The sequence below is a fragment of the Mesoplodon mirus genome (genome assembly GCF_964341445.2).
Source record: "Mesoplodon mirus genome assembly, chromosome: 20".
Classification (NCBI taxonomy): domain Eukaryota; kingdom Metazoa; phylum Chordata; class Mammalia; order Artiodactyla; family Ziphiidae; genus Mesoplodon; species Mesoplodon mirus.
The window spans coordinates 37,862,939-37,935,027 of NC_138996.1; positions in this window are offsets into that span (position 1 = coordinate 37,862,939).

Below are 72,089 nucleotides of genomic sequence, written 5' to 3' on the forward strand. Positions count from 1 at the left end.
TCTTCTAATGTCAAAGTAGCAGGTAACTTGCTGTTTTATATGCATAAACATATACATACATGCCTACTCTCTACTGTAATTTAAATGCTCTATCAGAACTATTATTTACATAATTTTAGGTTTGATGTTAAATTGTAAATGGAGAATGGTATTAATATATGCCATAATTTAAGACTAAGCTGTCTTTAAGAGAAGCATTAATAGCTACCTCCCTTTTTAAATGACAGAAGAGGCTTTCAGCTATGATGTAAGCCTGACAAACTATTTCAGGTTTGCAACACTGCTATCAGGAAATTAGCACCTTTTAAATAAATAATAAACAATTAGTCACTTGAAACATTCATTATTAAATGGGACTTTTTGATTAATATTAAGAATAGTTAACAGTTAACTGTCGAAGTATACCATACATATCTAATAGTAAACTAATCACAAGTTTACAGCTTAATGCATTTTCAGTTTATGCACCCAGGTGACACTACACAGGTATATGGGTTAGGAAATGTTTTACATTGCATTTTAAAGCATTGAAAGAGTTTGGTTTTCTAAAAGGGGAAGAAGATGAAATTTACAAAATGTTAAATAAAATGCCTTTGCAATCTTGCATAGATTAGAAAGAAAGGATATTTCTTTTGAATATCATGAAAATAAAGCAAAGAGCCAGAGAAACCAGTAAAGGTTTGCTCCGAGCAAGATCAGACCCACAAATCTTATTTATTTTTTTGACAGTTGTTACACTAGACATCAGGGAGTTGTTGACAGGGAACATAGTGGATCTACCATATTGAATTTGAAGAAGGAGTCAACGTGTGTTTACAAAATGTGATATTTCTACAAAATTAGTCAAGGAAAGAGGATTAAAGAAAGGGTTCCACATGGCTAGAATTATTTGTGTGGGAGCACAAAAGGACCTGGATTGGGGCTACCTTTTACAGGGATCCCTGTGATTCTGTTGAGAATAGACTGTAACAGTCAAGTGCAGACACAGAGACACCTGTATCCCAGCCTTCTAGCCTCCCTCTCAAATTCTTTGCTGGTTCCTTCTCTTCTTCCTGATTTCTTAATATTGAAGTGCCCTGGGCTCAAACTTTGCTTTTCCCTTCTCCTCCTACTCTCACCCACTTAGTGCCTTCATCCTATCCCACGGCATAAAATACCATCCATATCTTGTCAATTTCCAAATTCATATTTCCACCTGGGACTTCTCTCTCACATTCCAATCACATGTACACAACAGCTTCCTATAAATCTCCACTCTGATCCTTAATAACAGGTCCAAAAGTGACCTTCCCATCTTTCTCCTAAAACCTATTAGTTTTACTGCCTTTTTAAAATTTTAATTGGTCACTGTTCTCTTTCTGTGGTTGCCAGGTCATGAGGGGTGACCTGAGAGTGCAGGGTACCTGTTGTGCTTGAGATAAACTGGAAAAAATTACACTTAGAGGATTCTAGAAGGATAGTGGGAGGGCATACATGTTGCAGGTACAGGGGTGGGAGGGTTCTTCACTCCTAATTATGCAGCAGAAGGCCTGGCAGGGGCGCCATGACTGTGCAGGCTCCCTCCTAAGCCTCTTCCACTGCTCCCTCTAGGCTTGTGTAAACATTGAGCAGGAAAGTTTCCAGCTCTTATTCTTCATGATCCCCGGATCCCGGAAAGCAGCAACTCTTTCGTTCTTGAGCAAGCATCCAGAAAACGTGAGGAAGCCTTTTGAAAGGAGAGCTCATCCAAGGAAAACCAAATCTTGAGACACAGCCAATAGCAGGACAACTCTACTATTCACCTAGTTGACCTTACTGTCCTAAAACTAACAACCAATCAGGGGAGTGTTGGTGTAGTAAAACACCAGATTGGCTCGCTGCAGTGTTGTGTCTTAGTTTACTCATATATGCAATGGTCATTCGTCATGGAAGACTTACAGACCTCTAACCGAACCTGTTGTTCTGAACTGCAAATTTATGAAAACAAGCTAAATGGCTTCTTTAAGCTTAAATGAAGCTATTTACTCCATCTTCAAGTCAGATAAAACCCGTATAGGGACTATATTAAATAGTTGCAGCACTAAAAAATGTAGTTTTTTTTTTTTCTTTCTGCTTACCTTCTAATATGATATCAATGAAAACAAAGAATGACAGAGTCTTGTAAGATTAAACATTTGAGGTTTTGAGGTTGTAAGTCCATCAGATTTTAAGGTTTCTGGAATTTTGATATATATTTCCAAAAGAGAATGAAAACTATTATGTCCAAGCTGTGCTATCAACATAGATGGTAATCTTGAATATAAATTAAAGAGGTAATGCTATTGGCATAAGTGATAAACTCTGAGAAGATCCTGATCATATCATGTATCCCCAGTGGCTCTCATATATCCTGACCTTTAGTAGATGTTAAACGTGTTTTGACTTTTTCCCCCCTGGGCTAGTCATTTATACCACCATTTTACAAACACAAAAACCAGGGTGTTGTTAATGCAGCAAACAAGCAGCAAAGAGCACAGTCTATTTTACTACAATCCCCAAATGCCAGTAAAGTTTACTTCTCCTTTGACAGCTTGAAAATTGCAATTTGGAACTAAAAGCTTATCCCTGCAATAAAGATTGGCTAGTGAAGTTTTACAAAGAAATGAGAATTTTGGCTGCTGGTTGTATTTGAATCTTGTTGGAAAGGAGGCTCTCACCAGAAAAGGTTGTGCCCTTGATCTGTTAAGCAGGCTGTCCACTTAACCCAAAGGTCTATTCAAACAGTTCAATCAAATTGTTAGCTGTCACAAAGCCATCCAAATACATTAGACTGGTTCTGTTAACAGCTGAAAGACGTTGTGTAAGCACCAACTATGTTTATTGAGTCCCTGTCGAGAAGCTGAAAATGGACCCCAGGTTAAAAAGGATAAGTTCTTAAATTGGTTTTTGAATGTACTGACTCCAAATATATGAACAGTGGTCCTTTAAGACAGTAATCTTCAATGTGGATCCGCAACATTAGCATTAACTTGAAAACTTGTTAGAAATGCAAATTCTTGAGCCCTAACCAGGCAAGACTGAATCAAAAAAACTGTAGAGGGCACACCTAGCATTCCTTCCAGGTGATGCTGCTTCCGACTATAGCATAAAAACCACTTTTCTAGGAGTCATTTTTAGTGAGGCATTATGAATACTACATTTATTTTAACACTGAAAACAATTTTTTTTTGGCCGTGCAGCATGCGGGATCTTAGTTCCCTGACCAGGGGTAGAAACCGTGCCCCCTGCAGTGGAAGCACGGAGTCTTAACCACTGGACCACCAGGGAAGTCCCTGAAAATAAGTTTTGAGAAGTGGCTTAATCATGATTATCGAGTAGCTGGCAAATTTCTAGAAATTACTTTTTAAAATAATTACTGAAATATGAAGCTGAATACTAATGAATTGAATGTAGTATTAATATCGATTGTTTGGGTCACTAATATCATTATGGAAAGGAAGAAGGGGTGAAGTATGAAGAGATAATTATAATATTGTTATGAATAACAACAAAGAAAAAAACATGGGGGCGTTACTATCATCTTCAGAAGTTGTTTTTTCTCTCAAAAGACACAAGAAAAATATATTACAAATCTATTTGTCCAGTAACTACACGGTCTTAACCTCGGTGATCTACTTCAAATAGTTAGATAAAAATTTTTTAATGTATTATAAAATGTGTATTATTGGTTCAACTTAGAAAATAATCATTTTCACATTCAGAAGCCACTCAGGCTGGGTCACCCACAAGTTCCTTTTCTCTGTCGCCAAGGAAAGGAGCCTTACTGTTGGAACCAGAGACATATGGGATGAGCTTCTGGTCTTCCACTTCCTATGTGTGTGATGCTCACACTCTGTGCTTGAAATGCTCATTTAATTTCCTCACCTAAACATTATCACCACCACCTTCCTGGCATCTTTCCCCTCATTCCACAGGAAAGTGTGGGCCCCAGTCTTGTTTCCTATATTCTCTAGGACATTGATGGTCATCATCTAAAACGTACCTATTTAAAAAACTTATGCTACTTACTTAGCATATTTTTTATGCTAAGTTTTTTTTTAAACATTCAATTTATGAGTGTTCCTGGGATACTTGCCCGTCTATTTCAGGAAGTCTGCATCTCCTGTGAGTTTCCTTAGACAGACAGTCAAAGCTCTCTGTTCCTCACTCCAATCTACTTCTGCCTTATGTTATAATCAGAATAATCTGCACTTTGTTCTTATACATCCTTTAAAATATCCTACTTCCGTACATCTTCTCGTGTAACTTCTTGGTTATAAATGTCTTCACTTTTACAATACCCTATAAAAATTTTATTCATTAAATTCTAATGCAAATGCCACAAACTATAATCACAAACCATTCTCTTAAACTGCAATTTTCTTATTGCTAATTATGATGATACTGTATGCACTGAAAAATGTGTGTTACTCAAGAATCCAGGCTTCTTTCTCCTCTCTCTTTGTAGGTATGTGATATATCTTATTTAACTAAATACATAGGTGGATTTTCTTTTAATGCTCTGTTGAAGTACATGAGCAATCTTTTATCAGCACTGTAGGATGAGAGAACTCATTTAAATAAACTGTGACCACAGAAAAAAATAAGTAAAAAAAGGAGGTACTCCAAAAAAAGTCATTCCATGACGTGCCTCAGAGAGAGCTGATTGCTTTTTACTAACTAAATCCCTCCAAGCTCCCCAAAAAATGATTCAGAAGACTAATAATCCCTGAGTTGATCCCTTGACATCCATTTTCCTTTTTGGATCTTGATTTGTGGTATATGACTGGTATCAACTAGGCTACTGCAAACTGTCAAAGACCTTGCCTTTCAGCAATGTGCTAAATCTCCCTCATGTATGTATGGACTAGCTGCTTAATATTCATCTAAGTTTACGGTGATGAGCCAATGTATTTGCATCAGTACAGTCTGTATTTCAAACCATGTATTATGAGTTGTCTATCAAAAAGATAATGAAAACTTAAAGTTTAATTTTGACTAAAATTAATACTACACAAACAAAAAAATGTTAGAAAAAAATATGGCATACAAGGAAAATTGTTAAAATGACTAACAAAATTACAACAATATGTAATATAACAGATTTGTGGACACAAAATTTTAATTAATGTCAGATTAAGGCAAACAATTTTTAATGTTTATTCTATTTTGGCTCACATTTAATCATTTGTATTTTTTTTCTATTTCTTAAAAAGCATACTGAATAGATTTGAAGATGGAATATTTTCTATTAATACAAAGATACCATGGTCCTTCCAGAATATATTCAAAATATATCTCAGGAGATTTAGGAGTATGCTCTTTCGTTCCCATGCTTAATTCACTAAAAATGAAACTGAACAAATAAAGAAATAAAATCAACCTTAAAAATGTAAGACAGACGACCGTATTTGTCCTTTATAGCTTTTGGCTAAGTATTCACTAAAAAAAAGTTTATGTACTATTTTAAGAAAATGATATTTAAAATATTTTAAGAGAATATGATTTCAAAATATTGAAAATAAAATTGATTACATTTATGAAATGTTAAATACACATTTTGATCACCTTAATTTATTAAATGAATAATTATTGACTACCGAGCTTATCCTGTTATCTTTTGTTTCAGATGCTGAGAAGAGCAAGGAAAATAAGTGAGTGTGAAGAGCTTAAGGTTATATGCACAATCCCATACACCTAACTAGGCTTACTGAATAGACTGTTTTTTCATTACCACGGATAGTAATAGGATTTGGGATTAGGATTGTTTGTATATTTTGTATGCTATTTTCCTCAATATATAGTCACAATGGAATTTCAGAGGACAATGTTATGCATACAACTGTGTAAACATTCAGAGGAAAAGACAATGTTCTATGTGTCTTCATATTGAGAAACCTCTACTACATCCAACAATTTATTTTACTAAAATTATAATCACCCTCCTATATTCAACCATAATGGATTTTTACTAAAATCAGTAAAATAATGAGGCATGAGAAAATTCACTTAAAGTACTTAAAGTGAGATAAATTAATTTTAGATATGTAACATAAAAGTATAATTCAGTCATTTTTGCATGAAAATCCAAATATTTCAGTAGTACCTGTATGTTTATGCAATCCTGGACTCTTTAAATTCTTCAGTTACTTTACAACTAATTTTAGAATTAACACATATAAAAATAGTATACAGCAAGTATATATATATAAAGCTTATTTGGCACATTTTTACATTCTCTCACTCTGTGTGTGTGTGTGTGTGTGTGTGTTCATTCTGTCTTTTATTATTATTGTATATGAAAGGAATAACTCATGAAAGAAGGAAAATAAATATTACCTGTGGTTGCCCCTGGAGATCAAAATTAACATCTTAACTTATAGCAATCTATCAATACTTCAGTTAATACCAACTTAATTTCAATAGTATACAAGAAAATTTGTTTCTATATATCTCAGTTCTATTCCCTCTCCATTGCGGTTTTTTGAATGTTTTTTTTTTTCCACACAAATTACATCTTTATACATTATATGCCCACCAATACAGATATATAAGTGTTGCTTTATGAATTTGTCTTTTAAATCACATGAGTTAAAAAGAGATTTACCAAATCATTTATAGTGTCTTATATTTACCTATGTAGTTGTTTTAATTAGTGTTCCTTTTTTTCCACAAAGATCTGAGTTACTAGCCAGTGTCCTTCTCTAGTAGTACTCCCTTCAGAGCTTCTTGTGGAGCAGCTCTGCTTGCAATGAATTCTCTTGGTTTTTCTTCATTCAGGAATGTGGTAGTTTTGCCAGGTATAGAATTTTTGGATGACTTTTAATTTCTTTCATACATTGGTTATGATATGCCTCTGACTCTGGCCACCCTGGATTCTAAAGATATAAGTTATGAATCACTGTACTCTTGCTGCTTTTGAAAATTTCTCTTTGGCTTTGGCTTTTGATAATTTGATTACTGCATGTCATGAAGGTTAATTTTATGTGTCAACATGACTGGAGCACAGGATGCCACATGTTTGGCTAAACACTATTTCTGGATGTGTCTGTGTGAGGTTTTCTGTATGAGATTAACATTTTATCAGTAGACTGAGCAAAGCACGTTGTCCTCCCCAATGTAGGTGGGCTTCATCCAATCTGTTTTAGGCCTGAATAGAATAAAAGGCTGAATAAGAAAGACTGTCTTCTTCAAGTTGGGATGCTAATATCCATCTGACTGTCTTCAAATTGGGGCATTGGTCTTCTGACTTTGACTCTGCCTGGAACTTACATCACAGGCTTTCCTGGTTCTCAGACCTTTGGACTCAGTGGAACTACACAATAGTCTCTCCTGGGTCTCCTGCTTGCTAACTAACTACAGATCTTAGACTTATCAGACTCCATGGTTGCATGCACCAATTCTTTACAGTAAATCTCTCTCTCTCTCTCTCTCTCTCTCTCTCTCTCTCTCTGTCTCTTTCTTTCTGGTTCTGTTCTCTGGAAAACCGAGACTAATACAGATAAATTTTGGTATCACAAATAGCTCTGGAGAAACAGAATTTTAGGGGTGAGCTTTCTGAGTTTGCCTGCTAATCTGATTAGATTTAAATATGCTAATGACTCTATTTCCAGTGGTAAAGACAGCACTGATAGAACATGACCCTGCAGTAGAGATATGTACAACACCCCCATGGCATACTCCTAATCAACTACTTATATACATATATACATAGATAGATAGACAGACAGACAGACTTTATTTACAGTTATAACCTCCCTGTTAATAAGGTGTATGTTAATGCTCTGTGCCAACTATACTACGCCTGCCCGTTGGAGCTGGGTGACTGTCTGTATACTTTGGAACATTTTTGGAAATGTAATGAATATCATCAGGTTGTCTGGTTGCTACCACTGTTGCTGGACAAAATGGTAACAGAGAAGGATGAGCTCAGGGATTCAAATTCCCAGCGCAAGTGCTGAAAGCTTCTGTGTTTGTGCTGCAGAAGACCTTGATCTCCTGTAGCCTCAGGCCTGAGACTGCTGAAAATCAAATTCAGAATTTTATCCTGGCTGAAATATAATGCAGGTTGAACTCCCAGCCTTGTAGGACGACTACTGTTAAAGTGAGGGCACTGACTGGGAAAGAATAGGATCCTGTAAGTTGGAATAGGGGTGTGATGAAGCTGGGGATATTGAGACCCTAAATTCTAATGAGTCATATTTGCCGGTGAAAGAGGCCTCCCCACGCCCAGTGCAAGCAGCCTCTGCAACCCTGGAAGAAGTGACCTCCTCATCCTCAGTAGCAGAAGCCTCTCTACCCGTCTGAGAGGATTGCCTTGCATTGCATGAGGAAATAAAGAAGGCCTCCCCTGAGGCAGCTGTCATGCAAGACAAGGCTGGTTGCCTTCAGGACCCATCCTCACTACCTCTCTTTGCTTGTAGACCTATAACTAGACTCAAATTCTAGCAAGTCCCTAAAGGGGAGGTACCAGGGATGACCCACTGGGGACGGGAGTACACTACACTCCAAAAAACTACTTGATTTTTCTAATTTATACAGACAGAAATCTGAGGAATATATGTGGAAATGGATACTAAGGGTATAGGTTAATGGTCCAAGGGATGTAAAGTTGGATCATGCTGCAGTTTCTGATATGGTCTTGCTAAGCAGAGATTCTGCATTTCATATCGTAGCTTGGGGAGTTACAGACGGCTCTAACAGCTTGGTTGGCTGAAACGTGGACCAATAAGTGGCCTGCAGTGAATGTGCTGGAAATGTTGGACCTGCCTTGGTTTAATGTAGAGGAAGAGATTCAAAGGCTTAGGGATTTTAGAAAATTTTAGCGTGTATCTGTCACCTAAGATATACTCATATACATCAGGGAGGTGCAGAAGACATTCCTCTCACCAGTATTGTGAGAAATGAATTTGTGATGGGAACCCCAGGATCCTTGAAGAGTGCTGTGATCGCTCTTCTCTGTAATTCAGACCTTAGAGTGGGAACTGCAGTCACTGAACTGGGAAACCTAAATGCAACAGGAGAAATTGGAACCTGGGGTGGCAGGAGTCAAGTGGCAGCACACAACAGCCAAAGGCAAGGTGGGCGTGGTTACCATAATGAACAGCAGAGTCAAAGCAGCAATCAGAATGGTCTGACTCATGCAGACCTATGGCACTGGCTAGTTGATTATAGTGTTCCTAGAGGTGAAATAATAAGAAACCTACTGAACTCTTAAAAGAATTTAGCAAAAAAGTTTGAAATCAAGTAAGCAAAAAAGTGTAATTTGAATCATAAAACAGTGAGTCACAGTCCCTCAGTCAGTATCCAGAAATGAGCCAGTTTATAGACCCAGACCCCTTGAATGAAGGGAAAGCTGGGTATCTTTAAGAGAAGACTCCTGTACACTGCCCAAAATGTATACTGTTAATCTATCAGCCTTCCTCACAAAGGGACCCATAACCTTTTCCCAGAGTAACTGTGCACCGAGGAAAAAGAAGTAACCAGACCATGTGGGGACTGATGGACACGGGCTCTGAATGGATACTGATTCCAAGAGACTCAGAACCACACTGTGCTCTACCGGAGCAGGGGCTTATGGAGGTCAAGTGATGGATGGAGTTTTAGCTCAAGTCCATCTCACAGTGGAGCCAGCTGCTCCATGAACCCATCCTCTGGTTATTTTCCCAGTTCTGAAATGCATATTAGAAGGAATATACTCTGCACCTGACAGAATCCTACATTAATTCCCTGACTTGTAGAACGGGGGCTATTATGGTGGGAAGGAAAGTCCAAGTGGAATTTACTAGAACTGTCACCGCCTAGGAAATAGTAAACAAAAAGAAGCAGTGCATTCCTGAAGGGACTGCAGAAATTAGTGCCACCAGCAAGGCCTTGAAGGATGCAGGTGTGGTGATTGTCACCACATCCCCATTTAACTTTCTTACTGGGACTACTCAGAAACCGGATGGATCTTGGAGAATGACATGGGATTATCATAACCTTAACCAGATGGTGACCCCAGTTGCGGCAGCTGCACCAAATGTGGTTTCATTGCCTGAGAAAATTCAAACGTTCTCCGGTACCTGATATGAAGCTATTGATCTGGCAAATATATTTTGTCTCAATACCTATTAGTAAAGACCCCCAGAAGCAGTTTACTGTCAGCCGGCAAGACCAGCAATACAACCTCACTGTCCTACCTGCTCCACCTCCTTCCTTCTCCCAGTCTGTACCTATGACCTCGTGGGGAGTTCACTATAATCGGCTGACACACGAAGAGGTGATTTAGGTTTGATTCACACATGGTTCCGAGTAATAGACAGGCGCCACCTGAAAGTGCAGCTTCAGCACTACAGATCCTTTCCACCGCAACCCTGAAGGACTGTGGTGGCGAGAAACCTTCCCAGTGGGAAGAACAGGGGGTCCTTAATACGGCACCGTTCCCCAGGGTGATCAGCCGGCTCTCTGGTAGCAAGGTGACTACACTGGACCACTTCCTTTGTGGAAGAGGCAGTGTTTTGTTCTTAATGGAACAGACATCACTGAATTACAACTTTGCCTTCCCTGAAGGTAATGCTCTGCCAAAACCACCACCTGTGAACTTACAGACTGACTTTCTAACCACCGTGCCATTCCACACAGCATGGCTTCTGATCAAGGAACTCACCTCCCAGCGAAATAAGTATATCAATGGGCCCGTGCTAATGGAATTCACTGGTCTTACCATGTTCCCCAGCATCCTGAAGCGGCTGACTTGATAGAAGGTTGGAATGGTCTTTTGAAGACTCAGTTACAGTGCCAGCTGGGTGGCAATACCTTGCAGGACTGGGGCAAGATTTTACAGAAGGCTGCGTGTGCTTGGAATCAGCATCCCACATACGATGCTCTTGTTCCCATAGCCAGGATTCATGGGTCTAGGAATCCAGAGATTGAAATGGGAGTGACGCTACTCACTATTACCCCTAGTGACCCACTAGTAAAATTTTTGCTCCCTGTTCCCATGACCTTATTATGCTTTGCTGGCCTTAAGGTCTTAGGTCCAAAGGAAGGAATGCTTCTACCAGGAGACGTAGCAATAATTCCACTGAGGTGGGAGTTAAGGCTGCTGCCTGGCCACTTTAGATTCCTCATGCCTCTGACTCCATAGGCAGGGGAGGGAGTTCTTGCGATGGGTGGAGTGACTGATTCTGACTGTCAATGGGAAATTGATCCACTAAATTTTCACTGTTATCACTCTTACTTAGCTTTTAATATAGTCTATTTTTAGTGCTTAAACTGAAACTGTCTAATATGACAACTACCAGGAAAATTCAAGAGGAATTATGACAAAAGTAATGCAAAAATAAATTTGCATCCTAAATTTCTGGTGTTGGGAAGACATTAACCAAATTAATGATGTTATGAACTGTGTAATAGCGAGGACATACTTTTACTTTAGGAGAACAATTAAGTCCACTAAGTTACAAGACTAAATCAATTACTTCAGGAAAAATATGACTGAAGTACTGTGTATAGAAATAAAAGCAAGGCTATTGATGTTTTCATTGTTTCCAAACAGTCTAAAATATTCTATGATTCCAAATAAAATTCTTTCTTTGGGCTTCTAATTATTTGAAAATGTACAGTTGATTCTCTTTATTTGCAAAAGTGATGTTCTATAACTTTGCTATGAACACTGAATTAGGAAATACTAAATTATTGCCCTTAGGGGAAATACAAAATTGGATTCCTATGAGCCTCTGTTCACATTTTCATGACCTGATCATCATAACCTTGTTTTATGTGTGTTTTATTTAAAGACACCTTTTTATTCACATATAGACACACACACATATTACATAATACATATGTGTATATATTAACTCATTAATGTCGAACTCGTGGCTAACACCACTCTTAATCATGCCTGAAAGAAGCTTATCTAACACACATATTTCCTCTATAAGGCACATCACAGCTGTCTTGTGCATAGGAATGTTAGATAGCACGTGAGAACCATGTTTGGGGAGCATTTTAATCAGTGAGACCACCACCACCAACAACAAAAAAAAGCAATGCAAAAAAATGTGGCACTAAATAGACCATGAAAAGGACACTTCTTGCCAATGTGAGAGCTAAGACAGGAAAGCGGCGCTACCCTTGCTTGATCTCAGATAGGAACACGCACACCAGGTAGGCAGCATGGCAAGTATTGATTTGGTGGTTGCAAATACATTTCAGCAGGCAGGCTAATTTGCAAATATGGACTCTAGGAATAATAAAGGTCAACTGTATTTTTAAGTTTCTAAGGTTTGTATTTTTAAATGAGGCTTGTTTTTGTTATTGAGTACTAATTATACTTGTTTGGCCTCAATATCTGGTCAGTAAGCTATTGATTCATTCGTATTTTTTCAGGTTTGGCTCTGTGACGTACACAGGACCAATTCGATTTCACTTCTCATGGATACTTAGAATGAAGGCTTGTTGTCTCTTTTGAGCTATAAGGATTTATATATGTTTACCAAATAAAGCTTATTTGTTGTACGTTCAAATTTTAAATGATGCTGTTCTATTTGGCCTATGTGTGTTAAACTATCCCACTGTAGGGATCTGTCCATTTAAAAACTTCTGGCAATGTTTGCTTTATATAATTGAAGAATATAACTCTATAATAATATGTTTTGCATTAAATTTCCTCTTGTCTGATATTAATATAGTATTTTTACTTACAATAGTGTTTTCACGGACTAATTTTTCTATCCTTTTAAGTTCAGCTTTTCTGAGTTACAATGATAAATGTATATTTGCTATAAAAGAAAAGGGAACCCTCTTGCACTGTTGGTGGGAATGTAAATTGATACAGCCACTATGGAGAACAGTATGGAGGTTCCTTAAAAAACTACAAATAGAACTACCATATGACCCAGCAATCCCACTACTGGGCATATACCCTGAGAAAACCATAATTCAAAAAGAGTCATGCACCACAATGTTCATTGCAGCTCTATTTACAATAGTCAGGACATGGAAGCAACCTAAGTGTCCATCGACAGATGAATGGATAAAGAAGATGTGGCACATATATACAATGGAATATTACTCAGACATAAAAGGAAGTGAAATTGAGTTATTTGTAGTGAGGTGGATGGACCTAGAGTCTGTCATACAGAGTGAAGTAAGTCAGAAAGAGAAAAACAAATACCATATGCTAACACATATATATGGAATGTGAACCTAGGGGCAGGACAGGAGTAAAGATGCCGATGTAGAGAATGGACTTGAGGACACGGGGAGGGGGAAGGGTAAGTTGGGATGAAGTGAGAGAGTGGCATGGACATATATACACTACCAAATGTAAAACAGATAGCTAGTGGGAAGCAGCCGCATGGCACAGGGAGATCAGCTCGGTGCTTTGTGACCACCTAGAGGGGTGGGATAGGGAGGGTGGGAGAGAGACGCAAGAGGGAAGAGAAATGGGAATATATGTATACGTATAGCTGATTCACTCTGTTATACAGCAGAAACTAACACACCGTTGTAAAGCAATTATACTTCAATAAAGATGTTTAAATATATATATATATAAGTAGATTTGGTTTTTAATTTTATGCTACTAAAATCTCAGTCTTTCAAAATAAGTAAACCAATTTGTATCTCTTATGATTACTGATGCAGTTTTGTGTTTTCTTAATTTTCATATTGCCCTTGCTTTTATCTTTTTTCTAGCATATATTTTAAAATTGTATTTCTTCTTCTGCTAAGTTTAATTTCTTGTAGATATTTTAAGTTAATTTTAAATTGTAAAACATACATCAAGTTAACAAATTTTAAGTTTAATTTTTAAAAATTGGCCCCCTTAAGTGTACAAAAAATTAGGTATTACTATAACTATATATTTCTGTACGATTTATGATTTTTTATTTTACTACCCAATGTTTTAGTTTTACTGTATTTTTATCCTCTTCTCCAATTTAGACATTATATTAGTCATTAATTCTCAATCAATGTTTATTTAGCTTAATCAACATGCATACCAGCATTTGCTCAAAATTGCTTCTTAAATCTCAACGTTTCCTTTTGAATTCAGGTTTCCAGTTTCCTTCTAACTAAAGATATATTACGGGAAAAACGAAAGCAAAGACTGAGAGTATGTAATTGTTGTTTGTTTCCTTCAAATGGGCTTCAATAAAATGTACATTCTCAGTCTTTGTCCCCTGACCTTCACATACATGGTATTATTTTCCAGTCTCCCTCTTGAATGATGATTTAGCTGGGTATAGTATTCTAGGGTCGCAATTATACTTTCTCAGTATTTTGAAGATATAATTTCATAGTCTTCAGTTTGTTGAGTTTATCTATTCAGAGGGTTCAAAATTTTATCTGTCCTGAAAAATTATCAACCACATTATTTTGAATATCAAAATAATAAAATTCTTTTATTCTTTTATTCTTTATTCTTTCATTCTTTTATTCTCCCTTTCTGAAATTCAGAAAATATTCTTATTCTATTGTTTCTTGTTTTTTTTCTTATATGTTGACATCTTTATTACTTTGAAATGCATTCTACTTAATATCTCAGTGCCTCTTTTCTTAGGATAACTTTGCTTACTGAGCTGTAGACACAGTCCCACACAGCAGGTGTATTTTTCCTTCCCCATATAGCTCTTTTTCTATTTTGGGGAAAAAATTTACATTAATTTGTGAACTTGAAGACTCATGCCTCACTTGGATATTATAAACTGGACTCCATATCCATGTGATATAAAGTCTTGGGGTTTTTCTTTCTCACAAATAACATTTTCTTTTCTCATCTGAGGTAGACAGATGAGCTTACTTGTAACCCCTGTAAGTCAGTAGATAAATTTACTGTTAGTAATTCTTTTCCTGAGAAGCAGCTCTTTTAGGGACCTGGCATTATGAAAGAGGAAGTTTGTAGTTTATCTCACCACCTATTTAATTCCTTTTGTTTGAGCCCAGCTATTATATTATATTATATATTTTATATTGTTAATTATACTTATTATATTTACTGTTTATATATTATATAATTCATATCATATTATTTTTTTAAGAGTTAGAAAATAAAGTTGAGGATACCTCCTGGAAGTTAGATCAAAAAGAAAAACAATCATAAAAGAAAAGAAAAGACAATAAAAATCAACAGTTATTGAGGCACTCCAATATCATTTTATTTTTTATTATACAACTTTCACCTCACATTCCTATTAGTTTTGGCAGGAGCAGAATTCATGCTGGCTTAATATCACATGTGGAAGGAAACCAAAGTCACTGTCCTTTCTAATTTTTCCAATGATGTTTTGTTTACAACACTATAAGGACAGTAGTAAATTAATATATTTACAACTCCTGCCTCATTTTCTACTTATGTAAATTTTTTCTAATTTTCATTATTCAGTTGTGACCAATTTGAATATTTATAACTGGTAATTCTCACTTAGCAAAAAGTATTATATATATATTTTAATAAAAGAAATTTCAGGGAAATAAAGCATAACTATTCTTATAATTAAGCCTTTAAATGGCTTTACAGCATGAAATTATTTTGCCTTGGGAAGTATTTAAATATAAAAAACATTAAGTTCTACAACAGGTAATTTACTTAAAATATGAAATGTGTTTTTTTCAGTTTCTAGAAAGGCACTGCAAATATGACCCTAATAAGGTCCCTAAGAGGCAGGGGAGGATGAAGGGAACTCTCCAGCACCCTTTGGGACTCTACCATTGAGAGAACAAAAATAAGTGCTTTTAATGATGTCCATGGCTAATGGTGCATTAATTATAAGCACTATAATAAAAAGCTTATGTTCTGCTAACAACGATGATAGATATGTTGGTGGGAATATTTGTCTGATCTCTGGAAATCTCAGAGGCTTTGAGTCATAGTGATCTACTATCTCAGCTTCCTCATTTCTGGGTGTATTAACTACAGCAGGTAGCATTCTCATGGGGCTTTAGATTCCTTATTTGAATATAGAGTGCAATAATCCTCATCTATTAGTCCTATTATTTTTTGTAGAGTATGGGGTTAGGTATAATTATTATTGTACTCACAAATCACACACAAAGGTCTTCCAAATACCTATTTGTTTTAGCAAGGTTTTTTTCTCCAGATATGTTTGAAATGGGAAGGCCATTCGAGGCCATTTATGACAATTTGACAACCTCAGGCCCACTAACTACATCATTCCTATCATGAAAACCACAACAACTGGCCAACCAGCCTTGAAGCTGGACATGTTCAAGTACGTGATACTCCCTATTTTTATGGCACCATATTATACATTAACAGTAGGGCATGTTAAAAATGCATATGTATTATTAAAATGTGCTCCCCTCCAAATGCTAGCAAAGGATCCCAGTACTGCTCCTTAAAAACACAATTCTTTACATTTTTAACACATATCTTCTCCTGATAATTATACAAACATGGCAGATCTAATCTCCTTTCCAATTTCCCCACCCTTCCAAAAATGCTGAGATGCCCTGGGAAATACTGAATCATCTTCCCTTAAGAATCACAGTTAGAGATCATTTTACATTGTCAAACATTTGACATTTTACATTGTCAAACTACAAACTAATTGAAGGAAATTAATGTTTATCAAGTGCCTACTCTATGTCAGACATTGTACCAAGTGTTCCTCTTGCTTTATCAGTTAACAAAGGGGGTTACTGGGATAGAGTCTTACATAATAAAATATTGTAAAATGTTTTGATTTCATTCATGTTGTCTCTGATTACACAAGTTATTTTAGAATCACATCATACTGTTAAATCATACTGAAAGTGTAGTATACCAAAAACTCCAGAGTACTTTTTGTCCATATAAATTGCCATTCTTAAAGGGACTTTGGTATAATCAGTTTTCTTTTTTTCATCCAAATACAGTAATTCATACTTACAGCTACAACAAGTTGTATTTTGTTTTGCTCTATTTTCATTTCTGAGTTACATTAAAATCTCATTTCTTTCCTGTTGCATTAGCCATAGTTTCTAACCTTTAATCATTTTATGTTTTGATTAGCATGGCATTTCTTTCTAAGTTCAAGTTGGTGATTTAAAATACTACCTAGAACATGATGAAAGTACTTTTCAAAAAAAATTATTCTGTGCTAACTTTGGTCATCAAAGTAACTTTACTGTACTTTGTTTTGTCATCTACAAATACTCTTAACTTCCACATAAATAACACACTTTTATTTTCCCTAAATTTCTGTGCTATACAAGGCCCTGTCGAATGTCTTTATGAAACCAAGATGTACCATGTATGGCCTCATTTTAATCTATCACTTTAGCAACATTATCAAAGATAGAAAATAAATTCAGTTTAGAATGACTTATTTTTAGTGACCTCATACTAACTGTTAGGAATTTCTGATTCCCTTTTTCCCCTATACATTTGTAAATATTTTATGTGCTAATATTATTACTAACAAAGTCATATTTTGAGTGCTAATTATATTTTAAGCAATATCCTGATAGTAGTCCTTTTTGTCTTCTGAACAACCTCCTTAGGTAGAAACTATTATTTTACCCATTTTGCATACGAGGTAAACAAAGGCTAGCAAACATAGATAATTTTCACAAAGACACATTAACTATTAAATCATGAAGCCAGAGATCAAATCCTCTTATGTCTAACTATAGAGTCCCACTCTCTAGCCCAATGCTACACATATTTCTATGGTTTTCCTTGGAATCAATGTTAAATCTGTTAGTCTGTAGTTTCCAAAGCCTACTACTATAAAAAAGGAGAAATTGAGATGTTGAGAATTTCTACTTTTTTATCATCTGTTAACATAAATATATTATTCCCACACCACGAAATATCATTTGTTTCCCTTTTCTGCTTAGTATTGCGTATTTGAGAACGTACTTTTTGTGTTTAGTGCCTTAGTGTTTTTCAATAGGTGTAGGACACTTGGGACTTTGCCTTCTTTACACAATTTTATATACTCATGAACATTTTTAACAATTTCTTTAAGCAAGCCAATCTTTTTTATTTTTATAAAATGGAGAGTTATGGATGTAGATAAAGAAAAATTTTAGATATATGATTTTGGGGCCAAATCTAGCATTCATAGTGCTTTTGTATGATTTAAAACAGAAAAATACACCCTCTGGGCAGGAAATGACAAGAGCTACCCTGTCTTCTGAGCTGATACTGCCCCTTCTAAGGCGAGTGGGTTAACCAGAGAGCACCAGCTCGGCTCCAGCCCGTTCCACCCCTCGGCTGGACCACAGCCTTCACGTCCCATGCCTTCTATGATTCCTGTTTGCCTAGGAAGCTGTAATTGCCGTGCGCTCACATAACAATGCACTCTTTCCATATCATAGAGGTATCCTAGCAGTTCCTTGGTTTGCAACTCTATGATACCAGAGACTACTCATATATTTTCAACCAACATTTCCCAACAAATATGATACTTCTTGGAACATATATTGTTATGTATAATATTCAATATGTGAAAAAAGGCCAACAGTACTGAGATCTCTTAGAAACTCAAGTTACTAGTTATATCTAAATCACCAACTTTGTGATTCAACTTAAATTCTATGCATTGATTCATCAATACACATAAAAATATAATTATATGATTTATTGTATGTTAACATTCATTGGGGTGAGACATTTTGTAGGTGCCTGGAGACAAGTGTTTCAAATATAACATTCACACATTTTATAATCAAAGTTAGAAAACTATTTTTTTAATTGAATGATCTCTAAGATTTTGCTTCCATAACAAAATTACTTGTTTACTTTGACTAAAGCAACTAATAGCTACTTGCTATTTTAATCCCTTGTTCAATAATCCCTACATATAAATTGCTACCTCCTTGGATATTTTTCCCTATGAGATTCTTTTAAACAAGTTATTTCCCCCCATTGCTCTATACTAATCTTCAGACCTATATCTATAAAATTATTTTCACTTTGTTATATTAGAATGCATTACATTTCCTATTTAAATTAATATCACATGTGTACATGTACAAAGTATTCATAAGTTCACAAGTACTATTATTAGCACTATTCCTATTACACTTTTCTAAAAATCATTGTATAAAACCAGAATCGCTTCTATTCCATTTGGTATACCTGATTTCATCTATAATATCTAATTTCAGAAATGTATTTTCATATATTTCTTCCTCCTTTCCGATTTTTCTTAAAATGATGGTTTATCGTTTGATTCTTCTGCCCACCTCATTATTTCTCTCTCTCTCTCTCTCTCTTTTTTAAATCAAGAGTAAGCTTCTTTACTGTTAAAATTCATGGTGCAAACATTTTTAACCCCACAAATATTCAATTCCTCTAGTCCATTTTCTCTTCCAAAATCATTACTCAGACTAAAAATAAGAGAGTAAAGCACTTAATATATCTGACTTCCAGCATTTTGCTGCACAGGATCATAAAAATCACTAGAAAAATGCTTCGGATCAGGAGAAAGTGTTAAAAGTCGGCAGTTCAGTGAGTCTTGGTTGTCTCTCTCATGTTTCAGGTACTCTCTACAATTAAAAAGCATGCCATTTATCTCGTCATATCTACAAATCAAACTCCATGTTCCTCAGCAAGGAGGTACCAATAAAACTTGGTGATACTTGAATTAATAGAATAAATGAGTGGTTGAATGAACGAGTGGGGGAACATATTAGTTAGCAAAAAAGATCCTGTGCATTTGTTTGTCTTTACCAGTATCCTTATTAGCATATGAAACATGGAATTCTAATAATAATAATAATAATATCTGCATTTCACTATTTATGGCTTGTAAACAGAGATGCATACTTTCTTTTCCTATTTTCTTTCGTGAATTTTTCATTCTGTCACATACTATTTTTATTGGTACTATCTTTTTCTTGGCATTTTTTTCTTTCTGGTTTTATTCTTGCATGATTTCTCTTAGTCTTCCTTGATTCCGTTTCGTTTTTTAGCCTTTTAAAAACCTCAGTGCATAGAGAGATGCTCCTGGAGCCCTTTAACCTCATCCCCTAGCAGAGAGACGAGCTTGCATTTACAGCATACATAATTGGTGACTACCTGAGGCAAAAGACAAACTTAGCATACACCCTGCAGGTTCCTGAAACAGCTCCCTTGGTGTCCATACTTCTTCAAGTTAAACTGAAGTCCTCTGTGACTCCTTCTGGAATCTTCGTGCTCTGTCAAGTCACACTAACAGAGAGTCAAGCCTGTGTGCTGGGGAATCATGACCTCGAGGGCCCTACCGATCTTAAGATTGGCTGACCACTGCAACCTACTGATGTGCATCTCTGGTAACTCATTCACTCCTGCTAATTATCAATAATTTGTGCCTAACAGATGCCAAGCTTTGACCCCTTTAACAAAAGCTACATTATTTCATTCATATCCTCAAAAGCATTGCTGCAAACAGTCCGTTGACCAATCTAGTCTATTTTTTTTTTTTTTTTTTTTTTGCAGTACGCGGGCCTCTCACTGTTGTGGCCTCTCCCGTTGTGCAGCACAGGCTCCGGACGCGCAGGCTCAGCAGCCATGGCTCACGGGCCCAGCCGCTCCACGGCATGTGGGATCTTACCAGACCAGGGCACGAACCCGTGTCCCTTGCATCAGCAGGTGGACTCTCAACCACGGCGCCACCAGGGAAGCCCCCAATCTAGTCTATTTTACAATGTATATATACACAAGCTTAGAGGTGATTTTTGTTATGATTTTTGTTATGATTTGTTGCCACGTAATTAAGTACACCGAAACACATGAACCTGTTAAAATAAGGAATTTAAACTAGCTTGCTATTTATTTGAAGAAAGGTAAATTTGAAAGAACTATGTACTATCTCTATCCCATTAATAACTCATATTTTAATGTTCCCTATATTTAACATAAAGGTATTTTCATAAGCTACTACATACTCAATAAATACTGTCCAAAGCACTTTTTAGTGGTATTCAGGCAATGTGAGCATATCTCAAGTTTAGAAACGAAACCTAGGGCCACAGAAGCTATAATGGGTAGTCCACAAATAATCGCAAGAAGAAATTAATAAAATAGAAAGATTCAATTTGCAAATCTAGCTTGCTAGTGATACTCCTAATTCTTAAGCTTTATAGTGATTCTTTTTTGCATACGTGCACACACACATACATATGCATTGATTGATTTTTTATTAATTGTACTCAAAAGAAAGTTGACTAAAAATATGCATATAGGATATTTGAAAACTAATAACTATTTGTTCTTTTGATTACAAAACTTTAATTTTATCTGAAAGATGACTGACTTTTTATTGTATATAATGTGGGAAAGTAAAACAAAGTAGAGCAACTTTTAAGGAGAGATGTTAGCATAACATTTGTGTCTTCATAATTCTATGCCACATATCATGGGGTCAGAGCACATTCTGAAAGGATAAAACCGCACCTTTAAAGTTTTCTATATCAAATGCCTGAGAAAGAAAATCATTCCTTCTACCACAGAATTTCAACTTACTTATTCACAGGATAGCACCTTCAAAGACCAACCTGGAAAAGAAATTTTGGTGAATAATTTATAAGTCAAAAGTAAAGCCAAGGGTGCAATCCAATATATATATAAATGTTGTCTTAGAGCACATGGAACTCAGACAACATATCAAAGTGTGAAGATAAACAAACAAAACAAAGTTTACATTTACATGAAAAATAAAAATTGCCTTTAAGAAAATAGCTGTTATAAATATACTAAAAGTATGATACTGTGAAAAACCATAAGCTAGTTTAAAAGTTTTGAAAGATATATGTGTACATATAAATATTTTCTGAAGTGGTAGCACGATTCTAAAAAATAACTAAACATATCTTTGAACATCTAATTCTTAATATTTTCATGTATAATATCTTGTGCTGCTGAAATAGAAAAAAAAATGACACAGGGAATAAAAGAAACATTTTCCTTTCAAAAATGTTAAACCAAAGCACTACCGTTTTTTATTTTCCAACTTCCTTGAGTCTACTATGGTCCATATAGCTCATTCACTTATCCACTCTCTACCTCCCAACCCGCAGCTATTTTTGTTTGTTTGTTTTTAAACCACTTTATTGAGGTATGAATGACATCCAGATAGCCGTACATATATGATGCATTCATTTTATATGTATACGCACACACACACACACACATGACATTTTCTTCATCCATTCATCCATTGACAAAGAAAGTTTTTTTTTTCATACTTTGGCTATTGTGAATAATGCTACAACAAACAATAAACACGGGAGTACAGATATCTGAGATCGTGATAGGAATTCTTTTAGATATGTACCCAAAAGTAGGAATCCTGAATCATATGGTAGTTCTATTTTTAATTTCTTGAGGAATCACCAAACTGTTTTCCACAGTGGTTGAGGTAATTTACATTCCCAACAATTTCGTCTTTGGAGAAATATCTATTCAGTTCCTTTGTCCATTTTTTAACCAGGTTATTTTTTGCTTTTGAGTTGTAGAAGCTCATTATATATTTTGGATATTAACCCTTTATCAAGGATGTTCACATTCATTATCCATCTATACATTATGACATTTGATATTAGTATCCGCCTTCATCAGGGAGACATGAATGGTGTCTGCTATGGAGGTAAGGATCCTGATACTGTGATGGCACAAAGCAGAGTTAGCAGAGTTAAGTGTTCCATAGTTATTAAAATGTTGACAGATTTATCATTTAAGATATTAATTATATAAGAGCAGTCAACATAAAGAAACTATAGCCCATTTGGGGTGGAATTATAGGATTTTAATCAGACAGAAAACGATTTGAATCCTGATTCATTTATAAATCATATGATTTTGGGACAGCTATTTGACTGATTTGAGTCTCAGTGTTCACATCTTTTAAAGGGATATAAAATACATTGTGCTGTGATGGTTAATGGTATGTGTCAACTTGGCTGGGCTTTGGTGTCCAGTTCTTTGGTCAAATGCCAGTCTAGAAGTTGCTGTGATTAACATTTAAATCAATAGAATTGGAGTAAAGCACATTATTTTCCATAATATGGGGAGGTCTCATCCAGTTAGTTGAAATTCCAAAGAACAAAGACTGAAGTTTCCCAAAGAGGAAAGAACTCTGCCTCCAGACTGCCTTCAGACTCAAGGCTGTAACACTCCTTCTGGAATTTTAGCCTGTTAGCCTGCTCTGCAAATTTCAGACTTGCCAGCCCACATAATCATGTGAGCCAATTCTTTCATCTCTGTCTCTCTCTGTCTGTGTGTGTGTGTATAAAAAATATAATGTTACATATCTTTATATTGTACATGTGTTTTATATATATTATATAACTGTTATAGATGTTATATGGATATTATAGTAGGTGTAAATGTGTGTACACACACACACACACACACACATATATGAATACATTCTATTTCAATTTTTCTGGAGAACTCCGACTAATACGAATTCATTCTCTTGTTGAAAATTCAAAGCAAACGATGTGTATCGGGTGGTATATTGGCCTTCAGTTTCTTAATTTGCCTATGAAAAGAGTCCTTGTATTTCAAGGATCAAGAAAATAAACATATCTCCCCCCTCTCTAGCAAGCACAGCTGCTACCATCCACCTGTAAGTCCTCTGCCTTTTTCCTGGTGGACCCATCCCTCTTGCTGGAACTATGACCTCTCTAGAGTCATAGTAAGTGGTGTCACTCCCATTTCCACTCCTTGATTTGCAACCCCATGAATCCTGGTTATGAGAGGAAAAGTACCAAATATTAGATGCTAATTTAGAACATACACAGTCTTCTGGAGAACCTTGCCCAGCCCGGCAAGGTACTGCCACCTAGCTGGCACTATCACTGGGTCTTTAAAGGGCTATTCCACTATTCCATCAAAGGAGTTGCTTCAGGATGGCGAGGAACCTGGTAAGACCAATAAATTCCACAAGCACAGCCCAGTGCTGCACTTCATTTGTTGTGAAGTGAATTCCCTGAGCAGGGTCAATGCTGTGTTGAACACCACAGTGATGGATAAGGCATTTTCTAAATCCATGGATGCTAGTTTGGCAGAAGCACTGTGTACAGGGAAGTCAAATCTATATCCAGAGTAAGTGTTTATTTCAAAGAGAACAAAAGCACTGCCCCTCCCATAACGGAAGTGGTCCAATGTAATCAACCTGCCACCAGCAAGCTATCACCCACAAGGAATGGTGCCATATCAAGGACTCAGTGTTGACTTCTGCTGCGGGCAGATTTGTCACTCAGCAGCCAGCAGCCTTAGTCAGGTCAGCCTTGGTGCATGGAAGCCCATGTTGCTGAGCTCATGCATAACATGCATCGCTGCTCCCATGGCCACTTTATTCAAGAGCCCATTGGGTGATAACAGAAGTGGCTAGAGAAAGAGGCTGATTGGTATCTACAGAAATATCAGTCACTGTGCCCTATCTGGAGGGACGGGACTGTGACATGACATGGCTGTTACACAGAGAGAAGACTTCCAGATGCAAAGTACAAGTAAACCAGGGATGGTGAATATGGGCAGAATAAAATACTTGTTCTCTCTCTTCAGAAATATACACAGATAAGTCTTTCGGGGGGGGGGAAGGAAAAGGAACACCTAACCAGATAATGTATTATTCTTCAACTCAAGTTTGTCATGTCTGAAAAACTCACAGGAATAGCTTAACTCAGTTTAATATTTAGTTTTGAGAGGTACACAGGGTATTAAATTGAGTATGGACTCTGGAATAACACCAACTTGACTTCCAATACAATTTGTGCTGTTAAGTAGCAGGGTGTGTTGTGGCATTTTGCAAAACTTCTATTTACCTCTGTTTCATGGGCATATTAGTGTCTACTCCACAGACTTTATCAAGTACTCAAGGCAACTGCATGCATAAAAACATTAAGCACATTCTCTGCCACAAAGACAGGGTGATACAGTCTGAAGAGTCTGGGCTTCAGAATTTGACAGAATTGTTTGCGATTCTGTCCTTCCCAGCAGTCTAACTGTGGTATATTTTAAAACTTCCTATAACCTCAGTTTTCTCTACGGTTAAATGAGGATAATAATACTTTGTAGGATGTTGTGAAGAACGAAATGTCATCACGTGTTTTGTACAGTGTTGTGTGCGTGCTTGGCAAGCAATAAATAGCGGACTTGATTATCATTATGGCTACCATTCAAAATTCACATGCAAATGAATTTTTGAGTAAAATCAAATATCAAATATATCAGATCAATGTTAAACCAACCAAACAAACAAAAAGCTGGCAATAGCTTTAGACACTAGGATTCGTTTCCATGCATTTCTTTTACATGGTTGTTTTCTGCACCATTTAAATTTAGACTTAAAAACTATTGGAAAAACATGAGTCTCAAGGAAAGGAATGCACACTTGTAGATGAAGGTCTTTGCCAAAAACACCAACCACTAATTCCTCCTTGGTACACACTTCCGGTCCATTCTGCTTCTGTGTCCATTTTTTGTTCTGGTGTTTAAAGCTGTTCATGGCCTGAGACCATGAGGGCCATGGCCTGCTTGAAGGATTAGAACTTCTGAGAATCTGCAGAGTGGACGATACGAAGGACTCTCCCTTTGGCTGTTTAATTAGCTTCTAAAGCTTTCTTTTTTGGGCACCACTTCCATAGAAAATAAAGTCTCTTTGGAGCTTTGCCAAAGCTCATTTTAGCCGCATTCAGAAAATATATTTGGCCTGATTAACCAACCAAGTCTATCTTTTAAAGGTAAACCAGAAGGGCTTTTGTATATTTACTTATTAAATAAAGAGTATCAGTTTTCTTTTATTGGTGGCTATTCATGTGTCCTTTCTCTGTGCTAGAAAATTGTCAAGATTCTGTTCATAGGGTTCCTTTATGGCCTTGAAAGTTACAGTTGTTGCACGTCACGAAATGTGTCCACTCTGAATTTACCATTCACAAATCAGAAAGCCGTGTAATTTATGTGCTTCCAACTATGGACTGAAGAGAATTCTCAATGCGATGTTTGCATCAACCCTTTTCTTTGTTAATATCACTAGGCCTAGATATTTAAAGCCTTCTCCCAGCTTCTGCATCCAGGTTCTTTAGATGCTTTAGACTCTCTAGTGGTACCAGCTACAAGAATTGCTTTACTGCATGAGAAATATTGATGATGCAGTGGGCTCCTTTCTTCTGATAGAACATGGCAGGTGACCTGCCTGCTTTAATATCACCTTAGCCCACCGCACAGACTGAGGAGCCACTAACTGCACGCTGATCTAAAACGTCCCTAATATAACTTCTAGGAAAGGTCACGGGCAAGAAATCTGACCGCACTGTGTAAACAGCTCCTCTGCTGTGGGCTCAGGCAAGATTTGTACTCCTTGCTCCTTCAACAGTAAATGCTCCCATGCCAGCTTTACATGAGGGCAAGAGCCACAGTAACCAAGTGGACTTTCAAATATTTCCAGTACGCTTCTGCAGTCTTCCTAGGCTCAGCACATCTTTGATATACCCTTTCCCCGGACAATTCTCCCCCAGCCCCCTTACCCAGGGCCCGTGACATTTTCACGTTCCTGTTCTCTATCAACGCTCCTCTGTATGGGGTCCCCAGAGGACAAACAAACTTGGGAATAACTGTTCTGAGATGACAGGAGTTTAATATGTCACCTGTACTAGGGGTTCTTTGATATTTTTACGAAGGAGATTTAATAACTATGTCAAAAAGGAGAAGAGGCCAGATGACCCTTCTCTCAGTTACCACAAGTATAATGACCTAACACCTATCACACAGAAATGCGACCACTGACTTATTATTTTTACTTCTCATGAGTCTGTGAGTTCCCAGGGTAGTTCCGATGTTCTATGTGACTTTGTATCCTCAGCGCCTGGCACATACTGTGCTCAGGAATGTCTGTTGTAATATTCCACTGTATATACGTGCCACATCTTCTTTATCCATTCATCTGTTGATGAGCATTTAGGTTGCTTCCATGTCTTGGCTATTGTAAATAGTGTTGCAGTGAACACTGGGGCATGTATCTTTTGGAATTATGGTTTTCTCAGGGAATATGCCCAGGAGTGGGATTGCTGGATCCTATGGTACTTCTATTTTTAGTTTTTTAAGGAACCTCCATACCGTTCTCCACAGTGGCTGTATCAATATACATTCCCACAAACAGTGCAAGAGGGTTCCCTTTTCTCCACACCCTCTCCAGCATTTCTTGTTTGTAAATTTTTTGATGATGCCCATTCTGACCACTGTGAGGTGGTACCTCACTGTAGTTTTGATTTGCATTTCTCTAATGATTAGTGATGTTGAGCATCTTTTCATGTGTCTCTTGGCCATCTGTATGTGTTCTTTGGAGAAAAGTCTATTTAGGTCTTCCGCTCATTTTATTTGATTGGGTTGTTTGTTTTTTTGATATTGAGCTGCATGAGCTATCTGTATATTTTGGAGACTAATCCTTTGTCATTTGCTTCGTTGGAAAATATTTTCTCAAATTCTGAGGGTTGCCTTTTCGTACAGTTAAATACAGTTAAAATAGTATGTTTTATATTACGTGGCTTTTACCACAATAAAAAAACATTAAAAAAAAAGAATGTTTGTTCTGTGAATGAATGAGTAAGCGATGCTCAGATAGTATAGGTCAAAGGGATGAAAATTTATATTCGGGAAATAGGACCTTAACAGAACAATTAGTCGCCTTTCAATGTGCAGCCCCATGTGTGAGATTAGTCTGAGCATTACACATTGAAACAAACAAACAAACAAAGGGTATACTCCTGAGATTGTGGGAACACAGAGATCCAAGGCATTTAACCTAAGAGTGTGTTGTGCAGGTAAATTAGAGATATACACACACCATTCCCTCAAGTGAGACTGAAACGTGAAAGACAACAAACCAGACGCACACTTTCTTCTCCCAAACTCCCAAGGAGAGAAGTGCTGAACAGATAGGATGAACGAGTGGTGCTTTACCTCAAAGCTGCACCAATCTCACATATCAAGAGTAATGGTGCTCTAAGAGTTCTGTCAGTTGATATACGTAACCTGTGAAGGATGAATCCATTCATTTATTGTCTTGTTTAAAAATGTCTATTAATTTTCCCATTTTAAAAGTAATGTGTGCTTAGTTTTTAATCGATGGATTTCTAAATGACATATGGATGTTATAATAAAAAACCTTAAATAGATTGTCTTTCACATGATTATGATAAAAATATTATAATTTATAATTAAGACGTATTTATCTTTAAAGAATGGCTTTTAAATGTCTTTTGAAAAAAATCAGGAATGCCACCTGTACAATAAAACTAAGCCCTATATTTAACGTTTTAGGATACTATTTTTCTTACTGCATGGCATGTAACATTATGCCAGTGTATGTGTATTGGGGGGAGGGCGTATATTTATGTGTATTATTATCTCACCAGTATTTTGTGGCTTCTGTATTCTGTTCACATTTTGTCTAAAGGCAAATTACAACAAAATTAAAATGTTACCATTATAATATAAATATTTATATTAATTGCTGTTAAAGTTGGGAAGTTATAGAAAGTTAGAAAATACACTACTGGAAAGGTTAATTTTCCTTCCAAACTTAGAGAAGAGAAAGAGAAAGAGATTTTCTTTCTAGCACTATAGCTATACTGAACTAATAGCAAGAAATAGAATAAAATTGAAAACATAGAAGTAAAATGTCCATTAAACTGTTATTCATGTTCAGAGGGCTACTGTGTAGTGTGTGTCAGCCATCTGAGTGTAATTACTGTACAGTTTTTGAAAATATGTGGTGCAAGTCAGTTATACAACAAGTCAGGACTTATTTTTGGATTTGTAAAAGAGCTCTATGTTGGATAATAATACGGTGTCAGCCCTGCATGAGAAGACTGAATGAATGAAGTCTAAATTGTTCTGAATGCCTTCAAATGGATCAAATGGCATTCAAGATAATAACTCAATTTTTTATTAGGACTGTGACTATACTTCTAACCTTTCATAGATACATTCTTTATGGTAAAAGACTTGCTATATAAAATTACTAAAATCTATTATCATGGGAAAAGAAACACGTTATGGAAAAGTGAAAATAATGGAATGAATTGCTTTATAAAACAGAGAGAGAACCACAGAGGAAACAGGAGCTCAATAATGTGTATTCGAAAATTTTGCTAGTAAATGGAGCCGAAGATCTCCCCACCTTACATTCTACTACTTATTTATGCTTTAAAAGCCTCGATGGAATATGAGCTTTTATCATTTTGCATTCTAAAGATAACATAACATACTTGGTGTTTATTCTCCTCTTGATCACTGTGACTCTAAAAATAAACTGGTTTATTAGAACATGTATAGAAAAAATATCTTGAGAAGATTCACTGGGAACAATAACACTTTGAGAAAATTCAATTCTATTTTAGAGAAGAATTCTTGCAGTTTCTATACCAACGTATTTCCCATAATATAGCAGCACTTACTCCATGTTACTTTGATATCTCTACAAATAGAAAAATCAGAGAGACTTTCTCCAATGTACTAAATGCTGCTGAAGCTTATGGATAGGTTTTCACACTTCAGCAACACTGAATTCATCTTCAAAATTGTACTGAACAAGTAAGAGAGCAGTTGGAAGTATGATATGTAAGGAAATGAATGAGAAGCAGAAGGAATTAGGGGAAACACAAGGAAATTCTGTTTCTGTCCTTAATGCTACCGTTAGACCGAACTCCACGACAATGAGGTTTTTAAGACTTCAGTATAGTGGTTTCAGTAACAGCTTTCACTACAGCTTAGTTAAGCTTGGTTGAGGCAATGAAATCAATGTTTCCTTGGTAGTGGCATGAGCAATGTATCATTTCTACCACTGGTCAGTTACACTGCTGGATCTTCAAACACACTAAGAGTATTTTGAGGTTAGAATGACATTTGCTTTGCAAGTTCACTTTTTTTTTTTCATAGCTACACTGTCCGCTTGCACAGAGTGAAGGCTAACATTGAATTTCCAAGGTTTTGGAATGACCTGTGTTAGAACTCTTCTGGCAAGAAATATTATGCATTATTCATAACGCCCAAACTGTTTAAAATTCAACAAGCACGATTTAATTTCAGACCAGTAGATGAGAATTAGTATGACATTTTTGGCATTGTTATTAATTTTAATAATAAAAGAAACATAATTAATTATTTGAATATTGCCAGAAAAGTCCATTAAATAATGCATTTTAAGAAATCCAAGTATATGTGCCTAACTGCCATTTGTAATTGGCAATTAAACTGCATTTTTGTGTTCAAAACATATTTAATTGAGCAAAAGGTTTTTTTTATGAATTTAATAATCTGTCCAGAAATTTATTTGGTCAAAGTTAGAGTGGATGAACTGATATTTCAGAATCAGTAGAAGGTAGAATTACTATCTACCTTCAGGTTCAAAACCTTTGATCAATTACACAATAGCAGCCTTGAAGATCAAAGAATCCCTAATAGCTAGTGAGCAAATACGGAGAAGCAGAGTAAGACTGAAGTCATTCATAACATGAAGTTATAGGAGAAAGAGAATAACAATCTTGGAGTATATCTATTTTCCCTTTCTTTTCATGTAGAAAATAATGTTGGTGCGAACTGATATAGTTCTGTCAAAGCTTATCAGGTACATGTTTCAAACTGAAGATAATTCTTTTTTTTAAATTTAATTAATTTATTCTTGGCTGTGTTGGGTCTTCGTTGCTGCGCGCAGGCTTTCTCTAGCTGCGGCGAGCGGGGGCTACTCTTCGTTGCGGTGCACGGGCTTCTCACTGCGGTAGCTTCTCTTGTTGCGGAGCATGGGCTCTAGGTGCATGGGCTCAGTAGTTGTGGCTCTCGGGCTCTAGAGCACAGGCCCAGTAGCTGTGGCACACGGGCTTAGTTGCTCTGCGACATGTGGGATCTTCCCAGACCAGGGTTCGAACCCATGTTCCCTACACTGGCAGGCGGATTCTTAACCACTGGACTGCCAGGGAAGTCCAAAATGAACATAATTCTAATTCTGGTTGCATTTAAATACACTTTAGAACAAAAAAATCAATATGTCATAGTGTCAGGGAATCTTCTGAATTAAATGTTATATTATCCATTAGTTTTCCTCTTAGAACAGGTTCACATTGGCTTCAACAAGCAAACCCCGTGGAAGACTATCAGTTGACCCACTCTCCGTGATATCAAATGAATAACTAAAAATATTTAGAAAAAAATATGTTCTTAATTCAGTAAATCAAAGTTCAAAGGAACAGAATGGTTAGGTTGTGAAATGTACTAGTCATACACGGAATAGATTTTGTATGTATTTTTAAATACGTTAATTGCAGGGGGAAGAGGAAGATGTCTAAACTCATTTTTCAAAGATGAACTATGTACTGTATAAAAAATAAACAAAATAAAATTCAAAAACTTCACACACAAAAAAAGATGAACAATGTAGGTAAAATCTTTTCATGCATCACATGAAAAACAGGTCTTATGTGTGGCCTTGCAGCCAGTTTTCTCAATTAGTATAAACAACAGCTTAAAGGTATTTCTTGCTTATTAAAAATTCTCTTTCTAAACTGCTATATTTACAAGAATAGATTTATGATGAATTCACTATAAGAATCATTTGTCAAATTTAGAAAATTTGAAAACAACACGCTAACATCTTGTTCATGCTGCTTTTGTGTATAACTGCCCCCTTCCATGAAATATTACTTTACTTAGCTGTTTCTTGAATAGTTTAACAAAACTGGTATTCTCATTGGTCAGGCTAGTTCTGCTGACCTGTTCTGCCTTTTACTCTATTAAATCAAATTTCACATTGCCTGAAGGTCTTAGAAATGTATACAAGGATGTGCATGGTATGTTAGATTCTATTTATATGCAATAACTAGAAGTGGCTTGATATTTCTAATGCTATCAAGTACTAATAGATGATGTGTTTTGAGTTTTACCCCATAATGGAAATTTTTGTGTAGATTTTGCATGCCATATGTGCATTCCAGAAGAATGGCTAAACCCTCTGGTGAAGTTAAAGAGGGGTTTGTGCAGTGAGGAAAAACATAAATAAGCAGAAGCTCTGCAATGTAAATGTGAAAAAGAACTTGGAAAATTCTCTGGTGCTGCAGAATTACTGTGTTCGTCTTTAAATTGGTAAGAAACAGTGTAAATAAATTAATTGTACATAAATCCACACAGGCTTCCCTATTTCATGGGCGGGGGTGGGGGCTGTTGCTTTATGGAAGAGAAATTGAGGACCTGCAGACAGTAGATGTCCTTCTCTTGGTGTAGTGACTTATGGGATTTGACCTGGATTGCTAGAAGCTTGGTAAATTCTGCTGATCTCCTGCTGCACCCAAAATGTGTCTCATCCACTCAAAAGGGATAGAATGTATAGAAAAGAAAGTCAACAACAGACGAAGAACATTATGTATATTATCTAATTCTCATGCTTGCACAAAACGTGAGGTGGGGACTATTATTAAACTCCTAAGCTGAGAGGAAACTGAGGGTTCAGATGATTAAACCATTTACTCAAGATCAAATGGCTAGTTTTGCCCTATCCTAATATTAAATACTCACCCCCCTCCCCTGAAATGAAACAAATTACATTCAGAAAAGCAATAAAAATTTAGGAAATAAAAATAAACATAAACGTGCTCACTTTATGTGAATAAACCTAGACCCATGTAGTCAGTAGGCATACCCAAAAGACTTTAAAGATATGGGGGGGGACCCTGCTTTTTCACTGATGGTCTAAAACTTGTGAACATTTATTAATGCATTTATAAAGCAAGTATTTTTAAGCACATGTGCTCTAGAGATTGGGTACACAGTCAGGATAGAAAAGCCCTATGAATTCAGGGGTTTACAAATTAATGCAGGAAACAGGCAATATGCTGAAAAACAAATTTAAAAATTAGAGGCTAAGGAAGTGATGGAAGTGATGTGACAAGGCGTGACTGGGTGGCTATTTTAAGTTGGGTGGTTTGGAAAAGCATCTGTACGGAGGAGCTATGCAAGTTGTGATACGAATGACAGTGAGAACACACATATAAATATCAACGGAAAGAGGAATGGAAATGAGGCTGGTATCTTGGAGAAAAGTGGCTGAGGTTGACAGTGGCAAAATGTGAGTTCAGAAAAAAAAGGGAAGAGACAGGTTAAGGTATTCCTTTCACGGGTTACTAGGGTTTGCACAGATGTGACTCTTTGACAATTACATTAACAATCTCTCTAACAAAATGAACCCAGGTGTGTAAGTAACAGAAAACAATAAATAAAAAGCCTAAATAGGGTGTTCACAAATAGAACTAACACAAATAGCTTATAAGCAGGTGCAAAAAATATTTAACTTAGTATTGATCAAAGAAATTGATAATAACATTCATAATAATCCAAATGTCAAATTTCAATTGGTAAGAATAATAAGTGATGTTGGCAAGGGTATTGGAAACAACACTGCTACTCACTTCTGGTATAAATGTGCATTACTACACCCTTTCTGGATAGCAATTTTGCAATTTACATGGAAGACTGAAAAGACATCCATAGTTTCAACCAATAAATTCTGCTTGTGGGGAATGTGTTGCCAAGCTTACTAGTGTTTTTAACGTTGGATCACACTGCTTTTTAATATATTATTATAGTCTGAATTGTTTTAGTAGGTCCGAAAACTTGAGAAAAAACTTCCAACTTTTCCAGTTTGGGGTCTTTCAATTACAATGTATCATGAGTTTTAAGGACACCACAAAGAAAGAAAGAAAAATGAGAGGCATTGCATTATCCCCTATCAAATGCAATGTCCAAACAATATCTACTCGAAACAGTTCAGCAACTGAATAGTCCTGGGCCCCTGCTCAGTGACAACTGGACAACTTAATCTCTGGAGGGCACATGAGCTGAGCATCCCAGCCAAAGGAGAGGCTATTGTATCTTTCTAAACATGATGTGAAGATTTTGCTCATTCTCTTTTTCAATACTTTGTATTTTTGGAATGGGTGATTTCTTAAGGACAGCGATCATAATTTTAGTCCTACCTATTCTTGTAAAGGTATAAAACAATATATCTATACATTTATCCATCAATCTATTTCTATTTTTCTATAAATCTAAGTCTATATTTAAATGTGGTCTATTCCTATAAAGATATAAAACCATATGCATATAAACAACTATATAATTATATATCTATGTACCTATATCTTTATCTATAAAATCATAATCATATAATAAGATGTCACTAATGAAATCAGGCTTGAGCTGAAAGCTGACACATTGGTAGGAGTTCATAAGCAAAGAAGGAAGAACATTCTGGACTGAAGTAACAATGTGTAAGGCCTCACGGCAGGAGCAAAGTAATTCTGAGACACTGAATGTAAGTCATGTGGCTTCAACACACAATTTAGGGATGGGTATGGTACAAGAGCTAACTGCAGATTTAAGCACAAATTAGACTTTACATGACATTTCTGGCTAGGTTAAGTATTTTGGTTTTCATTCTAAGAGCAATGGAAAACTTTAAAATGTTAAAAAGAAGCAATTCAATTAGATTTATATTTTAAAATATACCCACTCCAGCTCTAACATAGAAAAAAAAGTTAGGGTGGTGGGTAGTGAATATGGAGATGACTGAAGATTAGGTTTGAGAAGTAACAATACATATGGAAAGACATAGACAGGATTAGGGTATATTTAGGACAAAGTATGGCTAAAACCTGTTCATGGATTGGGTATGAGACTCTAAAGGAGAGAGAGGCATCAAAAGAGACACTTGAATTTCTGACTTACAAAGATTTCACAGGTTAATTTTCTGGATTGAAGCTAATTACGTTCTTAGAAGTGAACAAGCTATATTTGGGTAGATATTAGTAAAGATTAAGAGCTGAGTTTGACTTTGTAAAAAATGTCAAGCAGGCAAGTGCAGCACAGTGAAAAGTTCTTTCCAAGACACGTGAATATTGGAGTCCTTCATGCTTGGGTGGTAATCACAGCTGTGAGAATGGGCAGAGAGATACAGTCATACCAGGATGGTCTGGTTCAGAGTCTCCAGAAACTCCAACATTTAGTGTCTGTTTAGAGGAGGCTGAGCCTACAAACACGTCTACATAGGAGGAAAACCAGGACAGTGATCAACAAAGGAGGCTGGAGCTCCCAAGATTAGGTGCCAGCAGATTCGACGTTTGGTGAGGGCCAGCTCCCTCAAAATGGCTTTCTTTGAAACCTCACACCATAGTAGGGGTGAGGGGACACTCTGGGGTCTCTTTTATGAAGTCATTGATCCCATTCATGAGAGCTCCACCCTCCTGACCCAACCACCCTGAAAAGATCTCACCTCCTAATTCTATCACCTTTGGGGTCAGAATTTCAACATATAAATTTGGGGGAATATAAACATTCAGTTCTCTAAAATTTTTCCTTTCACTTTTAAACTATTCTTCTGATATGGTTCCAACTGTTTTAGTCTGACGGGACCACTAAAATTCTACATGTTCAGCTGCTAGTGACTAATCTCCATGTAAGTGCGATTGAAAGTCTATAATCCTGCTAGCCTGAGATGTCTATAGGTATTTTGGGACCTGAAGCTCACAAAATTTAGAGGCAATCTTTAAGAATAGTAACTCGAATTACATATGGAAAAAGAAGGTGTGGAAATTTCTAATGAAATTCTATTTCTTTCGAATGAGGAAAAATTACAACAGATTAAAAATTTTACAAAACTGACAAATTCCAAAATACCACAATATCCAGAAAAATAGTATATATTTTCATTAGTTAACTGAATGATGCAACTCTGTAACATTTTTTCCCTTTTATATTTGGTTGCATAATTTTCTACCAGTCTTTCATATGACAACATCATACCATATTTTTGGCAAGGAGAAAAAAAATAATTCATTTTCTCCTCTTGCATTGTTTGTATAAATTTAATTTTTCTTTTTGTTAATTTATATTTTTTAAATCTTCTCAAAAAGTTCCAGATAATTGTTTGGAATTTTTCAAGTTAGAGAAAACCTTAATTTTTCATAATTATTTTAGGATTTCTGATATTTCAAGTTTTCTTGTATAGGGTCTAACCTTCATTACTGTTTGAATAGGTGATATTCATTAATTGGTTTGTCAGAGACGGAGTGTAGGAGACCCTCTCCCTGAGTTTTATGTTTTTTCTTATCTGATTGGAATCAGCTCCATTTTTATTAGGACTTAATGAGAATGAACTCTGCTGACAATTCCCATGTCTAATAGTTGGAAAAATTTTCTGTAAACTACTTTCTGACTCAACACATTTCAAATCTTGTTTCTATTCTACTCCTAGATCCTCTTATTTCTACCAGTCGCAGCATTTGGACACTGAGCTTCTGGATTACAAGATGAAATTTGTTTCTTACTTTGCTAAACGTATTCATTAAGAAATTAAACATGATTTGTCATACTACTTAAAATCCTTCTGTAAAAGAACACTCAGGCTAGCCATTTTATATCTTTACAAGCTTCAACTTTACTTACACAAATTGTCTCAACTTTATACAGTTTATTTTTTCCTAAAAAGCTGAAGTTTAAGATAAGTGGCAGGATTAAAATTGTCCTATGTGGAAATACTAATGGCTTTAAGTGAAATGTCCTTAGCAAGCATATGCATTAACTCAGATGGGAAATACCATAACAAATTAGATAAGAAATGTTCTTTATTCATTCAGTGAGTCATTCAATTAAGAGCTATTCATTAAGGGACTCATGTGTTAGTTTCTAGTTGGTTGCTGGGAATAAAGTAATAGCATAACAAAATACACACAGGTACCCCCCACCACCATGATTCTAAGGTATCTAAGAATTTGGGGGGGAGGGGATGGAATCAAAAAAATAATTATATAGGTAATCAGTAAATTAAGTGGTTTTTTAATTTAATTTAATTTATTTTTTATACAGCAGGTTCTCATTAGTCATCAATCTCATACACATCAGTGTATACATGCCAATCCCAATCGCCCAATTCATCACACCACCACTCCCCACCATGGCTTTCTCCCCTTGGTGTCCATACGTTTGTTCTCTACATCTGTGTCTCAACTTCTGCTCTGCAAACCACTTCATCTGTACCATTTTTCTAGGTTCCACATATATGCGTTAATATACTATATTTGTTTTTCTCTTTCTGACTTACTTCACTCTGTATGACAGACTCTAGATCCATCCACGTCTCTACAAATGACTGAGTTTCATTCCTTTTAATGGCTGAGTAATATCCCATTGTATATATGTACCACATCTTCTTTATCCATTCGTCTGTCAATGGGCATTTAGGTTGCTTCCATGACCTGGCTATTGTAAATAGTGCCTCAATGAACATTGGGGTGCATGTGTCTTTTTGAATTATGGTTTTCTCTGGGTATATGCCCAGCAGTGGGATTTGTGGATTATATAGTAATTCTGTTTTTAGTTTTTTAAGGAACCTTAATACCGTTCTCCATAGTGGCTGTATCAATTTACGTTCCCACCAACAGTGCAAGAGAGCTCCCTTTTCTCCACACCCTCTCCAGCATTTGTTGTTTGTAGATTTTCTGATGATGCCCATTCTAACTGGTGTGAGGTGATACCTCATTGTAGTTTTGATTTGCATTTCTCTAATAATTAGTGATGTTGAGCAGCTTTTCATTTGCTTCTTGGCCATCTGTATGTCTTCTTTGGAGAAATACCTATTTAGGTCTTCTGCCCATTTTTGGATTGGGTTGTTTGGTTTTTTTTAATATTGAGCTGCATGAGCTGTTTATATATTTTGGAGATTAAACCTTTGTCCGTTGACTCGTTTGCAAATATTTTCTCCCATTCTGAGTGTTGCCTTTTCATCTTGTTTATGGTTTCTTTTGCTGTGCAAAAGCTGTGAAGTTTCATTAGGTCCCATTTGTTGATTTTTGTTTTTATTTCCATTACTCTAGGAGGTGGATCAAAAAAGATCTTGCTGTGATTTAGGTCAAAGAGTGTTCCTCCTATGTTTTCCACTAAGAATTTTATGGTGTCCTGTCTTACATTTAGGTCTCTAATCCATCTTGAGTTTATTTTTGTGTATGGTGTTAGGAAGTGTTCTAATTTCATTCTTTTATGTGTAGTTGTCCAGTTTTCCCAGCACCACTTATCGAAGAGACTGTCTTTTCTCTATTGTATATCCTTGCCTCCTTTGTCATAGATTTGTTGACCACAGGTGCGTGGGTTTATCGCTGGGCTTTCTATCTTTTTTTTTTTTTTTTTTTTTTTTTTTCTTTTTTTGCGGTATGCGGGCTTCTCACTGCTGTGGCCTCTCCCGTTGCGGAGCACAGGCTCCGGACGTGCATGGGCTTTCTATCTTATTCCATTGATCTATGTTTCTGTTTTTGTGCCAGTACCATATTGTCTGGATTACTGTGGTTTTGTAGTATAGTCTGAAGTCAGGGAGTCAGATTCCTCCAGCTCTGCTTTTTTCCCTCAAGACTGCTTTGGCTATTTGGGGTCTTTTGTGTCTCCATACAAATTTTAAGAGTTTTTGTTCTAGTTCTGTGCAAAATGCCATTGGTAGTTTGATAGGGATTGCATTGAATCTGTAGATTTCTTTGGGTAGTATAGTCATTTTCACAATATTGATTCTTCCAATCCAAGAACCTGGTATTTCTCTCCATCTGTTCATATCATCTTTAATGTCTTTCATCAGTGTCTTATAGTTTTCTGCTTCGAGGTCTTTTGTCTCCCTAGGTAGGTTTATTCCTAGGTATTTTATTCTTCTTGTTGCAGTGGTAAATGGGAGTATTTCCTTAATTTCTCTTTCAGATTTTTCATCATTAGTGTATAGGAATGCAAGAGATTTCTGTGCATTAATTTTGTATCCTTCAACTTTACCAAATTCATTGATTAGCTCTAGTAGGTTTCGGGTAGCATCTTTAGGATTCTCTATGTATAGTATCATGTCACCTGCAAACAGTGACAATTTTACTTCTTCCTTTCCAATTTGTGTTCCTTTTATTTCTTTTTCTTCTCTGATTGCCGTGGCTAGGACTTCCAAAACTATGTTGAATAATAGTGGTGAGAGTGGACATCCTTGTGTTGTTCTTGATCTCAGAGGAAATGTTTTCAGTTTTTCACCATTGAGAATGATGTTTGCTGTGGGTTTGTCATATATGGCCTTTATTATGTTGGAGTAGGTTCCCTCTATCCCCACTTTCTGAAGAGTTCTTATCATAAATGGGTGTTGAATTTTGTCAAAAGCTTTTTCTGCATCTATTGAGATGATCATATGGTTTTTCTCCTTCAGTTTGTTAATATGGTGTATCACATTGTTTGATTAATAAATTCCACGAAAGAGTGTAGATTTTGCATGCTAACACATTCGGTTAAAGTAAATGTCTTTTTCATACATCTTTCTTTATACACTACAGAATAGTTACTAAATTTACTAAGTTTCTGCTTATTACCACCTATATTGTGAATATACGGTGTATTCTGAGTAGCATATGGTGAGTAGAAATTATTCTTTCTAATGTACACCTGAGTAATTTTTCCACAATTCATTTTTAATTGGATTATTATATTCAGGATTGAGACAGGAGTGAAACTGATAGCCCTCAGAATTTTACCATCTTTAGCCATTTTATCTTAAATTCTTTTAAGAAAGAATTTCCACTTTCAACTGCTACCAACACAGAGTTAAGGACCAAGAAAGTGAGGTTTACCTCAGATTGAAGGAGCTTTAACTAATTTGAAATATGGTAAAAGGAGAATGGTAGAGTTAAAGACGCGAATAACAGAGAGAGAGAAGGCGGTGCTCTGTAGATCAAAAATCATTGCCTGACCTGTTGGAAGAACTTTCATACCTCATTCCTGGGGATGAAGGCACATTCCATGCAATCCTGAACCTGCTCCCCAGGTATTAGTACACACACTGTGCCCCTCATTTTTCAGGATATCAGGCTGTCTGACCTGTACCATTTTGGCTTATATTCTCACCCCTACTCCACTCAGTTTCATTGTTATTGGCTTGACTCTAGCTTGCTTTCTTTGCTATTATCTTCTGCTTTGCATTCTGTTTTCTTAGAGTCTTCTATGCTCTCTAAGATAAAAATTAGTTTATATCCATATCCGTCCACCAAAGAAAGTTGGAGGACCACTCCCCCCCCTTTTTTTTTCTCAGTTGAAATGAGAGCATGACTACACAATGGGATTTCTTACTGGGAGCCTTTCCTAGGTATCTGAGTGTAGAGAGCCATCTACTTTACCTGAACAAGGATAGGGAAAATTTCAACATTCAGACTTTGTTTGAAGGTGAAAGGCACTCCTATCAACTTTAACCCAGAACAGTTTTATGTCCGTAGCAGACTTTATTTTTACAGGCAAAAAATGATTTAAGCACCAAACCTGTATCCTACATGTCTGCTAAACTTCAAATGATGGAAATGAGTTGCTCAAGAATGGCAGTCACAACATGATATTCAGGGACTGTCTCTGGCTGGTGCAATTTATAGCCATTTTTCAGGGACTGGCTTGGCTGCTGCAATTTATAACCATTTTCCCTCCCATTAGAGTTGTAGGCAAATCTAGCTCTATAAACCTTGACATCAGTTAGTCAAGCAGACAGGAGAAAAGTGACAAAAGGAAGGTTTAAAGCTAATTTTGAAATAGTTCTGTGACACTGCCTCATGAATAAAACGTAAAACAAATTATATGGGTGAGTATATACAGATTTAAAAGCAAGATACCAGAGAGTTCAGGAAGAAAGATCCCTGGCAAGACCAGAGAGACAACAAATGTAATGCAATTTAAGTCACTGGAATAAGACAGTGGAATAACTCACGTCTCATTATAAGAAATATCTGGTGAGCTACTTAAAATGTAAATGACTGTTCCTCATCCCAGAATTTCAGGGAAAAAAAATCTCTGGGGACAGACCCTCAGTGTCTACTTTTCCAGAAAATCACTCAGGTAACCTTTATGTAAATTAAAATTTGGGAAGCCTTTGACCGTCTGTGATATTCTCTTTCTTCTAACTATTTTCAGTAAACTACTAGAGAAGGGGTCCTTTATGGAATCGTGTAATATAGGGGACATGATTGGTATCAAGGCACTGAGTGTTTTATGGGTTCCTCAGTGAAAGTATTAAAAAGAGACTGGGGTTGCTAGTGAACTGTGGCTTCAGGCTTCGAGTACCATGCACGTGTGCGGAAGTGATAGATAAGGTCCGCTGTTAAAACTACAGCCACAAAGAACAAATTATGTAAACATGAAAAACAAAATAGGAAAAAAACCTACTACCTTGAGTTGATAATAGAAAAAATATGGTTTATATATAAGACTATTAAATCTTCAGTGGGAGAACACAGGAAGAAGCACAGTAAATTTTGGATACTCTAAAAATGCTCTTTCTGTAAGATAAGGGTAACAGGATGTTGTTGAAGACATTTAAATTGATGCCAGAATTGTTGATCATGAAAAAATATGAGTAGGCCATGTACAACAATGTCATTACAGTATGACAATACCCCTGGATGTCAGCCAAAATGGAGGTAATTTTCTGAAAAGAGCTCAGTCCTGAACTTAATCCAAAAGGCATCCATTCATAACAAAGTACTTTCAAGAAGGGAAAAGGCAAAGCCAGATAAAGTCTGGATGATATATTTTCATTATAAAAACAAACAGCACACCATTCATTTAGAACTAATTTTAAACATACCTAAATAAAATTATTTAGAATATCTGCAATTACAAAACAAGTGTAATGTTTGCTTGTTTGAATGTAAGAAGTTTTTTAAGTGACAAAGAAAGAGCATAACACAGGGAACACCCTGAAACAGCAAGCTCTACTGAATTTACAGGTGAGCTGATTTAAAATTCAATCTCGCTTCTCCGCTTTCACAATCCTATAGCAATGTTAAAACCCAAACACTGGTCCCAATAAGGATATGAGATTGATTATTCATATCCAGTTTAAATCCTTCTAGTCCTGAGAGAAATCATTGTGAAGAAAAGAATCACAGAGAGTAGGAAAGAAATAACGAGGTCATGAATATTTACTTTGGTAAGTTTTATCTGGCAGCGAAGTTGAACAAGAGTTAATACTAGTTCTCCATTTCAAAGAATCAAAGAATTAATCCATAGCTACTAGAATGTTGAAATATTTAAACATTCATTGATGCTATTCTATCATTAATCCATTCATACATGACATTAATTGAATGACTTCTAAGGTCCAGGGACAATACTGGGGATAAAGGGAAACAAAATCTAGGGAAAGAAAGAGTCAATTTTAAGTCAGTATGATAAGATATACGATAATGTACAAAAATTTTATTGTGCAGGGTTGTATATGTGTTTTGATGCATTATTAGTTATAAATGTGTATGTGTGTAGATACATAAAATATATAATGAATTAATACATTAAAAATTATAACAAACAAAATAATTATTAATAATTAAGTAAATAAGAAAAATAATTTTTTTTCATGGAACCATATAAGAACTACTTCTGGGAGGTAGTGATTAAGATACACAGAATAAAATGAAAATTAATCAGGGGATAGGTTGTTAAGTGGAGGCTTTCCACACAGTGTACAAGACACACACAAAGGAACAAATACTGAGAGGTTAAAGGAATTTGATATTGTAAAGGCAGAAGTTGGGGCCTTGGAGGCAATGAGATTAGGTACATAATAGAGCATTTAGCCTATGGAATTTGAAGTTTATCTTATATATTTTTATTCATTATATCTTGAACAAAGTACAGTAATCAAAATATGGCACTTAATAAGTGACAATATTATTTCCACAATTACTACTACTACTACTGTTCCATTTCATTATAATTAAGAGCTCTCATCCTAGTGGGAGTAAAAGTGAAATGAGAAGATAAAGAGAAAATACTTTGAGATGAATGAAAACAAAAAGACAACATACCAAACTTATGAAATGTAGCTAAAGTAGTAATTAGAGGAAATGTTACAGCTATAAACATCTATATTAAAAAAGAAGAAAGGTCTCAAATCAGTAACCTAAGCTTCCAAGGACAAACTAAACCTAAAGTTAACAGAGGGAAAGAATAAAAAGGATGGAGGAAGGAGATAAAATAGAGAATGGAAAAATAACAGAGAAATCAACAACAACAAAAAGTTTTCTTTGAAAAGACCTGCAAAATTGACAAAGCTTTAGCTATACTGACCAAGAAAAAAAGGGAGAAGATTCAAATTACTAAAATCAAGACTGAAAGAGGGGACACTACTATGAACCTCACAGAAATAAAAATCATTATTTGTATACTATGAACAGTTGTATTTGAACATATTAGATCACATATTAGATCACTAATGAATAAATTCTCAGAAAAACATATACTACAGAAAGTTGACTCAAGAAGAAACAGAAAATCTGAATAGACTTTCAAAAATTAATTTTTTTATAAATAATCAAAAAAATACCAAAAAGAAAAGCCTAGACCTATGTAGCTTTACTGGTATATTCTACCAAATGGTTAAAGAAAAATTAATACAACTATTCACACATTCTTCTAAAATATAGCAGAGAGGGAATACTTCTCAACTCATTCTATGAGACCCGTATTACTCTGATTCCAAAACCAGACAAACACATCACAAGAAAACTCTGGACAAATATCTCTGTTAAGATAGACACAAAAATCTTCACCAAAATATAAGCAAACCATATCCAGCAATATATAAAAATAATTATATACATGATAAAATGAGATTGACCCAAAGAATTCAAGGATAGTTGATCACTCAAAAAGCAATCAATATAATACATTATATTAACAGAATAAAAGACAAAATCCACATGATCTCAAAAAGGAAGAGATGTAATTCATTGAATGTTAACAATATGTCAGGTATTGCTAGGCACTTTCAGAAATGCACTGCCACAATAAATCCTCACATATTTCTTAGGCATCCATGGTTAACATGACATTAACTTTGCTGAAAATGGAGAAAGCTTTCAGTTTCCTAAACTTGAGAAAGGCAAGAGCTAATCTGGATTTAAGATTGGTGGTTTTCCAACAGAAACCACCCCTTAATTTGACCTCTATGTGTTCACTCTGTTATCTCTAATGAGATAAAAAGGAGCATAACCATAAGCAGCTCAGACTCTAATCCTAACAGATTCCATTAGAAGAATGAACTTTTTTGGCTTAAGAGATACAATATAAAAAGACTTAGACAGGAATCACATAAACATATATGTACATGTATAGCTGATTCACTTTGTTATAAAGCAGAAAGTAACACACCATTTAAAGCAATTATACTACAATAAAGATGTTAAAAAAAAAAAAAAAAGACTTAGGAATGAAAGAAGCCAGTTGGCATTACGTAGCTTGGGGAAAGTTGCTTAAGCCTCCTGAATCCTCGGTTTCTCCCTCTGTAAACAGGAGCTCACAATGTATGCTCTGCCTGACTCATTTGGTTACCATGAGGATCAGCTGGTTATGGATTGATGTTTATGAAAACCCTCTGTCAGTATAAATTTTTTCACATATTAGATAACTTTTAAAAATTATCATATAGCAAGAAGGAAACTTTCCATTTGTGAATATTTGGGATTTTTATAACTTATCTTTGTGGAAAATTTACATATTTGTTTAAGAACACAACTTTACTGACTTTTTTTTTAATTAAAAAAGCATACCAGGGCTTCCCTGGTGGCGCAGTGGTTGGGAGTCCGCCTGCCGATGCAGGGGACACGGGTTCGTGCCCCGGTCCGGGAAGATCCCACATGCCGCGGAGCGGCTGGGCCCGTGATCCATGGCTGCTGAGCCTGCGTGTCCGGAGCCTGTGCTCCGCAATGGGAGAGGCCACAACAGTGAGAGGCCCGCGTACCGCAAAAAAAAAAAAAAGCATACCTTCCCAACTTAGACTGAATGGAGAAACTGACATAAGAGAGAACTAAATTTCTTTGCCTGATACAGTAATAGGAATTTTTAGAGAAGGAAATTGGGCCTCTGAGTTGAAGGAAAATAAATGAAAGAAAAAAATTCTAAAAGGAGAGGGTGTATGGTGGTGAGCTGGATTTTAAGGAAACAGATGGCCAGTAAGAAATTCTCTATGATAGGTAAATTCTAATGATCTTAGGACCAGTGATGACTGCCATCAGGGTTTAAATTTATTTTCTTTCTTAGGGTATAATTAACATCCATTAATCTCAAATATTTAGGAAATATCTGTGACATACAATAGCTTTGCATTCATTATTGGTTCTTTGTTAAATTATGTGGTGAAAGGATTAAGTTTACGTTTTGGGACAGAATTATCACAAGCAGTGTAAATATCAAGGACTGATGATGATAGGATTCCATAATGATTAAAAGAATCCTTACGGTTTGGGTTCAGAGCAAGACTGTATTGGAGACTCCTAGAAAAATACAAGGACTCGCATCTCCAGAGAGTACTGGCAGGTATCTCTAAGCAGGTGTTGGGTTTATGTGAAATGGGAACCAAGGTGTTAAGGAAGAGATGATACCAAGAGTTTGGATGACTCAGAGACATTACATTACATTAACAAAAGTTAATTTCATAAGACCAAAACAAATAATCTATGAAATAGAGATTAACACAAAGCTAAGCATTAACATTTATCACTGAAATTCAAATGGAAAGACTTTCTTTTAATATTATCATCATGATAACTATATTTTTTATAAAGTCAGATGCACCATGCAGCCATATAATTTGTCTACCTACATAGGAGATGTTTTCAAGTTAATAACCATTTAATGCAACACCTTTATTGAAAAAGGCAGGTCTCTACTTACAGAATCAAGAGCCAGCAATTGCATTTATGGCGTATGGTATTCAGTCATTCACAGGAATGACTTGGATATATTGTGGGTTCAATTCCAGATCACCACAATAAAGTGAATAACACAATAAGGCAAGTCACATGAATTTTTTTGGTTTCCAGTGAACACTATATGGTAGTCTATTAAGTGTGCAACAGGATTATGTCTAAAAAAAAGTACATGTCTTAATTAAGAAATACTTTGTTTCTAAAACATGCTAACCATCATCTGAGCCTTCGGTGAGTCACGGCAGTAACATTAAAGATCACTGAACACAGATCGCCATAACAAATATAATAATAATGAAAAATTTTGAAGAATTGTAAGAATTACCAAAATGTGACATAGAGACACAAAGTGAGCAAATGCTGTTGAAAAAATGGCGCCAATAGACTTGCTCAACCCATGGTTGCCAAAAATCTTCAGTTTGTAAAAAATGCAGTATCTGTGAAGTGCAGTAAAGCAAAGCACAATAAAACAAGGTATGCTTGTATACCTAAGTATTTATTACTTTTTGCAATTATAGTAGGTAGCTGGCAACTCACATTGCTTTATGGAAGTTTGTGTGGCTACCTTCTCTTCTCTATTTCTGCTCATCACCCACTCTCATCCCCCAAGATGGTATTATTCGTCTATCCTGGTTTGTACCAATAGAGTCCTTTTGTGGGTACATTCATATTCTAACCAGCCTAAAAGTGTTTCCATATGATTTAAGTCAGCAATGATGAAATATGAGAATTAGGAGATAAATAAGATATAAAAATAAAAGATGAAAGAAAGAAAGCATGGTTGACATGATTATCAATTAATTCAATTTTTTCTTTTATATCTGAAATATTTGTGGGGGGGAATGAAGCAATTGGCATTAACATACCAATTTTGAGTCAGGGATTTTGTTGTCATTTAATCTTCATAAAGCGTTTGAGAGATGGCATAATTAGCCCCATTTTAAGAACAAATCTACTGAGTTTCAGAGAGATTTGGTTACTTCAGGAAGTTTACATACCAAATTAAAGAAGGATATAATGTTCAAATTTTTATCTGATTTCAAAAACCTTGTTCATTTTTCGGGAGCATAAAACAAGTCTCCAACTCCTACACTCCTTGGAAGATATATACCAGGCAGCTACTTTATGCAGTACTAAAATTTCAAATTTAATGTACTTGTAATGATTGTAAATATATTTTAAATCCATAAAAATATAACCTATCGTTTCAGAGACATTTTGAGGAACAAATTTGTATTTGTGTGATATGAGAGGACAGATGAAAAGGGATAAATCTACCTTCTTTTAGAACAATCAATACCTTATGTAATGTACATTATGTATACATCCAATTATCACTGACAGAACAGTCTCTTTAAAAAATGAAAATTGTAAAAATTTTGATAATAGACAATTCTAGAACCTAAAATATATAGACATTTAAATTATATATATATATATATATATATATATATATATATATATATACACACATACATATCTAAAACATGCAATTGTTTGAATGTATAAGTCATAAACAAAAGACTCTCCTTTCCAAAAATCTCATATAGGGAGATGAATTTTGAATTCTTTACTACGATCAGGGTCCATCCTTATTTCTACAGTCTACTGTCTGGGCTTCTGCAACATTTCATTGAGTCATTATTCTGGGACAGCCATGTTACCAAGCTTATTATGTTCTTTAACCTTAAATAGTTTTGTTTTGTTTGGATCTTGCCTTGATTTGGGGAAAAAGATATTTTGCTCCATGAGGTACATTTCTAAACGATGTTCCAGAAATAGATGAAACAAGCAAATTATTTGCATGAACTGTTTCAACTGAGAAAATAATGTGCTCCTGCAGCCTCCTTGTCCTGCTTTGCCTCCCATATGGAGGACATTGAAAGGTCCCCATGCCGCTCACAGACTGCTCATAGAAAGATTTTCAGACCTAAACAGAGGGCTCATTTCCTCAATTTAACAAGCAGTACCTAGAAATACCATGCATGCCATCTGATGATTACAATACAAATGAACAGGTAAAGATTTTTTAAACTTAAATATACATCAGATATTTTTTTCTGGTTTATTGGGTTTGTTTCATTGATTATTTAGGAAACTTCAACATAAAATATTTTTACCTAGGGTTCCTGAGTTTTATTAACAAAATTAGTAGAACAATCCTAAAAATTGTGTCAATATTTTCATCGTTCAAACAACTTTTAGATACTAAGCAGCAAATGATCACTTTTTCCCAGTTTAGCGCTTTTGTGTAATGGTGTGTGTGTCTTTCTGTGTGACTATGTACACATCTGTGAACATTCTAATGTCTCCAGCATGGATTTCAGTATCTTCCTTTTTACAGCTGGAACATGGCTGGCACTTAGGAAAGCGTTGATTTACTTTTGCATGTCAAATATGGAAATATAGCTTTTCCCTCACACAGTGACTAATGAGCTTGTCAGTAGAATGGTATTTTACACCGTTTTATGCAACAAAGTGCTAGTGGCTACTTTTTATTCTATACCCAAAGCAGCAAAACATGGCAAGCAGAAGCAAAATGTCAAATGTAATCTTTCATGACTCAATTACATGTGACAAGAAACATAAAAGGAAAGAAATATAGTATTAGATAAATCAAAGAAAGCACATTAGATAATGGAAAGATTTTACTTATTTCTCATAATGCATTACTTGCCAGCAATAAACAACTATATCTAGTCAATTTCCCTACACCGTAATTACGAGACATGCAAATACTATCCTCTTCTCCATCTGCTTCTCTTTAATTGTGATAAGCAAAGTACAATATCTAAATTTGCCACTAATTCTTTCAAATAAGCTAGCAATGGGAAGAGGCTAGTCAACATGCATTACAAGAAACATCTGAGATGAGTAGTTTCAATATCAGCTTGTCAATAAAGTGTGAAGAATCAACATCGTTACAATTTCCTAGAGCCAGTAGTGGCAATTTTCAGACCAAAAAAAAAAAAAAAGTTCATTAGCCAGGCATCTGAGAGGAAACTGAACATACAAATCTCAGTCAATATTTTCATGATGAGTTAGGATGCAACCATCATAAAATATCCCACTAAGACATTTTGGATTCACATATTTCCAAAGCTGACACAGAATCCAATGAATAACGGCCTTCTGGAAGGTTCTGACAATATTTCTTCTGGCAACAATACCTAGTATCAAATATAAGTGACTTTACTCAGATTTCCTGTAGCAAGGCACCTCTGTGATGTGGTTTCAAACATGGAGACAGTCACTTGTCAGGCATCGCAGAATTGATGGGAACATCTGAAGCCTAGAGCTGCAATCTCCAAGAAGACAGCCACCAGCCACATCTGGCTACTTAAATTCAAGTTTAAAAATTACTGAAAATTAAACAAAAATTAAAATGTTGGTTCCTCAGTAGTTTCTCACAGGATCTTGTAAGTGTGGAAAGCAGACCTTTGGAAATATTTAGTGAACTGTGTGACCGCTCCTAAGAAAGAGCAAGGATAAGCAGGTTGGGTGTTCTGAGAAAAGTGCAAGCCCAGCATTGCACAACGGAGGTCTAGTTACAGGGGACCCTGGAGAGAGACATTCCTCACGAACACTGCGTACCCCTGCCTACCCAGGAGTGGGAACCCTAGCCCTGTCTCATACCCTAGAAAGCTCTGCCCCACAGAAAAACATTCCCCCAAATTCCATCTCCCAGCTCTCTGAAGCCACGATCAGAATAGCTTGGGAATCCTGCCATCCTATCCTCCACCTCATTACGTGAATCACTTTTTCATACCCTCCTGATATGATGTGTGTTGGCATCTGAACCAAATTTGTTATTTTTTTCAGGAGGGCTACAAGAGATAGTGTTGGTACTAGAAATGATTAATCCAGGAACAGGTTTAGATACAATTTATCATCTCTAAATATGCTGACTTTAAAAGAGACACCACATATCTGATTCATTCAGCAATTTCCGTTTAGAACCATGAAGGATAGTTCACACTACATGACCTAATTTAGTAGACACATTTGATAAGGAGACATCCTCACAACAATTAGGTTATAGAGCCACAAAAGGGGACCTGAAATTTCATTTATGCAGACTCCTGTCACTGAACGTTGTCATGTGTATAATAATTACAGAGAACGTCCTCAGCCCACGATTGCCAATAATGGAAATGATCTAACTACCTTTCCTCGTCTCTTCTGTTTTTCTGACACCTCACATCAATCACATGGGTTTAATCCCATTTCCTCCTGTAATACTGTCAAAAGAAATATAGAACAGAAATCGCCCATAATAACTCTTCATGTACTTTAAGGGTAAGTCTAGGAAATAAATACCCCCATCTACCATCCCCAGCCCCAGGTACCAACTAAATCTCTTTTTATACTATATGTCCAATTCCTGGTTACCAGGTCATTCGCCATTTAAATATATCGTCTCTGGAATTTTTTTTCCAGGTCCTTTTTATCTCTTGTGAAATAGAGATTTTACAGTTAGGCACTATGTCTCAATAATTTAGTGTTAGTGAAAATTAAATAACAGTTTCCATATTAATACCACTCAGACTCACGTAATAGTTATAGCAATATTTTTTGGCTCTTTTGTTTGTATCAGACAGTCTTGTAAATAACCACATCTTGTTGCCATGTTTTTGGACTTTCCATTCCTCTCTTGTCCTTATTATACGCTACAATTACGGACATAAAGATGCTTTTTTGTGTTTAAGGAAACTTCTTTTTTCTTTTCTCCTATCACCATAAGTAACCGTTCTTTCCCTGTTGTTTTTTACACAGAAGGATGCACCACTCAGCTCTGTCCAGTTCAGCCTTCACTAATGTTTCAGGGAGGGTAAAAGCCACTGGAATGTCTGGACACGTAGGAAAGGCTATATGGGAAACGGCAGAGGTAGGAGTTGCTGGTTAAAGCAAGTAGTCGCTACTCTAGCTTTGCACCTGTGTCCTTGCTCCAATTCAGTTGGCACTGTTGCCTTTTAAAAATTACCAAAGATATTACTATTCTACACACATTTTATTTAGATCCCATACTGATTATAATCAGACTGTTGGGGATTCCTGGAAAGGAAATCCTCTCAAATCATTCAGTTTTAAAGGGGTGTTTTGTAGAATACCAGCCTCATGAGAATCCAGGCAAAACGGCATAAGCAAACGTGAGAAAAAGGACAGGACCTGACAGCCCCGGGCATGCTCACATTTGTACCTTCCTTTCTGCACGCCAGTGAAGTCTTTCTCCTTGTACTCACTCTGCTAGCTTTTCTCTCTATCCTACAGCGTTGGTTTCTGGTTGTTTTTAGTCATTTATCTTGCACATGACTTAGAATGGCCACCCCAGCCTCAAAATCTAAACTATACCCCAAGCCTAGCTGTTGCCACAACTGCAGAAGTTCCGCAACTCCTATTTCAGATTTTGACTGGTCAGAACTTTTTATAAGCCATGTCACAAATCACATATATTTCCAGATCTAAGAAAATGTGTCCAAACCCGATCCAATCATCTATTTGTGTAGTGTGGGGAGAAATGGAATAGAGAAGCAAAAAAATGTCCTAGCTGAGATTTTCTATGACGGTTAAATGCAAATAAATAGAGAAATAACTGATACCAACACTCAGGTAAATAAGATGTGTGGTGATATGAAAAGAGAAACAAGCAATAAAATATAGACAATGACTGCCTAAGATAAGGTTAGCCTTGGTTTAATCTTAATCAAGATGACTGTAGTTATCTAGATCTCTGTATCTAAAAACAATAAAAAGAGTAAATGAGAAATAATCATTTTTAGATCTGGAGAGTAAGACATACCAAGAAGGAGCAGAGAGTTTAACAGGGATAACCAGTATTTACACTGGCACATACGGCCTGAAGAAAAGTGCTTTGCAGCAGATAATACAAAGACAAGCTACAGATTGTGTATAGTCTCATAGAATTTAAGGTCTCAATAAAAAAATGAATAACCCAAGTATCAGTTCTGAATGAACCATTACCAAACACCTAGTGACCTGAAGTGATTAGGATTCTTCCAGGTGACTAGGCTTTAGGGTTTCTGATTAGCACAAAATATCACAAGAGGCCACTTTGTGCTGGGGCATGACATATTATTTCTCAAAGCACATTAGATGCATTTTCCAATGTGACTATGAGCACATTTTATATGCTGTAATAAGATACTTGATAATATTGCCACATCACAGAAATGCAAAGTCAAATAATAGACTTCAAGAAAAATTCCTGAATAAACATTAATCGTACTGTATTTGCATTATATGAAATGAAAATAATAGCAATCCAAGCCCAGAAATGCCTGTGTACAGATGACTTTTATAAACATACATTCCTCAGCTCCATAACTGTAACGACTTTTGATCTTGATGTCTTATTTAGCATTGTGACAGAATTGGTTATATAAAGAGCACATCTGAACTTACTTTTTCCTGCAGGTAAAATTGCTGCTATTTGCAGAGCTTCCTCTTGGCCACCTGGCTCACCATTTCCAATCATTTTATTCATATATATATTTCAAAGAAGGCTTTCTATTTGGAAGTCATTACTGTGAACTATGTTTTCTTTAGAAGCTCAAAAATCTCATAAAAATCTTGATCTATATGGATGAGTACCTTCCATTAAAAAGTTACATGTAGTTTGCCATTTTCCTAATATCCCAGGCAACAGTGCAAAAATTGTAACAAGAAGCAATTACATAATTGTCTTATATTAGAACAAATCAAAAAAACAAACAAAAACTTCTGATAAATAGATAAAGCTCAGTTTTACTGTCGTCTCTTAAAATAAACCAAGACATACAAGTTTTGGTACATTTTGGACCTGAATGTGAAATTATTCAATAATTACACAAAACAAATAACTTTATCTTTAAATGAATATATATTCATGTATGTATGAATATATATAAATATATATATATATATAGAGAGAGAGAGAGAGAGAGAGAGAAAATTACGTGTGAAAATTGTAAGATATTTTAACGTGGTATTTTGGGTTTAATACCACCAGAATATTTAAAGGATATATTGAGAAAAATATTTTAAAATTAAACTTCATTATTTTGAGGTAATCGTAGATTCATACGCAGTTGAAATATGTAATATTCTTTATCTAATTTTGCTCAGTGGTATCATCTTGCAAAACTATGGTACAATAGCACATATGACATATTGGAATTGATACAGTCAAGACACAGAACATTTCTATCCCCACAAGGACTTTTATAGCCTTTTATATCCTGTTGCCCTCTTACAGCCCCTCTTCACACCTGCCCTCATTCCTCCTCACCCCGGCAACCACTAATCTGTTCCATCTCCATAATCTTGTCATTTTGAAACTGATATATATCTGGGATTGTACAGTATATAACATTTAGGATTTTCCAATGAGCACTGTTCTCAGTAGGTTCACAGGGGTTCCTGTGTGCTGCTGCATAATGCCCACAGTGTGGATACACTGTGGTTTAACCAGTCACTAGTTGAAGACCTCTAGGTTGTTACCTTTTTTTGAAAATATATATAAAGCTGCTATAAACATTCATATACAAGCTTTCCTCCCTCCCTTTGACATCCTGCTGGTGTTTTTATTTTTTTATTTTTTATTTTTTCGGTACGCGGGCCTCTCACTGTTGTGGCCTCTCCCGTTGTGGAGCACAGGCTCCAGACGCGTAGGCCCAGCGGCCATGGCTCACGGGCCCAGCCACTCCGTGGCATGTGGGATCTTCCCGGACTGGGGCACAAATCCGTGTCCCCTGCATCGGCAGGCAGACTCTCAACCACTGCACCACCAGGGAAGCCCTACAAGCTTTTTAATAATCTTAAGTACTAGGTTCTCTAGAATAAATTCTCAAGATTGTATACTTGTCATATGGTAGCTATATGTTTATTTTATTTTTTAGAAGCTGTCAAAATCTTTCTAGAGTGGATGCACAATTTTGAATCCCCACCAGCAACATATGAGGGATCCACGTTCTCTGCATCCTTGTCAGCACTTAGCGTTGTCACTGTTTTTAGTTTAGCCATTCTGATCTGTGGCGTGGAACCTTGTGGTGGTTTTAATTTTCATTTTCCTAGTGTCTAATGATATTGAACATCTTTTCATGTGCTTATATGCCATCCGTATATCCTGTTCAGTAAACGTCTGTTCATGTCTTTTGCTCTTTTTTGAACTGAATTGCTTGTTTTTACTGTTGAGTTTTGATGGTTCTTTATACATTCTAGATACTAGTCCTTCAGTAGATATATGGTTTAAACATATTTTCCCCTACTCTGTAGCTTTTGTTCTCATCCTTTTAATTGGATCTTTCACAGAACAAAGTCTTAAACTTTGATGAAGTCTAATTTATCAATTTTTCCTTTCATGGTTTGTGATTTTAGTGTCCAGTCTAAGATATGTTTACCTAACCCTAGATTCCAAAGATTTTCTGTTTCTTTATTCCTAAAAGTTTTATAGTTTTATGTTTATGAATTCTTTTTGCTAATATTTGCTTAAAGAATTTTAAGTCTATGTTCATCAGGAATAGTGTTCTGTTACTTTTTATTTGTACTCATTATCTAGTTTTGATATTAGTGGAATATTAGCTTCATTCATTAATTAGGAATCATCCACTCCTCTTCTATCTTCTGTAAGAGATTAAGTGGAGTGGATGTTAATTCTCTAAACATTTGGTAGAATTCTCCAGTGAAAACACTTGGATTGGAGATTTATTTCTAGGGAAGTTTTAAAATTATTAATTCATTTTCCTTAGTAGTTTTAGAACAACTCTGTTTCTAGTTTTTAACAGAGGCTGTGAGAATGTTCTTACTACAGCCATTTTTATTGTCAAATATTTACAGGAGACAATATTCTTCCTTCTATTAATAGATAGCCTCTTTAAATGGTACCGTATAAGAAATAAATTTTAAAATGCAGTGGTGGAACAAAATGCCATCACCCTTGAGAGACTGCTTGCCCTCTTTCTGGAGGAGAGTTATGGAATGTGTGCCATCAGTAATTTTGATATGGCTGTCAGGAAGCTCAGGGCCATATTTAATCCTCAATTACAGCAACATGTTTGCCCTTATGGTGAATAAATTGACTTCTTATTTCTTTCCTTCCAAGTCATTTTTAAATTCGCATCCCAATTTTTTTTTTTTCATAAGTCATGACTGGGCTCAGATCCCTTCTGGAAAGGAGAGAAATAATAAATTAAATAGATTATTTAATGAGGCAGATGCAAAGATGCTTTACTTAGGCCCCCCTCAAAAAAATAACTTATACCAGGCTGTGAGTAGGAATGTGCTTTATCCTGATGTGATTGTGGGTATTAGCCCATGACCTTGGGATCTACTATGCTTATCACACACCACACCACCTAGAAGCTGCCAGTGGGATAAAGCATGGGAAAGGCCTGATTGAAGGCAAGCTCAGAGGCAATGGCATGAGAGAATGAGTCGCTCTCCTCTAGGAAATAGTATGCATATTGAATCAGAGACTTTGTACGGAATCGTCTTGTCAGAGGAAGAACGCATGGGTTTGAGGACTGTGGGGTTAAGGAGGAGTGGCCTCGCTTATTGTCACTCTCAGTGACCGAATTTGCAATCCTCACACCTACAGTTATAAGTGATTCTAGTACAGAGCAGGTGGTCCACACAGAAGACTCTCTCCCCTGAAGGACACAGCACTGGTCCAACTGAACAACCTACGGCTTTTACCTGACACTTTGAGCACCAGGTAGTCCTCCCAACAAACCTTCTGTACTCTGAACTCCAGCTCAGTGTCTGCTTCCCAGAGAGTCTCTCTGGCAATACTTAACCTGTCTACATTCTGTGGCTATTGAAATCAGTGGCATATATCTTGGATTCTTCTAACTCATTGGTCTTTTAAAATTTTTAGTTATGTTATATTAAATAACTTTTCCCCAACCCAAACTTAATATCGTATAAACAACAAAGGATTTATTCTTGGATAATTGTACAAATGCCTTCTATGAAATATACATGGGGTAGTTAGATAAAGAGAAATGAGTCTAATAGTTTATATTATAGTACTAGAAACATCACCATAGTGATAAGCAAATCTGCATATAATAGTCAATAAAAATGTGTAGAGTGAAAACAAAGGTTGATAATACTGTTTTAGCTTGCTTTCCTTATAATCAATAAAGATTCAATTTTGCTTCCAAAATAAGTAGCAACTATCTAAAAAAAAGCATGAAAGCTTGTCATAAAACAATACTTATGTCACCAAGTATGCCTTAATGTTGAATTCAGACCAGTATCTTACTGAAACAAAATAAGCATGGTTCTATTTCTCTTATCAGAATAAGAAAAAAATGTGACTCATCACAACATGATGAATATTGTACCAAGATTAATAACTGTGACCTCTTCAACACACATATAAAATTCACAGTCTATGAAATTAAGTGCTATTTGCTGTAATTATTGTTTTCACTGATGATTCTTGAATTTCTCTTTATTGCTTTGTTTATGTATAAATTTTCCAATTGAACCATGTTTATTATGAATTTGTTTTTATCTTACACTCTAATATTAAAGACTTTGACTCATGTACGCCATTATCCAATTTTGAAAATAATGTGTGTGCGTGTTTGTGTGTGTATGTGTGTGTGTGCGTGTGTGTGTTTCTAAAGAAACATTTTGTAAACCTGCATCATATTCAATAGTTTTTGCAAATTTTTTATCTTTCACTTCTGAAGGTTGACTCTTTTGATGACCCTTTATGACAGCCTTTCATTACTCTCCAGAATTCACAGCTCCTTACACTGCTCACTAGAAGCTGAACTTTCAGTAACGCCAGTTCATTCTCACTTGAAATACTAGTAGTTGTGATCCTTGTTGGTCAAAATACTGTTTCAAAATATGACAGTCATTATATCATCCACATTTCTTAAATCTGTAGGTGGTTCTGATTTAGAGACTAGATTATTTGTTTAACTAGTGATTTGTGAGCAGCTGAATTCAAGTTCATATACACAGAAAGCCTCATGGCACTAAATCATTGTCAGGAGATTTTTTTCATTTTATGTACATACTAGAAACTAGATAAGGTGATTTTCTGCAATTTAAGATGGAACTCAAATATACCTATCATGATAAGATTGAATTTATCTTCCCTTTACCTATTTATTTTTAAGTTTAATAAGACAATCTATTTAGACTTTTTTCCCTCCTCAAATTACAATGGTGGCTTACTGCAATACTCTAAAATGCATCCCAGAATCAATAATTTATCTTTAGAGAAAAATATCTTTGAACGTAGAGCTTTATGGACAAAGAATCATTTTATGTCAGTAGTTTGATGACTGCATGTCAACTGATGTCCTCATATATGCACACCACCTATACTATTTCACTTCGTTGATGAAATTCTCATTAAATTGCTGTTATTTCTTTTCCTCTAGAACAGGTGTTGAAATATGAATATATTGTATTGCATATATGTCATTTGATACATCTGCAAAATATTTCTCAGAGAAATGAATGAAATACTCTAACACAACAGAGAATCATTATCATTTTTATTCCTTGAGACAAGAAATACAGATCTTCTGAAGAAGACTTCAGACTTTTTACCCTGACTAAAGACTCTAATTTGCATTGTCTACTAATGGGTTACAAACGGTTTAACTTGCCTCTAACATATTGGTTTCCTGTGAAGTTCAGCTCACATTGCCTGTGACCTGATAAGATCTCATCAGCAGCCTATAATCTCTTGGTTGGTCAAAACACTTAAACCACTTTGGTGCACAATTATCTCTCCACCTTTATGCCTGACATACTTCACTACAGCACCATGAAAATCAGTTTATTTATGTTTAACACATGGCAGCTGACAGCACTTCCTCACCATAGCAGTGCCTAACAGTTTATCAAATGTTGAGTTTGAAGTAATGTCGATAATCCTGTCTGTGGCTGATGCTTCTACAACTGTCAATAGCCTGATCTTTGAAAATATCATCTTGTATACTGCTATAATACCATAACAATTTTAGCTTTTTTATTTAAAAAAAAAAACTATGGCTCTTGACTCCAGCTGCCTAACCCATGAAAATATTTTTTCTTTCAAATACCTCAGTATTTATAAATATAAAATATTTATCTAGATTATACTGTACAAAAGTTTGCAAGAAATGAGTTTTTTTCTTAACATTTAAAAAAAGATTCTGACACCTGGTTTAGCAAAGCCTAAGGAAAAAACATCTCACTATCCTTTGTCATCTTTGCTATTCCACAACGATTGAAATTTAGTTCAATTGCATTGGACATCTTTGTCACACAACTTTTCATTCAGAAAGAAAAAGATGGAAAGAAGGAAGGAAAATGTAGGAAAAGGGAAAAGAAAAAGAAAGGAAAGGTTTATTATTGTTTTACGTACTGTTAAGGATATTGTTTAAATCTGACTTTGAAACAAAGCAATAAAAGCAATGGGCAGAGCGATGGGCAATAAAAGAGTAATTCCTGAAGGTTATATAACTTGTCAGTAGTAACAGGAGATAAGAGAACAATAGAACTAGCTTACAATCGATCTATCAATTCCACTCCTGGATATTTATTTGAAGAAAACAAAAACACTAGTTCAAAATGATATTTGCACCCCAGTACAAATTTAATTTAAACATCTATTGATGTTTAAAACAGTAATCAAAACAGAGATGTACGCTTGGCCTACTTCAGATGGCCACGTGCCATGGACAGTACATGACAGAGGCACTCTGACTGTAATTTTTTTTTAGCATATTTTAATTTATCAAGGTTGAAGTGGCTGTGTGGACTGCATTTTCTAGTTTAGCTAAACTACTCATAACAACGTAGTCAAATGACTTAATAATCTTACCAAAAAAAGGCAAATTGAAAATATAATATTAATGACGTGAGTACAGTTAGATGAAAATTATTCTCTTCCTAAAATTATCTCTTTTCTTGCCATATTATAAAATAAAAATAATGACAATAAAATTAGATCTGAAAAGGAAGTCTGCCAATATGGTAAACATTTCTAAAAGTCTATTTGAAATGTAGATTTAAATATTTTATTGTTAGAGATGAACTTGGTCAAGGCCCATAACATTCCTTGACATATATAAGTTGTCAGAGGTATCATGATGAGGCATGCCCATTAAAAACCAAGTATACAAAACACAAATACACAATAGAGTGAAAGGGGTTTGTAAATAAATTAATTTAATTAATTTAAACATTTATTTAAATGTCTCATTTTATATTTATGCCATTATTTTAAGATTCTAATCCTTCATGAAATATATACCATCTTCAATTTATATTAGCAGAGCCATAGATACATTAAATCTATAAATAATAATGATATAGTTGTATTGGGAATCTGTGATCAAAGTTTTACTAATCTTAGTACTTATTCAGAAACACTTGCAGAGCAGTGCTTTAATTTTGTGGCACTGAAACCCTCTTCCTTTGATTTCTTAGATTAAACTAACCTTTACTTTTTTAAGACAATTTTGACTTTGATTATAAATACCTTGTGACCCACTTAAAGAAACGGAATCAAGCATGAGTTATTTTAAATTTTAATTTAATAATGTCAACGCAGACATAGAGAATGGACTTGAGGACACGGGGAGGGGGAAGCGTAAGCTGGGACGAAGTGAGAGAGTGGCATGGACATACATACACTACCAAATGTAAAATAGATAGCTAGTGGGAAGCAGCCCCATAGCACAGGGAGATCAGCTCGGTGCTTTGTGAGCACCTAGAGGGGTGGGATTGGGAGGGTGGGAGGGAGGGAGATGCAAGAGGGAGGGGATATAGGGATATATGTATATGTATAACTGATTCACTTTGTTATAAAGCAGAAACTAACACACCATTGTAAGCAATTATACTCCAATAAAGATGTTTAAAAAAATGTCAACAGTATCATTAATTTGCAAATCAGGTGTTCTACCTTTAACTAACAATATAAAAGAACTTTATTTTTCTCTGGCATACAATGCTTATGAAACCTCAAATGAGAAGAAAAATATTAAAGATTTTATGAAGGCTATATACTCTGTCAGCTCAATGAGATTCATCAGGAATCACTCTTTGATTAAGTAGAAGTAAGCTTGACACTTACATAGAATCATATTAATTATCACCTCAGGGTGTGAGGGAATCACTTTTCCAGAATTGAAATTTGCCATGATAACATAAACCTATGTTAAATGACATTACAAGAAACATGTGACTTTATAGTCACTCTAAGAATATTTTTGAGGGCATGGTCCATTGCAGCACACTCTCTATTCTATTAAGGTTCACAGACAAAATTTCTCTCTGGTTTCAGTAATTTTTGTTTTGAAAAATTGATTTCATTCAATTGAAATACATTTTTTACTATATAGTTGCCAATAAAAAGGACAGGGTATATGATTACAATGTAGTAGAGGGACAGACAATATCTAAGTAAATGAAACAACTAATAACAACACATTGTTAGATTGTGATTCGAAGGAAATGAACAAGATAGAGAAGTTTCTTACTTTGATTGTTGGTGCATATCTAGTTACATACAGGAGATAGGGAAGGCTCTCCAAAAGGTAACACTTAGCAGAGAAAAGGTATTAGAAGGTTAACAAAAATATCTCAACAAATAATTAAGAAATACATTCCTGACAAAGGGTATACTTGTGTGAAAGTCCTTCTTTGGAAAAGAGTTAACTGTCATCAGATAACTGAATGTAAGTTACCTGCATTTGAAGCATTGAATGAAGAGAATAGTAGTTGTATCTAAATTTGGGCAGGTCAGCAGAAGCTGGAAAGCTAGACTTTTGCAGTTTTTCTCATGGATAAGATTTACTTGCAGTTCAATGTAAAGCCATTGAAGACTTTTAAGCAGGAAGTGATATAACATTCATTTTATTTTCACAGTATAAATATGTTGCCTTATAAGGAATAGATTGGATAAAAATAGATACTGGCCATGGGAAAACCAGTAAGTAAGTTATTATAATAATCCACCATTTATTTGTTATTTTCTTGCCATAGAACAAATTCCCACAAATGAAGAAGATTAAACCATTATCTCACTGTTTCCTTGAGTCAGGATGTGCCTTAGCTGGATCCTCGGTGAGGAGTCTCACAGTGTTACGGAAAGTGGGGTCCGGCTGCTCGCAGCTCCAAAGCCAATAAAGAGGCCAGGTTGGTGGAAAGGAAAGTTTGCTTTATTTTGGATGTCCGCAACCTTGGTGGGGAGGGCGGACTCCTGTCCAAAAGCTGACTCCCCCCCCACTGACAGTCAGGGGGCAAGAGCTTTTATAGACGGAGGGAGGGGCTACCTGAAGAAACAGCACAGTCAGCTCTGACAGCCATCTTGAAATTGGTCAGCGGTGGTCTTAATCAGCAGCATCTTGATTATTTCAAGTACAGTTAATCATCAGTTCCAGGGTCGGTTTGTTCCCATTTCTTTGAGGCCAGTTCTTGGAATTGTGGCAGCTTATGTCATGGCTATAGCCTGGTCATCACGTAGTTAACTTCTTCCATCTGGTGGGGTTTAGTATCTATAAGACAGCTCACAGCACATGGCTCAGAATATCATCTATAGCCCTTAAACAGGAACTAAAGGTCCTTGACTATGCTTAATGACTAAATATTATTATTTAGTCTTGTTGGATTATTTTCCTTTGTTTCTACATTTTCTCAATTCTCTGATTAAACTTACTCTTTGGCTAAAGTTTTTCCACAGACAGAAAGGCAGGCGGAGGACCTGGGTGGTGAGGACCATAGGGTGCTGCTCTCTTTCAACAAGGCAGAAATAAAGGTGGACTTCATCTGAGGCTTGGGATGTTCTTTCAATTTCATATGTTCATTAGCAGAACTAATTTCCATGAAGTTGTACAAGTTACAGCAGTCTGCTTTTTCGAAGACAGCATGAGAGTCTCTTTTTGACCCTTTTTTAAGGGCCCAACTGATTAGGTCAGGTCTACCCAAAATAACCACCTTTTGATTGACTCAAAATCAACTGACAAGGACATTTATTGAATTTGCACAATCCCTTTGCCTTTTCCACAGGACAAAACCTAATCATGAGAATGACTTCTTATCATATTCACAGGTTCCTTCCATACCCAAGAGGAGGAGATTATACAAGGCATGTACACTAGGGAGCTCAAACCTGGGGGCCATCTGAGAATTATGCAACTAAAATCCACCCTATGGCACCCAACAACTCACTTCTCTCCCACATGCAAAGTATGTTCACTCCCTCCCAAGATTCCAAGCCTTGTATACCATTATAGCATCAGCTAGGTCAATGTCCCAAATCTCTCCTAAATCTTACCAACTCAACGTCCAAAATCTCCTCATCTAAATCAGGTGTGGATGAGGCTCATAAGTATAATGTATAGGTTCAGATTCTAGGGCAGGACTCCGCTCTATCTGTACATCTACGAAACTAAAAAGTCAATTTACATGCCCTAAACACTCCTAACAGCAATGAGAGGAAATACCTAGGATAGCAGTTGTAGATACTCCACTTCAAAAGGGGAGTAAATAAAGAGTAAGAAGGAGCCACTGATCCATAATAGTTCTGAAATCCAGTGGATAAGGGTCATATTTCTCTCCATTAGGTTTCAATGCTTGGGTATAATCCTCTAGGGTCTCAGCTGGGCTCAATCGTCCTGAACTCTGAGTCATCCTCTCTTTTTCATGAAAGGAAGAACATGTTTGTAGGTGAGTAATTTTCACAGCCTGTTTCCTGCCAGTAGAATTCTTGTGGGTCCAAAAACCTTCTTTCATTTTGTACTCCCTCAATCTATTTTTGTGTAAGCTGGCAGTGTTTCTGCAGAAATAAAATTTCTCAAAATCCTTGTGGGTCTTGTGTATCAATATATTCCATTGGGTTTCACTGCATTAGGTAAAAGTCATATTCACAGATCTTTTTTGAGATAATCCTGATTCTATCTTAGGCTTCTGCTAAAATGGCTGAAGGACAATGCCCTTAAGCTTCGAGAGGCACTCTGGTTTGGGTAAGAAGGTACAAGCCATGTCCTTAACCTCTTGAAAAGATCCTCTCTGCGACTGACTACTCTGATCTTTTGATCAATCTGACGTTTTAACAAAAGTCTGTAGGCTTTTCTCTATACTACACTTGCTGTTTTTTTCCCTCTATATTACAATTTGTGCAGACATCTCTGATGTTTAGCATCTTTGTCATCTGGAGAGGCAGAGAAGTTTTAAAATTATCCAGTCTGGTTCCTTTTTGTTTAACAGTTCTTCCTTGACTTTGTCTCTTTCCTCTCATATTTTACTATAAACAGCAAAAAAAGAAAAGAAACAGTACCTTTAACATTTTACTTGATAATCTCCTTAGCTATATATCCAGATTTATTACAAATTTTGCTTTCTACATAACTGCATGACACAATTTCTCTAAGCTTTCTGCTGCCATGTAACAAGTATCCCCCTTCTTCTGGTTTCCAGTAACAGAAGACGTTCCTCCCTTCCTTCTGAGCCTGTACTGGCAGCATCCTTAAAGGTGCAGATTATGACTACAGGTCTGATGAAGATGATATAGGCCTTCTCTAAAGTGATTTAGACTCTGTGTATCACACTCTTCAAGATTTTTCCTGTTTCTACTTGCTGTCCAGTTCCAAAACTGCACCAACATTTTAGATGTTTGTTACAGTTGCCTCCACTTCCAGGTACCAAAATCTGAGTAAAAAAATGGCACAGATTCGAAAGCCTAAAACAATATACACATACTATATCACAGTATCCATGGGTTAAGACACTGGTAAAGCTTAAGTGTATTCTCTGTTCATGGTCATGAAAATGTAGTCAAGGTATTAGCTGGGGCTGTGATGTCACTTGGGACTTGAGTCCCCTCCCAAGCTCACTGGTTGGTGGCAGAAATCCTTATGGTTGTAGGACTGACTGAGGCCCTCTGCCCCCAGAGGATGCCCTTCAATCTCTGCCACATGGCCTTCTTCACAGCATGGCAGTTTGCTTCTTCAAGGCCAATAGGAGAGCTTCTTTTTTTTTTTAATTAATTAATTTATTTTTGGCTGCATTGCATCTTCGTTGCTGCGTACAGGCTTTTCTCTAGTTGTGGCGAGCGGGGGCTACTCTTTGTTGTGGTGTGTGGGCTTCTCATTGCGGTGGCTTCTCTTGTTGTGGAGCACGGGCTCTAGGTGCAGGGACTTCAGTAGTTGTGGCTCGAGAGCTCTAGAGAGCAGGCTCAGTAGTTGTGGCGCACAGGCTTACTTGCTCCGCGGCATGTGGGATCTTCCCAGACCAGGGCTCGAACCCATGTCCCCTGCATTGGCAGGCGGATTCTTAAACACTGTGCCACCATGGAAGTCCGGAAAGCTTCTTTACTGCTTCTTGTTTCTTACCTCGTTACCCTTTTACAGGAATCATCTGATTAGGGCAGACCCACCCAGGGTAATCTTCCTTTTGATTATATTATAATCAACTGATTAGGGTCTTTATATCTTTAAAATTCTTTCAGCTTTGCTATATAATGTAACCTAATCATAGTAACCTTATATATGATGATCCATCATATATAAGTGTTGTGTCCACACTCAAGGGAAGGATGTTATAAGCTACAAAATATCTTATACTATTATTTCCATTACAATGTTATCATCTATATCATCATCTAGGGCTTATATGCAAAGTGTTGGGAATATTGGGTAACCATCTTAGAATTGTGTCTACCACAGCTCTTACAGAGTTTGTACTGTCAACTAAAATAGAGGATATGGAGAGAAGTTGGTAGTTTTTATGATATATTTTGGAGGTAGATGTGACAGAATTTATTGGATGGATGGGGTATGAGGGGTGAAAGAGAAAGAAAAGTCAGAGATTATGACAGGGTAACACCAACCATCCACCTAAGGTTGATTATAGTGCTGCAACTAAAATAGAAGTCTAAGCTTGTATACAGCTTATAAGTGCTCTTCAATCACATACATAGATGTGTATCTATTTTAATACTGATTGCCAGAATTCTTGAACAAACATTTTAGTCACCATCTGGGAAGTAAGTGTGCCATCCTAGAGAGAATTTTCATTTTTGTTGTTCAGATATCACTATTCCTTTGTATCTTTATGCACTTATTTTTTGCTAGTGTCCTGGTTTTCTCAAACTTTTAATGTTATTTTAATAATATCTATCTCTCAGTATGATCTATCACTTAATTTCTGTTTAGAACAAGCTAGTACATAATGAATATATAAATGAATATGTGTATATGTATATATATATATGTATACATACAAACACACGCACACACGCACATACACACTGGTTTATATACATGAAAGTATTTAGCATGTCTTTCATTGTTTTTATAGTCTGTCACTTGCTTGTCCCCCCCTTCATTTTCTGCAGTCAAATACCATAATTCTGAGCTCCACTCACTTAAACACACATGTAACTCACCAACATGCCAGGAGATTTTTCATCCCTGTATTTTATTACATAGTATTTCTTCTGTGACATGTTCACACTCTCCCCTCCTCCTGAAAGCTTCTTTTCATTATTTAGGACTTAGCTCAATCATAGACTTCCATTCCAAACCCATCAACATTCTTCAGCCCCCTGTTTTTATCGATCATTCAACAGCATTCAACACGCTTAACTAGTCCCATTTCCTCTAAACACTATTCTCTTGGTTATCATGGCTGCCATGTTTTGTTTCAGATGGCTCACACTATTGTTGTTTTGCTCCTCTATCTTTGGCTACTGCTTTGCCATCTTGTCTTCTTCTATTTAGCCATTGCATGTGGGATTTTTGCAGTTAGGCATCATCATCTATCTTCTTCCCTTATTAGATAATCACTTCCATTAATTTACTCCTATGGTTTCAGTTGCCACATGTACATGGTTGGCTCCCTATATCTTTAGCTTACACAGCTGCTCCAAATCACAAGCCTGGATAACCAACTATCTATATAACAACTTGAATTAAATATGCTAAAGAACTCTCAGACTTATCTTGCTCAAAAAATAAAATTCGAATTCCTTGCCCTCACCCACCACATTAAGTCCTTTTCTGCTGCTCCATCTCTTGGTGAATCTTAGTCCCATTTATCTAGCAGTGCAAGTCGGAAACTTAAGAATTGTTCTTGACCCATCTCTTTCTTCTCTACATCCAGTATATTCCAAATCCTGTCATTATCTTCTAAATATAGTAAAATCTCTTTAGTTCACTCAACTCCAATACCAACACCCTTGTCCAAACCACCATCATTTCTCACTTGACCAAGTACTGTATTATTTGGGAGGGCTTCTTCACTGCCACTTGTATCCTTCATGAGTCTGTTTGCTACATTGTAAGGCAGTCATAAGTAAAAAAGAAAAACAACTTTCATCATGTTTAAACTGGCTTGGCTTCCCAATGCTTTCAGGATGGAAACAGATCTCCTTAATGAGCTATTTAAGACCCTGCATAGTCTACCCTTTACCTATTTCTCCATCTGCAACTTTGACTATCCTTTACACTCCCGGCACTTGGTTTCTTTCTTACCACTGTGCCATTTCAAGCATTATTATCTTTGTTTATAACACTTTCTCTCCTAGCTCCACCCCTTTCATCTAGTTATATCCGACACTTCTTTCAGATCTTAGCTCACTTACTCCTTCCCAAGTAGGGCCTTTTCTGATCTATCTGCGAAGGGAGGGTAATTTGGGGTTCATTTATGTAGCCACAGGGTATAGATGAACCTGACACACACAAGACACAAAATAAATGCATGCTTCATGAATGATTAAGCTCTCACAAAACTGTGCACCTCTCCTGCACTGCATTTATCTTAATTCTAATTCCACAGTTACTCATATGATTCTCTGATCAATGCCCATCTTTCCCCAATAGACAATTTTCTCCATGTAGGTAAGAATTATATCATTTATTGTTCCACATGGAGTACCAGCCATAAACATAGTGACCTGCTCAGAGTAAAGAGTTTGCAAGTAATATTAAATGATAAAGAGTGCCTGAAATATAAAAGCAAGATCCTTTTGAAGTTATTTATGTATTTTCTCATATTCACACAAGAAGTCTAACAATCCAAGTTAGACTGGAAGATTTCTACAAGGTTTTCTAATAATGTAAGAATAATATATCAGATCTTCTTTTTACCCTAGTTGTTCAGAGATATCTATATCTTGAGTCTCTCAAATGAGAAATTGTCTAGGAGCTTAAAGAGACTAAAATACTGATTTGTATCATTTGAAGAAAGAAGAAAGGTAATATTCAAAGACTCTTAAAATTCTCTATATGATCAAGAATTCACAAGCATGTGTTAGAAGAATGAATGTTAAAAAATTAATAGACCTGTGTTAGGGATTTCCAAGCAAGTATCAAATATTTAATAAACTCTCTTCTATCAAATGATGTATGTGTTATTAAATAGAGAGAAAGAAGGGATGTGGGGAGAAAGAGAGAGAGAGGGAGAGAGAAAGCAAGAGAGAAGATTAAAAAAAAAGGAGAAGGTCACTACTGGTATATATTTGTGTGGAATTTAACTAAATTGTACCTTTAATAGGGAAAAATTCATTAATGACCTATTATATTTCCGGGGGAACACAGGCACTTAGAAGTAGCTGATTCAATAAATATTAAGTGGAAGCTGGCAGCAAACATTAGTAAATAAACCTTACAGACACACAAGAAGCTCAGCAGGTGCATAGGCAGAAAAGTAAATATTTTGGCAAATATTTGGAAACAATACATTAAGTAATAAACTCAGTATCATGTTCCTTAAAACTATGTTTGTCCACGATAATACAGATAACAGGTTTCATCCACCCTCTTATTGTACTTCCACTACTGAGAATTTAAGAAATTCTATTGTCCCTACTTAACTTTCCTTCCTTTGCAACAATAACACTTTTATTTTAAAACCCAAATTCGAGGCAATAGTATTCTCTCATTAATATATTATTTATTCATTTACTTATTCATTTTTCAAATAAATACGTACTAAGCAACTTGTGTCAAGAACCAGTTACTATCGGTGAAGTTGAAAATAAGAGGATCAGAAAAAGTGGTATTAAAAGTGTGATAAACGGAACCAGAGTAAGAGGTGGGCTTAGTATGTGAGAGATGAGGAGGACGTGAAGGTTTGTAAATTGAGCATCTGCATGGGCAGCCGATGTGTTGAACAGTATAAAGAGGAAAGCTGAATAATAATGAAACTGGACATGAAGTGACCTAGGAGGTCGTCTAGGATGCATTCAGTAGGCTATTTGCAGATGTCTGAAAACCTCAGATACTGATTTAGGTGGCAGGGAGAAGTATTTAAGAAATCTATGCAGGATAGTGCTTAAAGAGAATAACATCAAACAGTGTTACAGAAAAAACAAGTAAAATGAGACTTAAAGTAATTCACTGGATTTAGAAATTTGATGTAATAACTTTTCAAATAATTATGGACCTAGTGTCTTTAAGCCATAAATAATGGAGGTAATAAGAGACTTTAAGACAGAAAATAGGGGCTACAATAAATCAGTAATTTAGTCAAGTTGTCCAAAGTCACTGACAGTCTGAAGGGGCTAATTATGTGAAGAGGAAAAAAATCAGATATGCAAATAGAAGATGGAGGGCTGGAATACAATATGAGTAAAACAAGACAGAAGGAAAGAGAAGGAACCGTTTCATGCTCCAACGTGACAAAGCTGCTGCAGTTTTTATAGCTTGTGTGTGCTTTGGGAATGAATGGGGAGAAAACGGTGATATAGCTAACAGAGTTTCCGCTGAGGAAAAATAGGAACCTAATGTCCAGCTAGGCAGTTCTGTTCCTTTGGGCCCATATTCATGACAAATTCTTCATATTTCTGAGAATGGAGCACCTTATAGGCTCTGGAGCCCAGCTTGCCTCAAGTACTTTCTAGCTGTGTGAATGTGGGGAAGACATTTAACCTCTCTGAGATGCTGTTTCCTTATGTGAAAAATGGGAATAATTGCAGCACTTTCCTCTTAATTTGGGGGAAGATACATTGCAAATGTAGTGCTCAGCACATAGTAAATAATAAAAAAGTAATAGTTGTTGTAAACTCTACATTAAACCAACAGGCAAGTTTTTACTGTTTGTTTGGTGGCTACTATTTTCTCAAGAACTCTGCTGAGTATTTGATGTGACATCTAGACATCTGAATTTTTTGAAAGCTCTCTAAGTAATTTTGATGCACATGCACGGTTGTAAATAACCATATCACTTATAGTTATCCTGGTTGGATACGTCGGTTGGTTGGTTAACCTAGAACAGTCTCTCCTTATGCCTTAAGAAATAAAAGGCTGGTAGCCCATATTGATTTGTCAGTTATAATGTGCCAGGCACACAGGAGATGCTTTTCAAGCTGTATCTCATTTAATCCTCAGAACAAACCTATCAATAATTTTTGTTATCCCTATAGATTATACTCCATTGAAAGTTATTATAAAATGTTGGTTATATTCCCTGTGCTGTACATTCCATCCCTGTATCTTATTTATTGTATACTCAGTAGTTTGTACCTCTTAATCCCCTTCCCCTATCTCTCCCCTCCCCCCTTCCCTCTCCCAACTGGTAACCACTAGTTTGTTCTCTGTATCTGTGAGTCTGTTTCTGTTTTGTTACATTCATTCATTTGTTTGGGGTTTTTTTAGATTTTACTTGTGTTATAAATCTGCCATACTTCAATAAAGAAACTATTTTTTTTTAATCGCAGGAAACTGAGACTATGAGAAATGAAATAATTTCACAAGTTCAAATTTTACCTTTGAGTCTCAGATTAGGATACTAATCTAAGGGAGGCTAAGTAATTCCACAGATAAGTGGCTGAGCTCAAATTTCAAGTGGTCTCCACTTCCATCGCAATATTCTGCCTAATGGATAACAGGGTAATAGGAAAAGACATCTGAGGATAAAAAGGCAATTCACTTAAAGATCTGCTGAAGGTAGACAAGGTCACTTAATCAGGTGACAATCTCACTAAAGGGCTATAACACACTAATATGTAAACGTGCTTTGCCTCCATGATACATCTTCTATGAAATCATGACATTTATTATGAAGAAACAATGCTCTCTGGCATCCGCTGTCAAGGGTTTCCTTCCGTTATTTAATTGGGACCTGTCACATTGCAAGTAAGTTATCCAAACAACTCTTTATGTGGGAGTTATTATATTGTCTCAGATACACTAGGATTAAAGAGATTGGCAGAGCAATTCAGAGGGAAAAAATTCACAACTTGTAGTCTTTTTTTTTCCCTTAAATTAGCCTGAAAAAATGATCCTGGAATTCTCTATATATAGGCAACTTGCTCTAAATTCATAAAGCAAATACTATCCTTAGTGTTTCCTAATGTAAATGTTTCAGCTCAGTTAAACCTCATCAATATATATTCTAAATCTGAGCAAATATAATGACTTTTATAAACACAATTTACACTCAGTGTCCGAATTTTTCCTGATAGCCTAACAAATTCACTTGTTCTAATGTAGTAAGTATAAGTAGTACTTAGAGGCAAAGTGTTAATCTAGCATAATACATTTCAAAAAAACATGTAAAATGATGCTTTAAGGTGTCAAGATTAGCAATTTAATAACATAAACCTAAACATTCAATAAACATTGCCTTTCAAAGTTGTTACCTTTAGAAAAATATATTTTTATTTTTATTTAGCAAATATTTATTTAATGCTTGCCCTAGGAAAGGCAACATATTTCAGCCCTTATCCAAATGTTGCCTTGCATTTGTATTTATCTGGTTCATGGTTTCAACACCCACTAATTTTTATTCTTCTTATAAGAAGAAATAATGGAATGATAAGTTGAAGTTGTAAGATATTCACACAGATGCATAATAGTCATACATAAATAATCCATAATTAATTAGGTATTTCATAATTACTTAGGAAATTAAGGAGTAGAGGAACAGATTTTATATTCTTATAATGTCAAAAAATATGAACTTAACCTAAATATCAAGATTTCTGTGGAAATTCATACTTCACTTAGCACAAGGTACTAAGTAAGTATATACTATGCCAAATACTTCAGTGTTTCCTACAACTTGAATATGTTTTTCTCAAAATATGTGTAGACATTAATAGTACATAGTACCAAACCCCCAACACTAAAGAAGTGAATTACACACTGAGAAAGTTCCTCCCTTTTACATTATTTTCCACTTTTTGAATTACTTTAATCAACAAATATTGATAGAGGACCTGCTACTTGTCAGGCATTAATATAGGTTCTGAGGATACATCTTGAAGTAAAACAATGCCTTTTACAATAATATTTGGGGAGGTGGCAGAAATGAACAGGGAATAAATAACTAATATTCTACTAAGGAATATGAAATGGGAGAGAGACAGCCACTGGATAAGAGCATTCCATGGGCAATGCTAGTTGAAGTAAATGTGATAATGTTTTGTTTTCAGAGTTAACTTTAGAGCACAGTACGTCAGTTTTTTATTTATAGTAGCAATTCACAGTTTTCTTTAACCATTTTAAAGACATATTACTTATATGTCTTTATAAGTAATAAACATGTTACTTTAAAATAAAACATTAATTAAGCAACATGTAAGTGGTGAGTGGATGCAGCAAAAATGATGGGATAGTATGTACTTCACTGCTAAAAACCATGAATTAAATATTCTCCATTAATATAATTTATTTTGAAAAAAGAGTTAATGTTGGAAAAAATAAGCTAAGATCGTCAGAACAGAAAGGGAAGAAAACCTAGTCAAAAGAAAGAATAAACACTGTCACACATTATCTGGCATTTGTGTGACCATCAGTTATTTAAATAGCTTTTCTTATAAAATGTATGCCTTATTTGGGGAAAGAGACCCCTCCCACTAAAGAAGCTTTCAATTTCCTCTGCTCACATTCCCAGACTCCCTGACAGCTAGGCTACAGTCTTTGCCACTCAGATGCACTCATGGTGTGTAAAAATACAGGAACTACGGCAAGTCATCTCTGGCAGCACATGGATTGACAAAGTTTACAATAGTCCACTATCATTCTCCAACATCTACCTGTTTTCTGCACAGGCCAAACAGATCACTGAGATGGAAATATGCTGAGAATCACCACCCCACATCCTTCAGTTTCTTCATGGAGCTTCTCATCCCTGCAATCTCTCCAGGAATGTGCCATGGCTTTTGATTTACTATTTTTTTTTGTAGGTAAAGGAAGCTGTATTAATTTCTAATTGGTCTTTCCCATCATAATAAGTCCTTAATGCACAAGTGATTAAAATAGTGTGGGGATTCTGCCAGTTGCTTATATGTCTACTCCAAATGTGCATTCTGGAACTGGGCAAGTAATCACAGGATGAGTTTGGGAGCCAACCGGGTCCAATACGAGACTCATCTGAACTAAAATTCCTTGATCAACTGATCC